General features: G+C 48.3%; 4 protein-coding genes and 2 pseudogenes across 4 annotated transcripts; 1 reads left to right on the plus strand and 5 right to left on the minus strand.

Moving 5' to 3' along the window:
* Nucleotides 1-7280: 7280 nt before the first annotated feature.
* LOC136500746 (CASP-like protein 4B1) lies at nt 7281-9783 on the minus strand. The gene is made up of 3 exons (XM_066496172.1): nt 9364-9783; nt 9122-9257; nt 7281-7568 (listed from the first exon to the last, which is right to left on the minus strand). Exons 1-3 carry the CDS (start codon nt 9687-9689, stop codon nt 7377-7379), a joined length of 654 nt encoding a protein of 217 aa, XP_066352269.1. The 5' UTR covers nt 9690-9783; the 3' UTR covers nt 7281-7376.
* A 2528-nt stretch (nt 9784-12311) lies between these two features.
* On the minus strand, nt 12312-29530 carry LOC136500753 (uncharacterized; annotated as a pseudogene).
* A 2164-nt stretch (nt 29531-31694) lies between these two features.
* Nucleotides 31695-33029, plus strand: LOC136466655 (uncharacterized; annotated as a pseudogene).
* A 19010-nt stretch (nt 33030-52039) lies between these two features.
* LOC136546632 (uncharacterized) lies at nt 52040-52530 on the minus strand. The gene has a single exon (XM_066538599.1). It carries the CDS (start codon nt 52528-52530, stop codon nt 52048-52050), a length of 483 nt encoding a protein of 160 aa, XP_066394696.1. The 3' UTR covers nt 52040-52047.
* Nucleotides 52531-54913: 2383 nt separating this feature from the next.
* Nucleotides 54914-57724, minus strand: LOC136546493 (laccase-3-like). Its single transcript, XM_066538468.1, has 4 exons — nt 57561-57724; nt 57068-57464; nt 56846-56974; nt 54914-56339 (listed from the first exon to the last, which is right to left on the minus strand). Exons 1-4 carry the CDS (start codon nt 57666-57668, stop codon nt 55180-55182), a joined length of 1794 nt encoding a protein of 597 aa, XP_066394565.1. The 5' UTR covers nt 57669-57724; the 3' UTR covers nt 54914-55179.
* Nucleotides 57725-61153: 3429 nt separating this feature from the next.
* On the minus strand, nt 61154-63852 carry LOC136546485 (probable leucine-rich repeat receptor-like protein kinase IMK3). The gene is made up of 2 exons (XM_066538457.1): nt 61958-63852; nt 61154-61845 (listed from the first exon to the last, which is right to left on the minus strand). Exons 1-2 carry the CDS (start codon nt 63753-63755, stop codon nt 61172-61174), a joined length of 2472 nt encoding a protein of 823 aa, XP_066394554.1. The 5' UTR covers nt 63756-63852; the 3' UTR covers nt 61154-61171.
* Between the last annotated feature and the right edge of the window lie 7727 nt (nt 63853-71579).

Raw genomic sequence — 71579 nt, forward strand, 5'->3', positions numbered from 1 at the left:
ATACCATTGCTCTTGTTTTCATTGATTGAATTGAACATTCTTGGATCACTGGTCATGTGTTGTGTGCACCCACTATCAAGCACCAAATGCCTTCCTCTGGCTTTATAATTGACCAACAAAAGAAGATCAATTCTTTTTAGGTACCCAAACTTGCTTGGGTCATTGAAGATTAGTTACCAAGGTCTTTGGTACCCAAATGACCTTCTTCTTTGGGCCCACAATTGGTGTACCAATGAACTTAGCCTTTACACCATTAGCACCCTTAACAAGCATATAACAAGAATCAAATTTAATTAAGGATACAATAGGTAGCTTGTTCTTGTTAATATTGCAATATTGCTCTACATGCCCAACTTTCTTGCATCTATTGCAAACCCAACCATTGCCCTTCACAAAGTTAACTTTGGGAGTGACAAAGGCCGCCTTGCCTTTCTTAGGGGTATAGCCTAATCCCTCTTTGTTGAGAGAAAACCTTTGGCTACTCAAGCACTTTAGCAAGCGGGCATCTCCACCATAGGCATTGCCTAAGGCATGAGTGAGCCCATTCACCTCCTTCTTGAGGGTCTCATTTTCCACCATTAATGAGGCATCACAAGTGAGACCATCACTTAAAAGTGAAGTAGAAGTAGTAGTGCTACAAGAAGTGTTAGTGGAAGCAACTATAATGGACTTATAAAAAGATTCATCAATAAGATCACATGTTAGTCCCACATCACATTATACAATCGCTTGCTCCTTCTTGGCTTCCTCTTTGACTTGCTCGATAAGAGAGGAGTGAGCTTTCTCAAGCTTAGAGTGAGCTTGGCAGGCTTTGCCAAGCTTCTTATGGGCTTCCATTAGCCTCTCATGAGTGGCATTGAGCTCATCAAGGGATTGCTCAAGAAATTTGACTTTCTTGTTTAATTCCTTGCACTCTTTTTTCTTCATCTCAAAGCAAGTATGCACTTGCTCACACATGTCCATGAGCTCCTCCATGGAGTACTCCTCATCATCATCATCACTCCTACAAGCATCACTTTCACATTCATTATCATCACTCACATCATATTTTACCTTGGTGGGTTTTGCCATGAGGCATGTCGAAGGAGTGTCAAAGATGAAGGGCTTGTTGTTGATGGCGATGCTTGCTAGTGCTTTCTTGATAGATTTCTTGCCATCATCACTAGAGTCATCACTATCCGAAGAGCCATCACTATCCTAAGTGACCACATAGCCTCCACCCTTCTTCTTTTGGAAGTTCATTCTCTTCTCCTTCTTCTCCTTCTTTTCTTTCTTATCCTTCTTGTGCTTCTTCTTCACATCCTTATCATTGTCACTATTGTAGGGTTAATTTGCTACAACATGATCGGGACTCTTGCAATTGTAGCATCTTCTCACATATGCTTTGCTTTTGGTGTGATCTCTTCTCTTTCTTGCACCATAGCCCTTCTTTATGAATTTTCTCATCTTGCGTACAAAGAGAGCCATAGCTTCATCATCAATATCACTAAGATCATCATCATCACTTGATTCTTTCTTGGACTTGCCCTTATTCTTGGATGATGATAAGCTAGCCTTGAATGCTATACTCTTCTTCTTCTTTTCTTCTTCTTCTTCCTTCTTGTCATCCTTATCATCCCTCTCCCTTTCCACATGATATGTCTCTTGAGTCATAACATCACCTAGTACTTGGTTAGGGGTAATCTCCTTTAATCCTCCTCTTATGATAAGCAATCTCAACATCTCAAATCTTGGAGGTAAGCACATCAAGAACCGATGAGAGACATCATCATCCTTGATCTTCTCTCCTAAGGCCTTCAAGTCATTTACAATCACTTGCAACCGATGGAATATTTCTAGAATGCTCTCATCTTCCTTCATCTTAAAGCTTGTCAACTTATCCGTGAGAATGTATAACTTAGCACTCTTCACTGTCGGTGTGTCCTCATATGTTTCCTCCAATCTCCTCCACACCTCATTTGCTCTTTCATAATCCTTGATTTGCTCAAATACCTTGGAATTAATGGCATTGTATATGGTGTTGAGAGCTATTGTATTGCATTGCTTGTTGGTCTTGTCTTGGTTGGTGGGGTCATTGGGATCAATGATAGCATAGTCATTCTCGGTCACCTCCCATACTTGATCATTGATTGAACCAAGATATATCCTCATCTTTATCTTCCAATAATCATAGCATGTGCCATCAAAGAATGGTGGTTTACCCCCCACATGGTTGAACACAACTTGAGCCATAATTTGACACTGAGGTTGTTAAGCCTTCAATCAAACAGTGACCACGGCTCTGATACCACTTGAAATGTCCTAATATGGCTAGAGGGGGGTGAATAGCCTATTTAAAAATCTAAAAATCAACTAGAGCAATTTGATTAGTATGACAAATAACGAAATGCAAACTTGCTCTAGCTCTACAAGGGTTGCAAGCCACCTATCCAACAATTCTAGTTACAATGATTACTAGGCACACAACTTACAATGTTACTACTCACTAAGAGCTCTCAATCTTGCTATTCTAAAGAGCTCCACTAGATGAACTTAAAATAACAAAGCAAGCTCTTAATTCTAATTACACTGAAGAGCTTACCACAACTAGTTTGTAAGAATATAAATGAGTGAGTAGGATAATTATACTGTCATGTAGAGGAGTGAACCAATCACAAGATAAATACTAAATCAATCACCGGGAGAATACCAAAGGGCAAGAGACAACCAATTTTTCTCCCGAGGTTCACGTGCTTGCCGGTACGCTAGTCCCCGTTGTGTCGACCAACACTTGGTGGTTCGCCGGCTAAGAGATGTTGCGCGAACCTCGTCCACACAATTGGACACTGCAAGAACCTATCCTCAAGTGAGGTACCTCAATGACACGAGCAATCTACTAGAGTTACCTTTCGGCTCTTCGCTAGGGAAGGCACAAGACCCCTCACAATCACCACGATCGGAGCTAGAGACAATCACCAACCTCCGCTCAACGATCCTCGCTGCTCCAAGCCATCTAGGTGGCGGCAACCACCAAGAGAAACAAGTGAATCCCACAGCAAAATACGAATACCAAGTGCCCCCAGATGCAATCACTTAAGCAATGCACTTAGATTCTCTCCCAATCTCACAATGATGATGAATCAATGATGGAGATGAGTGGGAGGGCTTTGGCTAAGCTCACAAGGTTGCTATGTCAATGCAAATGGCCAAGAGGGTGAGCTTGAGCCGGCCATGGGGCTTAAATAGAAGCCCCCATGAAATAGAGATATTGGGCTCCTTACTACTCTAAACACAGGCCGATCGGACGCTCCGATCAGATTGACCGGACGCTAGAGCTTAGCGTCCAATCGCGCGATGCACGCCACGTGTCTCCTCTCTTCAAATACTGAGCGCCCGATCCCAACGGTTAAGTGATGACCGGACGCACTACTGCAAAGTGACCGGACGCTGGACCTCAGCGTCCGATCATTTCTAGTAAGGTTGCATTCACGCAAAATCACAACCGGACGCATCCGGTCATGCTTGATCGGACTCATCCAGCGTCCGGTCACTCAATGTCTCCTCTGTGCACCACCACGTCAGCATACGTTAGCATTGATCGGACGCACCCTACCAGCATCCGGTCACTCTTCGCGCCAGCGTCCGATCACAAGACCGAGATGCGTGCTTACTGCTGCTACTGACCAGACGCATGACCCCAACGTCCGGTCACTGCACCACCAGCGTCCGGTCACTCTGTGAACCCCTGTCTTTTCTATATAGGACACCGGTAAAGTTTCCAACCCTTGCTCAAATGTGCCAACCATCAAGTGTATCACCTTGTGCACATGTGTTAACATATTTTTACAAATACTTTCAAGGGTGTTAGCACTCTACTAGATCCTAAATGCATATGCAATGAGTTAGAGCATCTAGTGGCACTTTGATAACCGCATTTCAATACGAGTTTCACCCCTCTTAATACTACGGCTATCTAACCTAAATGTGATCACACTCGCTAAGTGTCTTGATCACTGAAACAAAATGGCTCCTACTATTTATACCTTTGCCTTGAGCCTTTTGTTTTTCTCTTTCTTCTTTTCTAAGTTCAAGCATTTGATCATCACCATGCCATCATCATCGTCATGATCTTCGCCATTGCTTTATCACTTGGAGTAGTGCTACTTATCTCATAATCACTTTGATGAACTAGGTTAGCACTTAAGGTTTTATCAATTAACCAAAACTAAACTAGAGCTTTCAACAGTGTGGCAGGCGCCGACGTCTGTCATACCCGAAGAAGACAACACAACCTCCCACGTGCATCTGACATCCAACAGTGTTGTGGGCGCCTACCATTATCTTGTACCCGCCGATGTGGGAAGCAAGACTTAGTAGTAAACGTACTCCTTCCCTCTCACTTGTAAGGCCACCCCCTTCATCTATAAAAGAGGGTGCGCTCTCTTCCAACAGATAGATTCATAAGATCGATCAAGTTTACTATCATATAACAACATAACCTCTAGGTTCAAACCACGAGTACACGTTCGAACACTTAGCTCATAGCGGGGCTCCCGTCACTCTCGGCCCTTCCGACCAGAGTTTGATCGGACCTCTTGTACCCCTCATCTTTCTCCTTCTCATTTGTAACCCTACTGTAAACTTCGAACACCTAGTCTCAGGAATAAAGTCACCGACCGACTCAAACTAGACATAGGGCATGTTGCCTAAACTAATATAAACCCTGTGTCATTGAGTGCTAGGCCACCTCCGATCACAACGTACGACAAAACTACAAATATTTACTTGTTGATCACTTTCTGCACCGACAGATTAAGTACTGGCAAATAATATTCATTAGAAGTGAACGTTACCCATTTTAGAGATGGCATTGGGTTGGATAAAGTACGCATAAAACAAATAATCGGTTGTGATAAATTGCATATCACGTAAGATTTTGTATCTGTATATTGAGGTGAGATTTTTTATCTATACCGGTCGAGTATAATACCCGTGCGTGTATATACCCACAAGTTAAATTGTCATTAGAATAAATAGAATAGAATTAATTATATCTGTATCACCGGCAGGCCGCGGCTACACCAAAAAAAAAGAATTGTTTTTTTCTTTTTTCTTTTGCCATTTAATCTCTCCACACTTCACACTATTACAAACTAGAGGCAAATGAACGTCACAATTCAAAATCACAAAGTTTAAAAAATAAGGATAAAATTACAGCTACACTTTAAAGCAGGAATAGAAACACGAATTTCCCATTACAGTTTACCCTTGTTCCTTAAAGACACCTCCCTCCGCACCTAATATGTAGCCATCTCCACACATTGTTCGCTCCAGGCATGACCTTCGCCTTCCTAAAGCTAGGCATTCGGTTTAAACCGACACTTCGGCTCGGTCTATTCGGTTCCTCTAAATTTCGGTTTCCAAGAATGAGAAGCCGATCGGTTTATCAGAGAATGCAAAACTAAGCATTTCGGTTTCGGTTTTTTACATCGTTTTTTTGGTTTAAACCGAGAAAACCGAGCCTACCTCCACCGCCTCGCAGTCGCAGTCGCTCGCATCCGCAATGCAACGCGCGGAACTTTGCCTCGAGCAGTAGATGCACCGCCGCGCGCCACCTTCCACTCGTGCAGCGCCGCCGCCTGCTCGCATCCACGACGCAACACCGCTGTCGCGCCGTGGAGCAGTCGCGCCGCGCAGCCACCGAGCATGCCTCCGACTCGTGTCGCGCCCGCACCGCCGCCGCTTGCAGCAGTCATGTCTCCACGCCTTGCCTCGCCCGCCGCCGCCGCCGCCGCCGCCGCCTGGATTTAGGGTTTTGATTTGGAGTCGGATGGGAGAGGGACTGAGGGAGAGGGGGTCGGATAGGAGAGTGAGACTGGGAGAGGCCTCAGCCCTCAAGGCTTGCCCTGCGGTGCGTGGTAGGCCTTGGTGGGCTACATGCATCGACCATCGAAGATTGTGGAGATTGCTGTTGACTTCGGTTCCACGGTTATTCGGTTCCATTCAAGTCACAAACCGACCCTGCAGCCGAACACCGAAGTTTCCAGAATCCAAAACCGAAACCGAACCAAAAAAACCGACAGTTCGGTTTGGTTCGGGTTTCGGTTTTCGGTCTTAACGTGCCCAGGCTCATGCCTTCCTCGCATTTCTTCAATTGTGGTGTATGTAGAAATGTCCAATCGAGAGAGAAAGGATGAAGAAGACACCACGTGGACTGACATGTGGGAGCCTAGCCACGTGTAGGGACACAGTAAAAACCACCACTATGTTAGACAAAACCAGATAGGACTTGAGCTAGGGAGGACAACTAATTTGTTTTGCTAATTGCAGGAGAGTCAATGCTTTTGCTGTACTTTGTGTGTGTGCGCGCGCGCGCTTGGGGGGTGGGGGGCTACACTCAGACAATAGACAATAATCTAGCCAGGTAATAGAACCTTTTCCATTTCCAAATGAGCCTTTTCCGAGCATATGTTGAGCCATAATCTTTTCAATATCTGTCAGCTGATTCATCGATTAGGTTTTGGTTCGAAATATTGTTTTAGATCCATCCGAAGCATATCAAACCATCAGACCAGACCGCCTGCACCTTGTTCAGACTTCGGACTTCAAATCAAAAGTTGGAGCTAATCAGAAACAGAACTTACGACACTAATATCAGATAAAAGGGCGTACTCAGTGCAGAGAGCTCCCGCTCTATACGGGGTCTGGGGAAGGGTGTTAGTGGCAAGCCTTACCCTCGCCTGTGCAATGCGAGGAGACCGCGATTCGAATCCGAGATCTTCCGGTCACAGACGGTAAAACTCTACCGCTTACACTAATATCAAATAACCTTGTATAAAATAAATATAACAACCATGTACATTAGAAATTTAGCCAGAAGATTTTAGACAGTAATGCACGCATCACAAAGTAGCAGCTGCATTTGCATGTTACAAGATCTTGTTTGGATGCACATGTGTTCGCCTCAATTCATGTTTGTTGGAGTAAGCTGAGGTGGAATTTAGTTTAAGTTCCATCCAAACCGACTTTAACTCACATGGATTGAGGTGAATATACGTACATCCAAACAAGGCCTAAGGGTAGCAAACATTTCACTTTTCAGATCAAGGAAAACTATGAGCCCTGAAATAAGCATACAACTCTACTTCTGCATATGTTGAGAGAAGTTAAATGTTCTCATCATGACAGCAATATCTTAGAAAGGAAAACAATCATATTCATGAATGCCGCATATAATTCTATGTACACACATGGAAGCTACTGCAAGCAACAACAATCACCTTAGCACATAACAGATGATGTTCAAGTTGAAGAGAAGCATCAGAGGCTTCTATTCTTTGGATTAGCAATCCATAATGAATATTCCACCTAATGGGTTTTACTTCTACAACGATGATTCACATGTATGTTTGTTTGGAGAGCTTGTAACCAGAAACCACTGCTGACAAGGCAAGAGCTACAAATGTAAAGAAGGCCATGCTGATTGCTGCAGCGGTCGCATCTGTGAAGTTGTTGACAACTGCAGATCTCATGCGGTTCGTGATGGGGACGGCAGCCGACAGCGCGGACATCAGCAAGTATGCAACTACCTGCAAACGACGACACAGATCTCTGTCAGCTCAGTTACATCGTTTAAACATTGCAATCAATTTCGTCTAAAGAATATTGTTGTAACTATCAGTTTCAGTACAAAGAATGTCTTGAAAGAACGAAGTTGCAGCCAACCAATTTTTTTTTCTTGTTATCTTGCTGCACTAGAAATGGTGTCATGACATGAAATAGATAAGCTCCTGAGTCCTGATCAAAGAATCTAAGAGGGATAAACATGAACTTTGATACAAAACAAAACCCTCTTAGCCAGTTTAACTGTTTTTTTTTAGATAACGGAACGAGGTTCCAGCCTCTACCATCCGAAGATGCTACACAACTGATAGTCAAGACACAAACCAAAGCCATGAGGCTCACACTCTCACGTCCAAGAGAGGTAAAAAAAAGCAACAAAGTTTAGCCAGTTTAACTGTTATAAGAATACAGCACATGACATGAAGGGTTATTTCATGTAATGCCACATAAGTCCCTTGAACCTTATTATTCTAACTCCGTTTGACTAACAAAATCTAGGTATGCACTGGAAAGTAAATTCAAGTTCCAGCAAATCTACTTCTAACTTACCCTTAGAATAAGTGGGGCCACTGATTGAAATATTAGAATTTTTTTCATGAGATTTGAGAACTAAAGCTATGAAAAAACTAGCAAGAAACAAGTGAAACTGTAAATGGTCATGTTATTTGCAGAACCTGACCCCTCCCCCCGGGCGCCCATCCAAAAAAACTTAACAAAGGAGTTGCAGGACCAAGAGAGTCATATCCTCAAGGGCAGGCTAAGTGGACATGGTCCCCCAGACATTTCAAACTTCATTGTTCCACACCAGAGTATTTCAATGCATTTAAGCATAATCCATTGGGCATCATGAACAATTTTTTGACATGCAGTACTTATCTCCAACCAACTGAAGATTCAAAACATAGTCCCAACTTCGAGCTCATTTCAAAGTTTGGTCCAACCACTCCAATCTCCCTATGCTGGGCACCACATTACCATGATTGCTGCTGTTGGCCTGTCATGCATGCGCTGGTACTAGTATTGCCCACATTATTGGACCATTCTTGAGACTTGAGAGCTTCTAGCTCACTATCCTTTTTCTTAGTTTCTTCCAAAAAGAAACTGAAAGGGGTATTAGGTTCTCTAGTTGAATGTGTGCCACGAAAAGGAGCATCACAGACCAATCTGACTGATCCAACAGTAAAAGGTGATGTGCCTCTTTACAAAGTTAGTCGCACCATTGCTCAGATGGGGGGAAAAATGTACTGGAGAGAATTCTACTACACGCTACTACTGAATTGATGTGTTTCTTCACCATGGAAGTAGAATGTCTGTACTGGAACCTTTAATCCTGCTTATCACTTTATAAATTGCACTCACATTTTACCACCCCCCAAATTCATATTCTTCTCCCTTTTCCTTCACCGAGCAGGAATCTCGACCAAATAGAGAACCACGTTGGACTTTTGTTGATTGAGCGAAACACTCATGTCAGCACAAGATTTATAGCTGCAGACTAAAAGTTGAAGCAACCACTCGCCTGATCACCGACGAAATCCAGAAGCCTCCCAGATGCTGAGGAGACGGGGTCGACACCGCCGCGCATCCGGTGCGCGTGCCGCGCCGCCTGCGCCAGCGAGTAGAGTAACGCCAGCGACGCGATTGCAAGCAGGTACCTAGGGAGAGACAGAAGACGCAACAATAATAAGCCATAAATAAACACGGATCGAAGAGCACGCCGAGCTCGAACGAACCCCCAGCAACCGTCGTCCGCTGGCGCACCTGTACTCCTGGTAGCGGTCGAACTGCATCCAGTCGCCGTGCTGGTTGGACGCGACGAGCACGAGCGCGACGAAGGCGAAGACGGCGGCCGCGGCATGCAGCGCGAGGGGGCTCTTGTCGAGCATGTCCTCCCGCCGCCACCGCGCCACCACCGAGTCCACCACGCCACCGCCACCGCGGCGGGCGCGGGCGCCCGTGCCGCCATCTGCGGCGGTGGAAGCGCCGTTGTAGGGGGCGTAGTCCGGCTTCTCGGCGTCCTGCGGCTTCTCGGCGTCCTGCGGCTTCTCGGCGGCGGCGGTGGTGGCGTCAGTAGTGACCATCGCCATCGCTTTGCGGCGCACAGCGTCGAGGTGGTGGATGAGTGGGGAAGGGAGGGGAACAATATTAGCGGGGGCTGTGAGATTAAAAATAAAAGTGCTTTTATTTACAAATGCTTTGTGTGTGATTCCGGGAAGGCACTTGTGCATTACAGAGGCGGAAGCAAAGCGAGGTCATTCGCACAGACAGTGCGACAGATCAGCGGTTGCTCGAAATAATTACCAGAACACAACTCAATAGAATAATCTCCTTCAGCGAGTGGACTCGGGCCCACTTGTCAGTAACTCGAAAGCTGATTTGTCTGTAGCGTGTTAGCGTCCATTGTCCTGTGACGTGTCACGACTCTAGTGACATCAAGGTACCGTCGCTGGGAGAGTGGCGGACGCTAGTCTTGTTTCTGAAGTTCAGTTTTTGAAGTCTGAAGTGCTCCGTGGGAGGCGAGACCGTGAGCAGGAAACCTCCTATGATCTTCTTTATAAGTTCAGAAGTAGATCGTTGTGACTTCTTAAATTTGACATTAGGGAAGATTAAATGTCCTTCTCTCTTGGATTGTGATTTATGAGTACAAGTTTGTAACTTACTTGCCCCAATTTGAAGTTGCAAACTGATACTGATACTATTGAATCGCAAGCAGTCTACTCAGTTTCAAATTACGTTTTGATTTCTCTAGACCCAGCTTTTGTTATGCATTTAGATATACACAATGTCTAGATACATAGTAAAAATAATGTATAAAATAAGATAAAATGTCTTATAATTTACAAGGGAGGAAGTATCTTCAAAAGTGAACAACATGATCATACATGTAATATACAATGCCATAGAGAGTAGCCGCTAACCCTGGTTGGGTTTGTGTTTTTTTATTTTTCTTTATTGTTTCTTATCAGATCTCATGTGCTGGAACTTACAACATAGAGCAAGTTGAGCCTTTCTGTTATAATTTATACTCCCTTCATTCTAAATTATAAATTGTTTATGTTTTGCTATGCATATAGAGATACATTATATCTATACCATAGCAAAATATGTGTATATAGAGAAGTCAAAATAATTTATAATTTATAACAGAGGAAATAGTTTGTTTTAGAATAAGGTCGTTGTACCATGTATATTTTTTTTTAGATTAGGGGAACCGAAGATTTTTCATAGTTCCTATCTGAGAGGAGCTTCTTCGCTGATCTTTGAGGCAATCTGCAAGCCATTAGAGTGGTGTCATTCGAATCTTTTTTTAAAGCCTCTCATCTAGTACAGTTGTAGTATAGTATCTGTTTATGCACGAACACACGCCCGCACTACACACGTACGCTCCACACACACCGCATGTGCACAACTAAATCTACAACTACATGCAGATTAGAAGACCGCGTCCTTCTTAGGATCACCGGGACCATCCATAGTTCCGTTGGCGACGGGCACGTCGCAATCCCTTTGTGGCTCCACGCGACAAAGGTTGTAGATTATTTTTGGGAATAAATTCCGGTGAGAGATGTGAGTCGATTCTGGGAATCGAACTCACGCCGGCAGCGAGCACACCTGGCTGCGCTAACCACCCGAGCCACAATTAATCTTGCTTCTCCACAAAAACTAATATGGAAACTGTGCATTGAAAAATTTAGATCTACATGGGTGTTGATTGCACTCTCTTCTCTATAAACTATCTATAAAAACTATACATTAGGATTGTCCTAAGCTAAGGTATGCATGGTGTTTCAGTACTTTTGGAGCCCAAGAGCAACAGAACCCAAAACATCAATGGAGATGTGGAGTCAATGACGATTTGGATAGCTTGCCCTCATCTCCATGAGTAGAGAGCGAAGGCCGGAGTATCGAAGATCAGAAAAGGTGAAGGATGGGTTAGAGAAACATATCCTTCCTTATTGACAGAAATAAAGATTTTGATGAAAAAAATACTCTTCGACGGTTTTTTTAATTAGCTCTCCAAATAATGTCATCCTTTATTCTGGATTTCTTGCTAGCAAAAAATGATGAAGTACTGATTATGCATGCATGATTTGTCTATATTATACATAGAAATGTGTTGCTGCGTGGTTCTATCATCATTGGCAGTGGCATCTACGTGAAGTCTTTAGACTGAATCAGGAAGCCAAGGGGATTATTGGATGAACGTGAGCGATTGCGCCTTGATTGACACCCTACTTGTATTTGAATATTGAGTTAAATCACACTCCAACTCCCCAGTTTCTAGTTCCTCGGAGATCAATATATGATGACAGCCCCTAAATACTTTTAGCAAAAAAACAAGAACTCTAGACAACCATTGGATGAAGAATTTTACAGAAATTCTGTAAGATTCTATCCGTAATAATTGTCCTGTAGAGATTCTTTCGAGAAAAAAAGAAATATATTTGTCAAAAATCATATGGATTGGGTTCGTGAGGACCAATCTCAAATGAAAAAAGGGCCTGAACCTCTATGTTTTGGCAGGTCCTTTTGACTCGTGCTTCAATTTTCTGAAATCCATGTACATAACCTCCAACATCTATGTTTTCTTTACAAAAGAAGAAACTGATGCAAATTCATCTAGTGAACAACCACTGGCAAAGAAACACACGTAGCTGTCACTAAGCGCTAACAAAATTCCAGGGGTTCAAGGCAGAACCTGGTCATATTCAGCTTGATGTCATTGCTTAACTCAACCACAAAAAGGGTTGTAACCTATACACACAGCCCCCATAAGACCATAAATCCATACCGAATTTTCGTGTGTGGCCAATTAAACTTTCCAATGAATCCTGATCAAGTTCAGCAATCAACACAATGTGAAAACAACAAGCATCTAGTATATAGTGGGGGCAGGCACAGATCACAAATTGTTTTATGCCATCAAACATCTGAGGCACTGCATCACCCTACTTCTACTAAAAGAAACAGAAAGTTCATACAGCTCAACAAAGAAATAGAGTTTTGCATCACACATTAACGCCCTCCTGACATTAACCCTCCAAAGACAGTCAGCCTTGTACATAATTATAAAGGACAAACAGTATCAAAGAGGCAGGTACTGACAGGATCCAAGGTGTCAGGTCTATCGCTCCGCCATTCCTATATAGGTTAAAAGGAAAGGTTAGGGAAACAAAAAAAACTAAGTTCGCATACATGTTGACTATGACTATGCTTACTTGTTTTCCTTCATCTGAACCTCAAGCTGCTTAAGCAGGCGGTGGTGTTCATCCAAGCCCTCGGAAACCTTATCGATCTTCATTAGTAGTCGTTCATACACATCTTCCTTCCCGCTGATGTGACTCTTCTGTTCCATAGCGTCTCTTGAATGAGTACCCGAGGAGGGATATCTCTGTAGACGTACAAAGAATGGATTTGTGTCAAAATTCAGTTAACGGTGACCGCCATGTTTTGGTATGCAGTCCCTCAGTTTCAGAATACAAATTATTCTGGTTAAGTTTCATAAACCAGAACAGCCGTCATTCTCTTCACTTTTACACCCATCTAGCGATTTCTATTGATTAAAAGGTCAAGAGTTTCACAAAATCTTTCTTCACTTCAAATGATCAAGGTGAAGCACTTGCACATTCTGGTTCCACACTTGTCTGTTCAAGACCTTATAATCATGTTGTCGGGTACCATAAAACGGGGTACCCCGAGCATACACCAAAAGAGTCACTTAAATCCCATCAACAACAAAGCCAGGAGGTAAGCCATGGGTTCACCACCAGCCCCGTCCGAGCTCACCGGCTCTCTGTCTCGCCTGAGGCCTCGCACGGGAGGTCTCGACACCCTGATGAAATCTCCGCCTCGCGCGAGGCCTCTCGCGAGAGGCCTCGGCAAGGAGCTCGATCTCCGTCTCGCCCGAGGCCCCGTGCGTACAACATCGAATGAGACAGCTATTCTCCGTATCGCTCGAGGCTGGCTTGTCAATAACCCGTCGCTCCCGCCTCGACCAGTCTTCCCGACAGCATGTCACGTCCTACTAATGCGTCAACCACTCCCGCAATCTCAGCTGGACAACGGCTCGACACCACGGAGTGGCCGACGGGACAAGGAGTCGCATCAACACCATACCGGCTAAGACAAGGCACGGCAGGGATTACCGGTCACTGTGTTCTGGCGCTGTGCCCACGATCAGCGCCGGCACTACGCTGTGCCCCGTAACACCCGCCCCGAAGACAATGCGGCATGGGAAGTCTGGCCCGGGTCATCATCGCCTCCGAACCAGCGTACCAGATCGACCGCTCCCTCCGAGCCTCGGCACCCTATGTCAGGGCCTCGGTCATCTTGAGATTCACGTCTGCCGAGACCCCCACCGTGGTTTAGCCTCGGCACCAATCGAGCCTCGGCCTCGCGCGCAGTCAACCCATAGCGACCCGCACGCTGACTGCCGCGCCTGCTTCGAGGTAGCCCTAGAGCTCCCATGACGCATAGGATCGGATGTGACCAGCACGTCACCCCAGCGCTTCAAGGACGAACCACTCCGACGACCATGCCGCCACAGGAACAGGCTACAGGGCTCAGACACGCCGCCTCCGTTCGCACGACGCCGTATAGTTAGCACACGTACTACCCTGGTCCTCCCTTCAACTATAAAAGGAAAGGACTTGGGCCATTTCTAGGGGAGAAACACAGGCACACACAAAAACAACACCCTGTAACACTCATACTCCCCCGCTGTCTGAGAGCAATGTCTTAAGCAGCCCGCATCACTCTGTGCCGAGACCTGGGACTAGCTCCCTCTCTCACCCAGCTTGTAACCCCCTACTACAAGCACCTCGATGCAAGGAATACAAGATCGATCTCTCAGACTAGATGTAGGGCACCGATTGCCTGAACCAGTATAAGCCTTGTGTCTCTTTGCATCACCATCCGAGATCAGGAACATGCAGTATAAATTTACTAGTTGGTTGAGGCCCCCCTGGTCCAAAACACCGACAGTTGGCGTGCCAGGTAGGGGCATCTGCGTGTCAGTTTCATCATCCCAACAAGTTCCAGATGGCAGACCCCGTACGACCACTGCGTCTCGGCACAGTGGTCTGGTTTGGGAGCCTAGAGTTCATGTCTCTAGGGCATGAGTACGACATGGTACTCCACACCCCATGCCCCACCTACCGATGACGATGTCACGCATCGGTAGCCCAGGCACATGCGGCGCCTGGGCGGCCGCTCTCGCTGCGCTCGCCAGGCATGACGCGAGCAGGATCACCCCGATGCTACGTGAACCCAGGGTGACTCGCCGCTCTCCACTGGTATCCTATGACCAGCTGTTAACGCAAGGTCCCTGGTCGGGGACCTGTCTAGCCTGAGCCTGGACAAGCGAAAAGCGTCGGTGGCGCCCGGCGATGCCCCAACATCAAGCTCCGCTCCACCACTCCCTGAAGAGCCAACTCCGGCGGAGCAAAGCCCAGCGATGGCACCCTCCCCATACCCCTTTGGGTTGAGAAATGCCACCGCCTCCTATGCTTCCATTCACGCGGAGCCCTTAGGACACCACCAATGCTTCGCTCTCAACTTCAACACAACCACGTTGACTCGCACCCACACCGACTCCTCGGAGGAGGACGAAGCATGGGCCGGAGCGGATTTCTCCGACCTCCGCGACCATGAAACCATGCGCCGCTTCTTGGCCGCGAGCGACTATTGCTTTGGCTACTCTGATTCTAACGATGAAGGCGCTCACGATCCCTCTCGTGAGTGCTTCCACGTCGGACTTGGGATGCTAAGCACGGGCGAGGAGGACGAGGGCGTAGGCAACCATACCCCGCTTCATCAGGGCATGGGCGATGCCATGCCCTCACGCATTGTCCCACTGGCAGCACGGAACGAGAACCTTGTCCTCGAGCAATTTCGATGCCCGGACCTGGAGCAGCTCCGTGAACTTCAGGCTAAGGTCGAGCAAGATCGACTCCTTTTGCAATAGCTCCAAAACACTCTCGAGCAAGAGCAACAGGGCCGCAGTGACGGTAGAGGGGCCCGGTGGCGGGCCCACGACGTGCACCACCGCATCAATGACAACGAAGGGGACGATCGTCCCCTAATATTCAACCGTGCTAGCCAGAATGTTGTGGCTGCAGCGATGCTAGTTCACGCGATGCCTGAGCCCTCTACCAGGGAAGGGCGACGGGTTTGCGGTGAGCTCCGGGATCTCCTCGAGACCACCACGGTGCAATAGGTCGAGAGTTCCACCTCTCGATGGCGCGGAGCCGCCTCGGACCTCCCCTCGGCACCGCATCGGTAGGATAAAGAGGCCTTAGTTCGTCTCAAGCTCGCTCAGGCGCCAATAGCCCATGGGGTCCCCTTACAACTCGACTGCCTCGGCAACCAACATGAGGTGCAGGCAGACCATGAGGTGGTCAGCAGGCAACGATGCCACAATAATGAGGGGCCTGCCTGGGGCTATCATCCACACCGGGGTGGCCGTTATGACAGTGAGGAGGACCACAGTCCTTCTCCTGAACCGCCTGGTCCTTGGGTCTTCAGCAGAGCCATCCACGCTGCACATTTCCCAGCATGGTTTCGGCAACCAGCCAACCTCACGAAGTATAGCGGCGAGACCAATCCCAAACTCTGGCTTGCCGATTATCGTCTGGCTTGTTAGCTAGGTGGCGTGAACGATGACTAGCTCATCATCCGCAACCTCCCCTTACTCTTGTCAGACTTGGCATGAGCCTGGCTCGAGCACCTTCCTCCCTCTCAGATCCACGACTGGCGCGACTTGGTTAGGATCTTCGTCAGGAATTTCCAGGGCACATACATGTGCCCTGGAAACTCCTAGGACCTTAAGAGCTATTGCCAGAAACCAGATGAGTCTCTCCGAGACTTCATCCAGCGCTTCTCTAAATAGTGCACCGAGTTGCCCAGCATCGGCGACTCAGAGATCATCCAGGCTTTTCTCTCTGGCACCACCTGCCGAGACTTGGTCCGAGAGTTAGACTGGAACGTGCCGCGCTCCTCAACATCGCCACCAACTTCACCTCGGGCGAAGAAGCTATAGGGGCCATCTTCCCCGAGAGCGACGCCAAGGGGAAGCGGAGGGATGAGGCCCCCGAGGCCTCGGTTCTCCACCTCCCCAAAAGAAAGAAAAAGGGTCGCCAAGGGAAGCAGGCCATCCTCGAGGCCGATCTAGTCACGGCCGTAGAACGCAAGAATCCCCAAGGCCCCAGGCCCTTCGACGACATGCTTAAGAAACCCTGCCCTTACCACCAGGGCCCAGTAAAGCACGCCCTCGAGGATTGCTCCATGCTGTGGCGTTACTATGCTAGGCTCGGACTCCCCGACGATGATGCCAAGCAAAAAGGCATCGGTGACCGAGATGATGACAAGGATGATGGGTTCCCTGAGGTGCACAACACCTTCATGATCTTTGGCGGACCCTCGGCATGCCTTACAGCACGGCAGCGAAAGAGGGAACGCCGAGAGGTCTTCTCGGTCAAGGTGGCCACTCCCTGGTACCTCGACTGGTCTTGGGAGGCGATCACCTTTGATCAAGATGACCACCCCAACCATGTCCTGAATCCCAGGCAGTACCTGCTCGTCGTCAACCCGATTGTGGGCAACACCCGGCCCACTAAGGTGTTGATGGATGGAGGCAGCGGCCTCAACATCCTCTACGCCGGCACCCTGGAGCTCTTGGAGATCGATCGGTTGAGGCTCCGAGGTGATGCCGCGCCTTTCCACGGCATCATGCCAGGGAAACGCACGCGACCCCTCGGGCGCATTGACCTTCCTTTTTGCTTCGGCACCCCCTCCAACTACCACAAGGAGGTCCTCACCTTCGAGGTGGTCGGGTTCAGGGGAACCTACCACGCCATCCTAGGGCGGTCGTGCTATGCCAAGTTCATGGCAGTCCCCAACTACACCTACCTCAAGCTCAAGATGCCGGGTCCCAACTGTGTCATCACAATTGAGTCCATGTATGAACATGCATACGACTGCGACGTCGAGTGCATCGAGTACGCCGAGGCTCTCACGGAGGCCAAGACCCTCATCGCAAACCTCGACCAACTCGGTGGCAAGGCGTCTGACTCCAAGCGTCGTGTAGGGGCATTCGAGCCCACGGAGACCATCAAGCTTGTCCCGGTCGACCCCGCCTGCCCCGACGACCAGGCACTGAGGATCAGCGCCACCCTCGACATCAAATAGGAGGCCATGCTCGTCGACTTCCTCCGTGCGAATGCTGACATTTTCACATGGAGTCCCTTGGACATGCCGGGCATACCGAGGGAGGTCGTCGAGCATGCCTTGGACATCTGGGCTGGCTCTAGACCGGTGAAGCAATGCCTACGCCGATTCAACGAAGAAAAGTGTAGAGCCATCGGCGAGGAAGTGCAGAAACTCTTGGCGGACGGGTTCATCAAGGATGTGTCCCACCCAGAGTGGTTGGCTAACCCTGTGTTATTTAAGAAGAAAAATGGGAAATGGAGGATGTGTGTAGACTACACCAGTTTAAATAAAGCTTATCCAAAAGTCCCCTTCCCATTACCTCGAATCGATCAGATCATTGACTCCACTGCGGGGTGCGAGACCCTATCTTTCCTTGATGCGTATTCTGGTTACCATCAAATCAAGATGAAAGAGTCCGACCAGCTTGCGACTTCTTTCATCACCCCATTCGGCATGCACTACTACATGACTATGCCTTTTGGCCTCAGAAACACGGGGGCCACATACCAGCGGTGCATGACCTAGGTCTTCGGCGACCACATTGGGTGAACCATCGAGGCTTATGTGGACGACATCATGGTCAAGTCTAGAAAGGCCGAGGATCTTGTCAACAACTTTAAGATAGCCTTCAAATGCCTTAGAGAGAAGGGCATCAAGCTCAATCTTGAGAAGTGTGCGTTCGGAGTCCCCCGAGGCATGCTCTTGGGATTCATAGTCTCGGAACGCGGCATCGAAGCCAACCCAGAGAAGGTCTCGGCCGTAACCAGCATGGGACCAATCAGAGACCTCAAGGGAGTGTAGAGGGTCATGGGATGCCTTGCGGCCCTGAGCCGCTTCATCTCGCACCTCAGCAAAAAAGGCTTACCTCTGTATCGTCTCTTGAGAAAATCTGAACGCTTTTTTTGGACCCCAAGGCCGAAGAAGCTCTCGCCAAGCTTAAAGCACTGCTCACCAATCCTCCCGTCTTGGTACCACCGGCCAGAGACGAGGCCCTCTTATTCTACGTCACCGCAACAACCCAAGTGGCTAGTGCTGCCGTAGTAGTAGAGAGTCAGGAAGAGGGGCATGCTCTACCCATCCAATGACCTGTCTACTTCATCAGTGAAGTGCTTTCCGAGACCAAAACACGATACCCCCACATCCAAAAGTTGATCTACGCCGTAGTCTTGGCTCAGCGCAAGCTATGCCACTACTTCAAGTCCCACCCAGTGACCGTGGTGTCATCTTTTCCCTTAGGAGAGATAATCCATAACCGAGAGGCTTCGGATAGGATAGCCAAGTGGGCCGTCGAACTCATGGGGGAAGCCCTGACCTTTGCGCCTTAGAAAGCAATAAAGTCTCAGGTCTTGGCCAATTTTGTGGCTAAGTGGACCGACACCCAATTGCCACCTGCTCAAGTCCAGACAGAATGCTAGACCATGTACTTCGATAGGTCTCTGGCAAAGACTGGGGCAGGCGCGGGTCTGCTCTTCATCTCGCCCCTCGGAGTACACATGCGCTACATGGTTCAGCTCCATTTTGCCGCCTCCAACAACGCAGCTGAATATGAGGCCCTTGTCAACGTCCTGTAGATCGCCATTGAACTTAGAGTACGGCGTCTTGACATTCGGGGCGACTCGCAGCTCATCGTCGATTAAGTCATGAAGGAGTCAAACTGCCTCGACCCCAAAATGGAGGCGTACTGCAAGCTGGTACGCCTCCTGGAAGACAAGTTCGATGGTCTCGAGCTCAACCACATCGCGCGGAAATACAACGAGGCCGCGGATGAACTGACAAAGATGGCCTCAGCACGGGCTCCGATCCCCCCCGAACGTCTTTGCCAGAGACCTCCACAAGCCTTCCATCGACTACGCCTCAGCAACGGAAGAGGGCCCACTGGCCGAAACCACCATGGGGCTCGACGCCCCCTCTGCTGCCGAGACTCTCTCGACCAAGCCCGAGGTCATGGAAGTCAACACCGAGCCTCCCTAGGCCGACTAGGACGCGAACTGGCAAATCTCGTTCCTTGATTGGCTTGCTCGGGGAGAGCTTCCTAGTGACAGGACCGAAGCCTGATGGCTTGCGCGGCGAGCCAAGACTTACGTCCTCTGCAATGGTGAATTGTACAAGCGAAGTCCCTCCGATGTCCTCCAACGATGCATCACCACCGAGGCAGGCCAAGCCCTGCTTTGGGACTTGCACGCACGGGCCTGCGGGCACCATGCGGCGCCTCGGATGCTCATCGGAAACACTTTTTGTCAAGGGTTCTACTGGCCGACGGCGGTTGCCGATGCCACTAAGCTAGTACGCTCCTACGAAGGATGTCAGTACTATGCTCAGCAGATGCACCTCCCGGCCCTAGCCCTCCAAACCATCCCCATTATGTGGTCGTTCATCGTGTGGGGGCTCGACATGGTCGGGCCTCTACAAAGGGCCCTCGGAGGCTACACCCATCTACTGGTAGCAATTGATAAGTTCTCCAAATAGATCGAGGCTCGTCCGATCAATCAAATCAAATCCGAGCAAGCAGTGATGTTCTTCACTGACATTATCCATAGGTTCGGGGTCCCTAACACCATCATCACCGACAATGAGACACAGTTCACCGACAAAAAATTATTGACGTTCTGCGATGACCACCACATCCGTGTGGCCTGGTCAGCCATAGGACACCCAAAGACCAATGGCCAAGTAGAACATGCCAATGACATGATCCTACAAGGCTTCAAGCCAAGAATTTACAACCGGTTGAAGAAGTTTGGCAAGAAATGGCTCACTGAACTCCCATCGGTCATCTGGAGCCTGAGGAACACTCCAAGCTGAGGCACAGGGTTCATGCCTTTCTTCCTGGTCTATGGGGCCGAGGCCATCCTCCCCACTGACTTGGAATATGGTTCCCCAAGGCTATAGGCCTATAACGAACAAAGCAGCCGCACCACCTGAGAGGACGCCCTCGACCAACTAGAGGAAGCCTGAGACATCGCGCTGCTGCACTCGGCTAAATACCAGCAAACCCTACGGCGCTATCAGGCCTGGCACATCCGAAGCCAAGACTTGAAGGTAGGCGACCTGGTGTTGAGGATGGCGCAGAGCAACAAGGGTTGCCACAAGCTGACCCTGCCATGGGAAGGACCGTACATCATCGCCCAAGTGCTGAAGCCCAGAACCTACAAGCTAGCCAACAAGAAGGGTGAAATCTTCACCAACGCTTGGAATATAGAACAGCTACGTCACTTTTACCCTTAAAATTCCAAGCATTATATATATTGTTTCTCAGAATACAATTGAAAAGCGTTCTTTAGTTGTTCTAATTTTTTGAGAACCCCCCCCCCTCGAGCCTATTGTTGGTCTTGGCAATACGATGGCACTGTAAGGGAGACTCGGCTCTACCTCCGTAGAACCGAATCTCCCTCGGGGGCTAGATGGGGGATTCCCCCTAAGTCCCACGCACCATTTTTTAGTCATTTTTCGAAAAAGAAATTCCTACGCCAAACCCTCTAGCACGCTCTGATGAATTGGTTGCGGAAAACCTAAGGACCCAAAGCCCGTCTCAGGGCCAGAAGCCTGGTAGAGTCACGAGACGACCTAAGCCTCTGGGCTACAGTGCTCCCTCACCACCTTTCGCCCAGGGGATGACTTAGGCTCCAAGGAGGTTTTTGTAAAGAAATCAGATCAGAGACAACAAGAGGGCAGAGGCTCGGAAATACAAGACAAATGATTAAAGAAACATGAGTACTTCAAAAGAAAGGCCTCCACGGCCACAAACATTACGATACATAGTTAATTCCTATCCTATTTACATGGCCTCTTAGGCCCAGGTCACGGCTTAGGGCCTCCAGCATCGGTAGATGGTGGAGGAGCGACCACCTCCTCTTCGAACAGCTTGGCCAACGCCATATCGGGGCCCTTCGCTGTCTCCATCAGCTTCGCAACCGCCTCGTCAGCCTCCTCATCATCGTCGGGTAGGACGTAGCCATCGTTGATGGCTTGAAGGTCAAAGCCTATATAGTGCGAGGCGATGACTGCCAGCGCGCACTTGACGCCCGTGTGCAGCGCTCCTTGGAGCCACTCACGCACTTGACCACTTAATGCAATCAGACGGCTCCCAAGGGAGCTGCCTGATTGAACCCCCTCGACCTCCAAGGCCTCGTAGGTGGTGCGGGCAGCACTCTTCAGTGCCTCATGCTCCCCGATCTCAGTCTTGAGCACCGCCTGCACCGCGATGGAAGCCTCGGCTGCCCGGGTAACCTCCGCCTCTGACTCTATGCCATAGGAAATGAAACGGGGTTGAGCGCAAAGGAAAACAAGCTAAATAGGGACGAAAGCCTACGGAACTCACCCTTGGCCTTCAGCTCCCAGTGTCAGGCCTCGACCCAAAAGGCCTCGGCTTTCTCCTTTAGGCGCTGAGCCTCGACTTGAGAAGCCTCGGCCGCCCTAGAAGCTTCACTCCCCAGCTCTACGTCACACCAAGAAGTTAGGGAGCGAACATAAGGAAAAGAGAATAAAACGAGGGGACTAGGACTCACCCTCGGCCTTTCCCCTCCAAACCATAGCCTCGGTTCATGAGGCCTCAGCCGCTGCAAGGGCCTCATCCAAAGCGCCTTTTGTCAGCTAGTGCGCACTCTGTTCCGCTCCTAGCTGCCTAGCAAGAGCCTTGCCCGAGGCCGTGGCTTCTTCGGCTCGAGACCTAAAGGCATCCTGATCACTGGCCATGCGGGTGAGCTCCTCCACCAACTCCTTGACCCGCGCCACCAGAGGGGCGAGCTGCTCCTGAGCCGTGGCCGCCTCGACCTTCACGTCAGCACAACGAAGGCAGAGGTCCTCCACCTCTGCGCTCCATGCCGATAGGAGCTCGTTGGCGCCTGCAAGAAGGCCCTTTTGCCGCTGAAGCTAGTCCCAGATGTCCCTCTCCCACCGGAGAAAGACCGACTTCATAAGGGACCGGGTCTCGAGCTCCTAGGGGAAATAGAATAGGAGTCAATCCCTATAAAGAAAACCTAGAAAAAGACCACCGCATGAGAAAAGAAAGCACGAACCTGGGCAACTCTGGGCAGATCGTTGGCCACCACGGACAGCGTCGTCCGTAGTGACTGCTCTGCTAGCTGGCGGTACTGCTCAAACATGTCCCAGCGACCGCCCTCGGCTGCGTCCTCGAGGGCAAACAGAGGCTCCGCCCCAGGGTCGTCCTGGCTCTGCCACAGGACACACAGGTGATCCCACCCGCAGGGCTCGGGTCATACTCACGCAAGGGCCGAGCTTCCCTCGCCTGGGGTTGGAACCGGCTATTCCACGACACCGGCCACCTCGGCGTCGGCCATCTCCTACGCCCAGGAAGTATCGTCGGAGGAGATTGGAAGAAGTTCCACCTCCCAGGCGCTCTCCCGCAACAACGGCAGGCCTTGAACCAAGGGTGCCACTGAGGCCTCCGTGGCCTTCGTCTCCACTTCCTGGGCCGACAACCTCACCGCAATCACGTCAGCCTCGATGGTCCCAGGGGCTCCGGCCTCCGCCATCGTGGCCTCGGTGGTCCTAGGGGCTCCGGCCTCTGCCATCGTGGCCTTGGTGGTCCCAGGGGCTCTGGCCTCCACCATCATGGCCTCAGAGGTCCCAGGGGCTCCAGCCTCCACCACCATGGCCTCAGTGGTCGCGGGGGCTCCGGTGCCCGCCACAGCGACCTCGATGGTCCTGGGCACCGTGGCCTCCATCGCCTCGGCCTGTGAAACCACGGGGACCTCGATCCTGGTGGCCTCCGCAGGCAAGGGAACCTCAGCCCCATCCAACCCATGGGCCTCACCATCATGGGGCGGAGGCGCTCCCTCCCCCACCTATGTCGGGGCCACCCCGGTAGCCCCTCCTTGGGTGGCTGGCTCCTTCGGGTCAGCCCTTGCCAATGCAGCACCACGTTGTAGGGTGGCTTGCGCCTCTGCCACCCAGTGGGCAGAGGAGCCAGGGTTAACCTTGAGCGCTTTTAGGGGCGCCAAGGTAGGCACCTCCGCAGGTCGCTTCCGGCTAAGGACAAAACATTTACAAGGTCAGCACAAGACGAAAAAGCACTATGGCTCCACCAAAAATACACCTACCTTGAGCAGGGCTGCAACCGCTTTGGCATGGTGACCCTTGTCTACGTAGGCGGTGGTGGTGGCAGAGGCACGGCCTCCGTGTTCATCGACGCCAGTTGGTCCTTGACGGACCCTGGTGCCCCCTCGGTCCTCTGCAGGGGCAGTTGCGTTGCCCCCACCACCACCTGCTCCACCACTGCCACCGAGCCCACCGGGCTGACGGCACGCTTGCCCAACGCCCACTCCTCGGGCGTGTCGGCCTCAGCCCTGAGGTGAGCAATCGCCAACCCTAGGGCAGCAGCTCCTCCTCCTCCTCCTGGGAGCACCGGGCTGCTTGCCGATGCCCCGAGCACCGTCTCCCCTATGTCAGGGAGATGGTCCAAGGGACCCCGCCCCATCTCGCCCTCATCATCCCCATCTGAGGCATCCATCGATATCGACGGTGATAGGGACTCCTCCAATGGGAGGCCATCCTTCCTTTGCTGGCGGCAGCGCTTATCCGGTTCCTCACGCGTGAGGATCTTCTTCATGCGCTTTGCCGCCTTGGCGTCCTTCCGCTTTTTCTATGCCTTGGCGTGCACCCAGTTGATCGCCCGCCGCCTCGTGTCCTCAGGAACGGGCGGTGGAGAGGCGCGCACATCCCTCATCCCCTACAAGAACGACAAACACGCATAAGGGAACAAGAAGTAAGGAGAAACAGAGAAGTCTCAAGGGCTATAGCGGCGCGTGACTTACCAGCGAGAGGAACCCCTACGACGGGCGCATCACGATGGGGGTCAGGTTGCCGCCCCTCAGCTTCGCCTCCACTGTCTCCCCCACCCGACGAAGAATTTCCTCGTCGGAAAGGGCAGAGGAGGACATCTGGATGCCCTCATTTGGATCACCCGGCCTCATCTCAAATCGGTGTCGCCACCGAGCCATCAGCGGCAGCACCCTCTAGTGGTGGAAGACAGCCACGACCATGGCCACAGTAAGGCCGCAGCCCCATAGCCTCTCTAGCCCCTCCATAAGCGGCTATAGCTTGGGCTAATCCTCCCTCGGGACGCCGTACTTCCACCTCTCCGGGCAGCTCCCCACAATTCGCCCAGTGTAGGGGGGAAGTCCGCCGTCATCGTTGTGGAGATAGAACCAGCTCATGTACCATCGATGATTGGATGACGTGAGCTGGGCCAGGATGTAGAGGTGCTAGCGATCCTGACGCACTTGGAGAGTGCAGCCACCGGCCCTCACCGCCTTCCTTGTGCCTAATGTGCCCGTCGGCTTAGTGGTATGCCCCGTCCGGAAGAGATGGAGCCACAACTCCCAATGGGCAGCAATCCCCAAGTACCCCTCGCAGATAGCGATGAAGATGGCCGCCTATGCGATGGAGTTGGGGTTGAAGTTGTGGAGCTCCATGCCATAATAGTGTGGGAGCGCCCGCATGAACCGGTCCACCAGAACACCGAGGCCACACTCGTGAAAGGAGATGAAGCTCACGATGTAACCGTCGTGAGGCCTCGGCTCTGGCTCACCCGACGGAGCGATCCACTCTGGCCTGCTGGGGTCCGTCATCGGACGAAGGAGTCCGCCATCAATGAGCGACTGAAGCATCTCTATGGTGACGTTAGATGGATCTCAAGGGTCCACCTCGATGACAATGATGTCGCCGGCCATGAGTGCGGTGGAGGGTTTGAATACAGCGGTGAGTTTGTCTCTCTCTCTCTCTCTCTCTCCCTGGCTCACCCTTCTCCCTTCTTCTTCCTAGTGCCCGCTGCTCTAGCGATGACTTGATGGGGGTAGAGCTAACATAGGCAAGGTAAGGTGGGGAGGGGCGAGGCTTGTTGCGTATTTATGTAGGGCAAAGGCGAAATGGATGGGCGATGAAATCAAGGAAGTTTCCCTCAGATCCGGCATGGTTAACCCTTCTAGATGAAGGAACCAGGCGTTGAGCCTATTACGGTCCAGGGGTTCGAAGGTTGGGCCTCTAGGGGTTTCGAAAGCCACCCTAGGGCAACAGAGTTAGGGATGACCGCGGGCGAGCCCACTCGGGGCCGAGGCCCAAGCAAGCGAAACACTTGGGATGCCCTAAGTCATGTCCGAGACCGGCAGGGAGGTCTCCGAATGGGATCCCACTGTAGGGAGGCACCGAGCCATTGAGGCCCAGCAAACGGCCTCGGCACCCACTAGAGAAACCCTCCAGTACTCTTGGAGTGCATCTCTAGACCACTAGCTGTCCCCTAGCGAACGGGATACGGACCTCCACTCGGACTTACCCGATAACAGCTCACTGGAAGTGCCACCGCTTGTGCCCACCAAGGGTAGCCTGGCACATTCCACCCCTCCTTCTAAGTGAAAAGGAAGCGTGAGGGTCATATGAAAAGCCAGGGGAACCCCTGACGGACCTCTTGCTCCGTGCAGAGGCTAAGGGGCTCTTCTTGCAACCTTGCCGAGACCTAGCGACCCTGGCTCGCACTCGAGGGGGCTCGGCAAAACAACCCCTCCTTCCGAGCAAAAAGGAAGTGCGAGGGTCATACAAAAAGCCAAGGGAGCTCCTGACGGCCCTCTCGCTCCATGCAGAGGTTGGGGAGCCCTTCCTGTAGATATGCCAAGACCCCACGACCCAGGCTCGCACCCAAGGGGGCCTCAGCAAACAAACCCTCATGCACGAGGGGCGTACAAAAAGCTAGGGGAACTCCCGATGGCCCTCTCGCTCTATGCAGAGGCTAGGGGGCTCTTCCTGCAACCATGCCGAGACCCAGCGGCCCAAGCTCGCACCCGAATGGGCTCAGCAAACAACCCCTCCATCCAAACGAAAAGGATATGTGAGGGCCGAACAAAAAAGCCAAGGGGACCCCTGACCACCCTCTTTCTCCGGGCGGAGGCTCGGGGGCTCCTCCTGCACCCAAGACAAAGACAAACGACCTAAGCCCATGCTAGAAGTCTTGTTACAAACACGATAAAGGGCACTGAGCCCGTTACGGTCCAGAGGTTCAAAGGCTGGGCCCCCTAGGGTTTCGACAGCCACCTAGGGCAACAGAGTCAAGGACAACTATGGGCAAGCCCACGTATGGCCAAGGCCCGAGCAAATGATCGCTTGGGGCGTCCTAAGTCAGGTCTGAGACCGGTAGGGAGGTCTCCGAATGGGATCCCACCATAGAGAGGCACCGAGCCACTAGGGCCCAGCGAACGGCCTTGGCACCCACTAGAGAAACCCTCTGGTGCTCTTGGAGCATGTCTCTGGACCACTAGCCGTCCCCTAGCAAATGGGGCACGGGCCTCCACTCGAACTTACCCGATAACAGCTCATCAGAAGTGCCATCGCTCGTGCCCACCGAGGGTAGCCTGGCACATTCCACCCCTCCTTCTGAGCGAAAAGGAAGCATGAGGGTCATACAAAAAGTCAAGGGTACCCCTGACCGCCCTCTTGCTTCGTGCACAGGCTCGAGGGCTCTCCCTGTGACCTCGCCAAAACCCCGCGACCCGAACTCGCACTTGTGGGCTCGACAAATACGATAAAAACACCTCACTCAAACACGAAAAAGCCCCTGAAGGAGTAAAATCCACTCCTCCAGGGCCTCAGGGGCTACACCCTATGGGTGCGCTCGCGCGCTCCCACCAAAACCTCAAGAAGCAAAGCACAATCCCTACAGGAGGGGCTGCAAGCCAAATCTCAACAAACCCTTAGGGAGAGTGCACGCGCTCCCCCTAAGGCTCGGGGGCTACTATTGGGTACCATAAAATGGGGTACCCCAAGCGTACACCAAAAGAGTCACTTAAATCCCATCAACAACAAAGCTAGGAGGTAAGCCATGGGTTCACCACCAGCCCCATCCGAGCCCACCGGCTCTCCGCCTCGCCTAAGGCCTCGCATGGGAGGTCTCGACACCCTGACGAAATCTCCGCCTCGCGTGAGGCCTCTCGCAAGAGGCCTCGACAAGGAGCCCGATCTCCATCTCGCCCGAGGCCCCATGCGTACAGCCTCGAATGAGACAGCTATTCTCCATATCGCCCGAGGCTGGCTTGTCAATAACCCATTGCTCCCGCCTTGACCAGTCTTCCCGACAGTATGTCACATCCTATTAATGCGTCAACCACTCCCACAATCTCAGCCAAACGACGGCTCGACACCACAGAGTGGCCGACGGGACAAGGAGTCGCATCAACACCATACCGGCTAAGACAAGACACGGCGAGGATTACCGGTCACTATGTTCTGGCATTGTGCCCACGATCAGTGCCGGCGCTACGCTGTGCCCCGTAACACCCACCCTAAAGACAACACGGCATGGGAAGTCTGGCCCGGGTCATCATCACCTCTGAACCAACATACCAGATTGACCGCTCCCTCCGAGCCTCGGCACCCTACGTTAGGGCCTCGGTCATCTCGAGATTCATGTCTGCCGAGACCCCCACCATGGTTTGGCCTCGGCACCAACCTGGCCTCGGCCTCACGTGTAGTCAACCCACAGCGACCCGCATGCTGACCGTTGTGCCCGCTTTGAGGTAGCCCTAGAGCTCCCATGACACACAAGATCAGATGTGACTAGCACGTCGCCCCAGCGCTTCAAGGACGGACCACTCCGATGACCACGCCACCACAGGAACAGGCTATAGGGCTCAGACACGCCGCCTCCATTCGCACGACACCATATAGTTAGCACACGTACTACCCTGGTCCTCCCTTCAACTATAAAAGGAAAGGACTTGGGCCATTTCTAGGGGAGAAACACAGGCACACACAAAAACAACACCCTGTAACACGCATACTCCCCCGCTGTCTGAGAGCAACATCTCAAGCAGCCCGCATCACTCCATGCTGAGACCTAGGACTAGCTCCCTCTCTCACCTAGCTTGTAACCCCCTACTACAAGCACCTCGGTGCAAGGAATACAAGATTGATCTCTCAGACTGGATGTAGGGCACCGATTGCCTAAACCAGTATAAGCCTTGTGTCTCTTTGCATCACCATCCGGGATCGAGAACACGCAGTATAAATTTACTAGTTGGTTGAGGCCCCCTCGGTCCAAAACACTGACACATGTGTTCATCTATGTCATTGCACCCATCAAGTCTTAATCAAGACAATAGTTTCATAGTATCTAATTTGAATTGCAATTGATCACAGGTGGAGAAAGGATATGATGTTAATTCAAGACCTAGCCACCACCTCCAGGCCCTAGTCTCCCTTCTATTACGATGAACCCAGAGAACCTAACCCTAACCTTAAACCCAAACCTAACTCAATGGGTAGCAATGGCAGAAGAGTAAGACAACAAGAAGCTGACATACAATTAAATTCGAATCAAGAACTTCGACAATTTCAGTCGAATCCAAGTACAGCAAACTAGCAAAGCCCCCAAAAGAACAAACTTTCTGTAGACAAGGCAGCAGGTGGACAATTTAGTGATTTATTGATTCATGACATGGACGACTAGTTCCACAGATCAACACAACACACAATTAGACTTGCAAATCCAGGCTGTAATCCAGCAATCAATGGCGTTCAAGTCAAGTCGCCCAACTTTACATGCCTTAACCAGTCAAGCCCCCAAGGGAAGAGGAAGCGGGCATAGAGGATCGATTACCTCTGTGGGCACGGAACTGCTGAGGAATCACCGCTCCATCAAGCACCGCTGCTGCTCTAGGGGCTGCCGGAGCCAGAGCGAGCGGGCGACGGACCGGAGGATCACCGCCGACGCCATGTGCAGGAGAAGTTGAACCCGGAGTCCTGGAAAGGAGACGATCGATGGAGGAGAACCGCAGTGTTAGAGCCAGGCGTGGGCGTCTAGCAACAGGATGTAGCCGTCGGGTATCGCCGAACTTTGCCGCTACGGACAATTCATCTCGTCCCCATTCCCATCCTCGTTAACTATCTTGGGTACAGATTCTTGCCCATCCCCATATTCATTAGGTATTGGTCGGGTAATAGATATCCGACGGGTACTGCATACCTGATAAACAAGGACACTTGGGGTTGCAGCTTTGCAATCGGAGATGTTTCTTCTTCACTCAGGTATAGTGAGTCTCAGAGATACCGAGGAGAAGGAGCGAGGTTGCGAGGAAGATGAGCAAAGGTGTTAGAGGGACCGAACTGAGGAAGTGAGGGGCACGGGCACTCGTGAGGCAGGCATGCTTGTGCTGCTGACGGAGATGGTGAGAAAAAATTGAACGAGGGTTCCTAGAACACACAAGCTATATATATATGATTGTTCAGATTTGAACCAAAATACCTATGTTGAGCTTCTTTAGGCCTAATACTCATATGACAGCTCAAATAGTCAGGTTCCCCAATGGGTAACGGGGACATATAAACAGGGAACGTTCATGTACCCGATATACCCGTCGGGGATGGATTCTTGCCCATTTAGATGTCCGTAGGTAAAGATATGATCACATCCCCATCTCCTAATAGATCAAATACCCGTCGGGTATCGGGTATCAGGGCCCGTTGCCATCTTTATGGGCGTCTAGTGTCTATGGACTTCTGGAGGCCATAGGCTTGTATAAATTAGGGAGCCCAGACGGACGTCGGGCTCTGTGTGTTTGTCAGCCCAGCAAACTTGGGCCACTTTTGGCCCACCGCATGGGAAGTGAGAATTTGTGCTGTTGTTCCTACTGTTCCTGTTGGATATGACACTAAATAAATATATTATGTTGCTAAAAAAACTAAATAAATATATTATAGTTTATCACGTAGCTAATGATACTAATAATATTATTATAAATCTTGGCACTTTTTTATAATTTAGTTAAGACGATTCTAAAAATTAATTTTATTCAGGGACGGAGCGAGTAGCCAATAAAAGTTGCACACTTCCTAAACTATAGGCGGCTGCTCTGCATGCTGACCCAAGGAGGAGGAGGATCCAAGAAAGATGAATACATGACTAGTAATCCCATGGCTGTACTGTGTTGCCTGAGAAGAAGAGAGAGCAAATCTCTAAAAGTTATTAAGCACCCTGTCCAAGCTAATTGTTCTGCTAATACTTAATAAAGAGTAATTTTGAGAGCATCTTTATATCTTTTCTTATTAATAGGGATAGCGATTTTGGTGAAAAATACTTTCAATAGCTTTTTTTATTATATCTCTAAATTTTTCGTCCTCTATTCTAGATTTCTCGCTAATAAAAAATAGAGAGTGGGGCTGACTCTCTAGAGTATGTATAAGACATAGAGATTTTGGTTCAAAATATCTCTCCAAAATAATAATTTAAAGAGTAGGTTTAAGAAAGATGCTCTCGTGGATCTTTCGACATCCAAACTTCACAATATAGAATGGTTCAGATTCAGAGTTACCGCTTTCACTATCGCAGAGCTAACCGATCCTCTCCTCTCTTCAGTTCCGCGTCTTCAAGCTCTGATTCCCATGGAGGAAGCAGACGATGCATCCCATAAATAAACGACATATTCGTTTGGGCTTGTTTGGCTGATAATCCATAGCTAAAAATATTGTTGGCCGATTTGTTGTGAGAGAAAAATATTATTCATTAGCTGAAAAAGTATGGCTTATAAGCAAAATAAGCCCAAACAAACCATGCGAAAGTTCACAACCCACCCATTTGCCATTTGTACATGGCACTTTGCACATACGCCTCTCCCGTCCTCCAGTATCCCAAGCTCGTAAGCCTCCTCGTCTGCGGCAACCGCACCACCGATCGCTTCTGCTCCCGTTGAATTGCCCCTCCACGCGCAATTCACCCTGCTTCCGCTGAAATCAGGCCTAATTGGCCATCGTCTGCCTTGCACGCCAGACACGGGGTGGCATGAACCTCGCCATTAGCGTGCTCGGGCTCTGTCTCCTATGGGTGGAATTCACCATCGTGGGCGGTGGCGGAAGGGCAGCAGACCCCCACCGTTCGGGCCGCCATGGCTAGGAGGAGGACTCATGCCCAGGCGGCCGTCAGGTCGCTGGACGCATGGCGCAGCCGCGAATGGAGGCGAGCGGTAGACCACCATGCCGCCATCTTCCGAAGACACCTCGCGGACGGCATGCTCTCCGCGTCCTCCCACGTCGTCTGCCTCGGCGGTGCCTAGGAGGCGATGGCGCTGCGGGAGCTCGGCGTGTTCGGCGCCGTGGTAGAAAGCGACCACGAACTCCCGTTCCTGGACTCCTCCATCGACTTCATCTTCGCCGGACGTGTGCTCAACTCCTTCAAACGCCAGGCCGACCTCACCACCGAGGCGGCACGTATTATGAAGCCAGACGGCCACCTCGTTGTCCTCATGTCCAGCACCAGCGATGCCTTAGCCTCCGGTCCCTCTAGGCTCTTTTCCCGTCCCTCAGATTACTCCGATCCCACGAGGAAAATGGCCGGGATGGCTCCACCCTCTGGGAGCTAGTCTTTCGGAAGCATGCAGGCATTTTCTCCACCACCAGCAGCAGCACGTCCTCCTCCTCCCTCAACGGCAACAATCCCGCGAGCAACTGCACGTATCGCGATCACAAGCACCGAATCATCAACCTCGCTGAGCCGCTAATCCAAGAAGAGCTGGCAAAGCCATGGATCTCGCTGAAGAAGAACATCAAGAACATCAAGTACCTGCCAGCGCTCACTGACATCGGCTTCAAGCGCCGGTATGTGTACGTCGATGTGGGCACCCGGAGCCACGGCTCCAGCATCGGTAGCTGGTTCCGGAAGCAGTACCCGAAGCAGAACCACACCTTTGAGGTCTTCGCCATTGAGGCCGATCCTGCGTTCCATGCAAAGTACGCCACCAAGAAAGGCGTCACCTTGCTACCCTACGCCGCCTGGGTCCGGAACGAGATGCTCATGTTTGAGATCAATGGTGGCCCGGCCGGCAAGAAGAAGGGTGCCAACAGTAATGCTAGAAAGCCAAACGATCGTGGCATGGGCCGCATCAGGACCGCGGCCAGGGTGACCAATGGGGTGTCATTAGGCGAGTTGCGCACGTGTCCCGGCGTTCGACCTCGCCGAGTGGCTGAAGCGGACGGTGTCGGAATAGGACTTCATGGTGATGAAGATGGATGTGGAGGGCACCGACTTTGACCTCATCCCAAGGATGCTCGACATTGGGGTGATCTACCTCATCGATGAGCTGTTCCTCGAGTGCCATTACAATCGGTGGCAAAGGTGCTGCCCTAGTGAGCGGTCGCCCAAGTACCAGAACACGTATGGCGAGTGCCTAGAGCTGTTCACCTCGCTCAGGGACAGCGGCATGCTTGTGCATCAATGGTGGTGATTAGTTCATAATTCATAACTGACGGCATCTTGAACTGTAAACCAACATATGGGGGATTTTGGTGTGTGTCCCAACTAGATTTAACACGGGATTTTGGTGTGTTTCTGTAGTTTTGATGATCGATTCTTGTAGTTACATGACGAGATGAGGAATATATTACAGACTAACTTCGAAGCAAAGGTATTGGCATTAGCGGATCTAGGGGGGCTGCAGCCCCCCCCCCCCCCCCGTGAGCCTTAATTCCTCGTTAAATTACTGTAGCATCAAGCATAAATCTTCATTATCAATCAACATGTCCATTACTTAGCCCCCTCCTTGATCCCATCCTGAATCCGCCACTGGGTATTGGTGAGTGTCATAATTGTCCATGAGCAACTGAATCATTTTTGCAGGCTTGTTTACTGTCCATTTTTTAGCCTTCATTCATTTGGCAAGTACTATTGTTTACCTGCCAACTTTGTTCTGAAATGACAGTAGAAGCATAACTTGCTGCTTCTTTTGAGTTATCCATGAATTTTGTCTAGATCATTGTTGAATTGCACTAATTTTCTAACATTACAAATGTCGTCAGTGTGTCCCCACCCTTAATCTAAACTGTTTCTAAAACATATTTGGTTTGAACCTCCTTTCTAAATAAATTTAAAGTGGTTTAAACTGCTATCAAGCTCTCAAAACAAATTGAACCTTCCACAAAAACTTGTTTCTGCGTGACCTTTGCCTTAAGATCTGATTGAAAGATGGATTCATATATATTTCCCTCGTGGTACGTTGACAGGAAATTCTTGAAGAGAGATTGATTCAGCAAGTTCTCATGTTGCTCTCTTGAGTATACATATATAGGTTACATGAACCGGCGCTGGGCGCGCACGGGAGGAGCGTGGGCGACGTCGTGGCCACCTCATGGTCAAAGCTAGTGGTGCTAACTACCTGAGACTATAACTGGTATAATACAACAGAAATGTTATACAACATACATGTATTTTAGCACAAAAAACACATAGATTTTTTTGGGTGCAATCTGTGTACATGCACGATACACTGCTGCTTCGGTCCACTGATCTGATGGGGAAGCGATGTCGTCGGCTTCAAGGCGGTGCACGCACGCTTCATCAAACCAGCGAACCATGTGATGATAGACGTTGCACCTGCACAACTTGCAAAAATACATTGCATGGGATAAAATGGTAAACAACTTGCCATGTTCGATCCATTAATCAGGTGTCAGGGAGGTGTCAGCATGCACGGTTACTGAAATAGAGGCAAGCACCTTCCATAGAAAAAAATATTTTCTATGATCTGTGGATCTATGATCTTGTGATTGTCTAAAGGTAGAAGAAGGTTGAAGATAGAGAAAGGGTGGAGGCTGTTGGATCTTAATCTTATGGTATAAAAAAATTCATGTGTTGGAATTACATAAAATACATGGTTGTGTAGTAGACAGACTCATAATACAACACTTCAACCCCCGCCCCCCGCGGAGTCTAATGGGTTGGCACAGCGACACAAAGACCAAAACGAAATGACTCAAATGTCGAAGTAGACAGCCCTTTGGTCATGATGTCTGCGTACTGTTTGCCGATGGGCACATGAAGAGCTCGAAGATCACCAAGCTGGACTCTCTTGCGAACAAAATGAATGTGTAGTTCGATGTGTTTAGTGCGCTTGTGATGAACCAGGTTGGCCCCAACATGTATACCGCTGAGACATTGTTGCAGTAGGTGACGGTGGCTTTGGTGACCGCGCACTAGAGCTCATCGAGCAACTGACGAAGCCAGATCCACTCCGCTGCGGTGTTGGTGATAGCACGGTATTCAGCTTCGGCACTAAACCATGAGACAAGCGTGTCGCCTAGGAAGACATAGAACCCTAACGCCGATCGTCTGGTGTCGGGGCAGCTCGCCTGATCGGCATCAGAGTATGCCATGATGGAGAGGTCATGGATGCCGTGGATGTACAGTCCCATTGCGCTGGTCCCTTGAGCGTAGCGGAGTATCCTTTTCAGCAGAGCTTGATGGAACACAGGGGTCATGCATATGCAAGCACACCTGCTGGACCGCGAACGCCAAATCAGGGCACGTCACGGTAAGGTACTACAGCACGCCGGTGATACTCCGGTATGTCTTGGTGTCTTCAAGTAGTGGCCCATCAACGGACAGCTTGCCCTTGGCATCGATCAGTGTTGACGCCATCTTGCAGTTCATCATCCCTGCACATTCAAGAATATCATTCGCATACCGCTGCTGCAATAGATAGAAGCCGGTCGGGTAACACTTCACATCGATGCCGAGGAAGAAGCGTAGTTCACCGAGATCCTTGATCGCGAACTCAACACGTAGTCAATCGATGATCCATTGGAGAAGTGTGTTGCTAGACCTAGTGAGCACCATGTCATCCACATACAGCAAGAGGTAGGCAACCTTGTGTCTGTAGGATCTAGATGGCAGACTAGAGGGGGGTGAATAGTCCTCTCTTAAACTTAATCGCGCTGGCTAACCGAAACAAATGCGGAATTAAAACTATAGGTCTCGCCAAGACTACACCCATCTATCTAAGTTCACAAAGACCTTATAAAGATCCTAATTAGACAACAAAGGTGTCAGGCTAGTTAGAGCTCACCTAACCAATTCTAGAAGCAAGGTCACACAAACCTATACAACTAGTACTTCAAGCAACGAGGGAGCTCCTACACATGCTAGTATGCAAAAGCACAAAGCCACCTAAGCTCACTAGCAATGCTCAATAACAAGGCTACACAAGCCAAATTAGAGAGCGCAAATTACTTAGCTACACATACTAAGCAATGTGACTAACAAGGTTACTCAAACCAAATTAATCATGTAAGGGAGCTACTTCTATGCTACACAAGTAAGAAGGTAACTAGCAAGTTACACAAGCTAACTAATTACAAGAGCATCTATACAAGCACAATGTATATGAAAGTAATTATAAGCTTGTGTAAAGGGATTGCAAACCAATGGGAAGAACAATGTTGACACGGTGATTTTCTTCCGAGGTTCACGTGCTTGCCACCACGCTACGTCCCCGTTGTGTCGACCGCTCATTTGATGGTTCGGCGGCTAATTAGCATCACCTGCCAAGTCCACACATCGGGCACCGTAAGAACCTACCTCAAAAGTGAGAGTAGCTTAATGACACGCTCAACTAGAGCTGCTCTATGTGGCTCCCGTGGGACGAGCACAATGCCCCTCACAAAGCTTTTCTCTGGAGCACTGCACAAGCTTCTTACGGGCTTCGATGGAGATCACCACCAAGCGATCTAGGAGGTGGCAACCTCCAAGAGTAACAAACACCATCAGCTTGCAACTTGATCACCTAGTGCCACACGATGCAACCTCATGATGCAATCACACTAGAATCACTCACACAATTGGATGATCACTATCAAGCATGTGTGAGATGGAGGGCTCCTAAGCACTCTCAAGCATGGACACAAAGTCCCCCAAGGTGCTCAGTAACAGCCATGGCTAAGACCATCTTCTATTTATAGCCCCATAGGCTAAAATAGCCGTTACACCTTCATTGGGTGTTTTTTGGGTTGACCGAACGCGTTGGTCGTATCGACCGAACGAACCCTGCTAGCGTCCAGTCAACCGATGGCTGCCACATCATCCCTGGCTTCAAATACTGAGTGCTCGATCCCAATAGTCAAGTGATGATCGGACGCAGCACAGTGCCAAGAACGGACGCACCTCTGCTGAGTCTAGTCATTTCTAGAGAGGTTCCATTCATGACTAGACATGTCAGTTTGATCACGACCGGACACAGGAGGGGCAGCATCTGGTCAAGTCTAGAGAGCTCCTAGAGTCGCTCAACTATGACTGGATGCGTCCGGTAGGTCATGGTCAGACACAGCATCAGCGCCCGATCCTTATCCTCTTCTCTACGCCGCCACATCAGCGGGACCGGACGCACCCACCATGCGTCCGGTAGAAGACCGACGCCTGTGCCTTCACTGCTGCCACTGACCAGACACGCTGGTCCAGTTGAGGCCAGCGTCTGGTCACTCAACAGTGACCTCCTTTCACCTTTGTTTCATCACCGAGTTGATCCACATCAACTCCAACTTCTTCTCCTTTGTAAATGCGCCAACACCACCATGTGTATATGTGTTAACATTTTCACAATCATTTTTCAAAGGATTAGCCACTCAACTTGTCACGCCACTCAATCCTAGCGATGATGCAAAGTTAGATCACTCGAGTGCCACTAGATGATCGATATGTAAATAAGTTTATCTATCTTAATAGTATGGCCATCTATCCTAAACCCGGTTATCAACTTCTCTACACACCTATGACCAGTGAAATAAAATGCCCTAGGTTATACCTTTGCCTTGCGCATTCCATTCCATCTCCTCCAACATCGATGCAACACATGCACCAACACGATCAACAATGATATGATCCACTTCATATCATCACATGATCATATTGGTTCATCGATCTTGACTTCACTTGCTTTTCACCATTGCCTTCGTCCATCAGCATCAAGTCTTGCTCAAGCTTCACCACCACGTGGTCCATCACTCCAAAGCCTCCAACTTGCCCTTCACGCTTGTAACTGGTTCATCAAGCCAAGTCATGTCTTGATCTTCTCCACCTTGATCACATGACTCAATATCATGTCTCATGTGCAATGAGCTCCTTCATCATCACATGTGTGAGCTTTGCAACATCTCCGAGCCATTCCACCTTCATGGCATATGTTGCTCACACACATGTACCTGTGGACTAATCACCTGTGTATCTCACATAAACACAATTAGTCCACCTAGGTTGTCACTCAATTATCAAAACCACATAAGAACCTTTCAATCTCTCCATTTTTTATAATTGATGACAACTCTATAAAGATATAGAAATTAAGCTCTTTTGGATTCATATTGCTTGTCCAAGCAATTTTACCATGTGTAAATAATTTTGGACAAGTACCACAAACCTGATATGGTAGTATTAGCTCCCCCTACATATGTGCTAGAGTGTTTGGTTTGAAGCTCACATATATGCATAGATTGGAATTGTGGGAGACTAATTACTACCAAATGATGCTAAGGTGTATAGAATAAACCTTTGAAGCGTGATACCAATCGAAGTTGCACCTTTAAGTTCATCCTTAGCACCATGATTAGCTAGATATCATGTGGAAATAAAAGCACTAGATACCTCATGAAATCAACATTAAAAGACAGGTACTAGCATTACTTGAAAAGCATACCAAACGTCTAGCTATCATCCTATACATGCTAGTTTTCAAATCATCATTCAAGTTCTACAACTAGCATACACCACACAAGCATGCATATTGAATTTTAAAGCTTATGCATTGCAAGCAAGCACATGACTATGCACATATCAAATGCAACCAATCAAAGTTCATGAGCTTGCTCCCCCTACTTGTGTGCTTCTCTTGTCCAAGAATTTTGATCCATCATCTCTTTTCTTTAATGTTGCTCCCTCTTTGTTCATGTCCATGTCCAACCTCTACTTCTTTGTCTCAATCTTTCCCAAAGCTTTCATATCTTTGTATAATCTCTCCCCCTTTGTCATCAATTTCCATAAAAGATGTGTTCTCATTTATGTAAAGGCTTGCATTGGGGTAGATGGTTGAGGCTTGAATCTTGCATTTTTATGGACATCACTTGATTGTTGAAATGGCACCACTTGTATAGCTTCTTGAGATACCACTTGTAGGCCTTGAGATACCACACATAGGATCTTTGACCTTGATACCAATTTATGGGACACCTCCCCCTATATGATAGCATGGGTCATCCATTTGATATATTTGAGCTCTTGTAAGTGAGGGATGCATTCTTCATTTGATGATCACTTAAAGTTGAGGATCACTTGTGGAACCATCGTCTTACATGATTGATACCACGTGTAGATGTGATACCATTTGAAAGAATTTTCTAGTATAGAACCACTTATTGGATTTATCAATAAAAACCATTTCTTGAACCTATGCTATCTTCATGAGCACCACTTATAGGATATCACTTGTGAGTTGATCTAGACATCATTTATGAATTCTTGATGAAATACTTGAGTCTAGATACCACTTGAGATAAACAAACTAGATATCCATTTGCATTGTTGTCTTGTGCTTATACTCTTATCATTATTATGAGCTTCTATGGTTGACTTGAATTAAATTGATTTGCCTAAGCTTCCAAGTCCGGATTGAACCAATGACAAGCTTCTTCACACCTCTTACAAGAGTTATCTTGCCAATGTTGTACTTCTAACTTGTTACCAATCCAAATTAAATCAAGTACTCGAGTTCACTAGCTCATGAACAAATTCATATACTAACCACTAGATCAAATAATTATTCAAGCAATAGTGGTAAGTTATGAATTTAAAACTTTCATTTGTTATGCATGATCTAATGAAGTATGAACTATATGCACTAATCGCATACTAGTAAGGGATGAAATGATCATACACATTACAATGATACCTTTGCTATATTGGAGTAGAGGATAGTCACATAGATTCTAATTCATTTCTCCAATAGCAATGTGAAGTCCAATTATAAGCTTGGTGAAGACCAATAGATACCATTTTGAATTCCATTCTTCACCCATATGAAATAAATACCACTTATGATCAAGTGCACTTTCTTGTTGTGGTTGGCTTACTTCATCTTTTGATCAATGCTTGCATGAGAGCATCATTGTGAGAGTATCACTTGAAATATCATGATTAGCTCTCTTTTAAGTGTTGCTTGCTTTTTTTATCAACCATTTTGATTTCTTCAACTAAGCATCTTAAATGTCCCTCGGATCACTACTTCCATGTTAGCCTTCCAAGCACCATACTTGGTTTACCTACACATAGGCGGTAAGCCCCTATACTAGGGAGAAGTGATATCTCTCCAAGAACTATTCTTGACACTCACTTGAAATATCTTGATTGATTGATCCAAGTGAAGGACTTAACTTGATGAGTAATCTTGATTCCTTCTTTAAGCCATTTTCTTTCTACTTGTTTAAGTCCTTTTCTTTCTACCAAATGATCTTCAATAATATCTAGAACTTAACCTTCATCTTTATCTTAAGTTTGATCTTGATCTTCTAATTTGAGTACTAAATGTGTGTAAAGTACACTCCATAATCAAATAACCTTGTACTCTTTGCTTGTCATGCTTTTATATCATCTCAAAACCAAACTTAGGTGCCTCAATTACTTATAAATATGTTTCCAACTTAAGGACCTTTCAATCAACATGACTCTAGATCAATCCAATATTTATCACTTTTCTGACAGATTTTGTACTCTTCAAAGAAAAATGCATATCTTTCAAAGTACAAATCCAAATACCATGAAATTTGGTGGAGATGTGCATCACTAAGTTATCTAGAAGATGGAAAAATTTGAACTTCATTTGATCTCATATGGATTGCCAGGAATCAGATATTCCACCACTGCTACATGTTGAAAGCTGCTGCACTATAACTGACAAGATCCACTCTAAAACTAAAGCATATCTTATCCAAATCTCATGAAATTTGTATAGCATTTTATACCATAAGTCTAGAGCATATACACCAATTTTTATGCCAATCCAATAAGTTTTGATCACTCAAACATGGCTAAGATCATAGCTAGCTTAGATTTTCAATGTAGGACATATTTCAATCACTTGAGCTATACTTCATCAAATGTGAATCAAACTTAAAACCAACTTGTTTGAATACTTTCACAAGACATAAATCCATTCAATCCACTCACTAAAAGTTATATTATGAACTTATCCAACACAAATCAATCCACACTTGATTACTAAGCTATTTATCTATTCAAACTTCTCATAGCAAGCAACATTGCATATTTATCCAATTCAATCAACTCATATGTACCCAAATGAAATGATCAACAAGAGATATATCTGGTTAGCTCATATATATTTGCAAGATTCAACTCAAATCCTTGCAAGCCATCAAATATATATATATATATATATATATATATATATATATATATATATATATATATATATATATATATATATATCCAATAAAGCATCCATAACTTGAATATGACACGTGTATGTTGTACCACTTTTGGACTTCACTAATTATTGGCTTGGCACTAGGATAGGATTGCATTAAGCTTCAATACTTGACTCAAGATATGATGATCATCGTGAAATCAATTAAATCAAGTCTTTAATGCCATGGCACCTACAATCAATCATCCACTTTTTGATGGTATCAAAACTAGTTTGGGTCCTCTCAAGTTAGGTACGACATACTTAGGCAAAGTCCTAGTATGAATAGCAGAATGTTTTGCAATTACAACCATAGAGGTACCATTATCATCCTTTCTAAGAATAGAATCATCATCAATTGAAATAGGCTTAGGAGTGTTACCTAGGGGACATGAATGTGCCATGTGTCCCCTTCCCCAGCATGAGTAGCACTTTCTCTTTGATTGAGCATTCTCTTCCTCGCTCATATGGTACTTCCCATTGCCTTGCCTCTCATGGATTGCTTGAGCCTTCTTCTCAAGCTTGATAGGACACTTAGAGGTAAAGTGTCCCGTATTTCCACAATTGAAGCACTTTATGTGAGCATATATCTTCTTCTCATCACGTGTCTTGCTCATCATCATGGCATCTTGAGTTTACATTGGATGCCTTGCTTTTCCACCTCTTCTTGTTTTCTTCTTCTTCATCATCAAGTCACCACCATCTTCATAATAGATCTTGACCTGTTCTTGAGGTGTCTTCTCTTGCTCAACTTATGACTTTGGTTGAGGCTCTTCTAGTTGCTTCACCAATTGCTTGGTTGGGCACATTGAGGTAAGATGACCCCAAGTGCGACACTTGAAGCACTTCACATGCTTGAGTCTCTCTTCTTCTTTTATCTTCTTGAGCTTCTCAATGTTAGGGCAACCATTTGCAAAATGTCCCACTTCATGACATCGGTAGCACATGAAGTGAGAGAGCTTTCTTTGTTGTAGCTTCTTCATCTTTCTTTCTCTCTTTCTTTCGCCCTTTGTCATCTTCTTCTTGAAGTCAAGGCCACACTTGTCACCATAGTTTCTTTGAGTCTTCAACATATTCTCAAAGGTGACTTTTGAGTAGTAGCACCTCTCTAACTTATTGCTCAAATTCTTCACTTCATTTTTGAGCTCATTGTTCTCCTTTAAAAGGTGAGTCTCACAAGACATAGAAGTAGAACAAGCATCTATATGTAAATAATATGGCATTTCTAATAAATCATCACAAGAGATGGATACATGCTTCTTGCTTACATCACAAGGGTTAGCAACATTTTGCAATTTATCATTTGATCCATGTGATGAGCTCTCATTATTTTTAAGTTTCTTTGTAAACACATTAATGAGAGAAGCATGTTATTCTAATAATTCTTCATGAGATGCAAGTAGTGTCTCATGATTCAATTTTAGCTTACAATGTGAAAATTTAAGAACATCAAGTAATTTCTTATGTTCTTCACAAGAGTTCTTTAGAAATGAGTTTTCATTTTCCAATTTCAATGTTTTAGCTTTCTCATTTTCTAAAGACATGGTTATGCTAGCAAGTCTACTAACAAGCTCATCATATGAATCAACATGATCAATGACATTATCATTTGATACCTTGGTGTCACCTTGTGACATGAAACAATGTGGTGTAGTGAATGGGCTTGTAGTAGCATCGCAATCATGGCTCGAGCATGAACCATCATTGCCATCAAGTGTGCTTGGGTTAGGATCATCATGTGCATCACTTGAGGCATCATCATCATTGGAGACACTCCCATATATTAAGTTGAGGTACAACTAAATATCATGGGCGGTCTTCATGTACATGATCTCCCCAAATATGTTATCTTTCATGGATTGATAGAAAATGTTAGTAGCTTGGCAATCGAGATATAGGCATTTCTTTTATGCTTTAGTTGCATTCTTTTCATCCAACGTATGAGAAAAGCCCATATCTATGATCCACCACATTTGGGGGGAAATGAACTTAAAATTGCATGTCATCCAATTTTTCCACCATGTAAAGTGTGTGCCATCAAAAGTGTATGGACACTCAACATCTAGCCCATAAGCCGCCATCCTCTCGGGTCGGTGAAGACCATAAATGAGAGACCTAGCTCCAATACCACATGTAGGATCTAGATGGCGGACTAGAGGGGGGTGAATAGTCCTTTCTTAAACTTAATCGCGCCGACTAACTAAAATAAATGTGAAATTAAAACTATAGGTCTAGCCAAGACTACAACCCTCTATCTAAGTTCACAAGCATCTTATAAAGATCCTAATTAGACAACAAAGGTGTCGGGCTAGCTAGAGCTCACCTGACCAATTTTAGAAATAAGGTCACACAAACATATGCCACTTGTACTTCAAGCAACGAGGGAGCTCCTACACATGCTAGTATGCAAAAGCACAAAGCCACCTAAGCTCACTAGCAATGCTCAATAACAAGGCTACAAAGCCAAATTAGAGAGCGCAAATTACTTAGCTACACAAACTAAGCAATGTGACTAACAAGGTTACTCAAACCGAATTAGTCACGCAAGGGAGCTACTTCTATGCTACACAAGCAAGAAGGTAACTAGCAAGCTACACAAGCTAACTAATTATAAGAGCAACTACACAAGCACAATGTATATGAAAGTAATTACAAGCTTGTGTAAAGGGATTGCAAACCAGCAGGAAGAACAATATTAACACGGTAATTTTCTTCTGAGGTTCACGTGCTCGCCACCATGCTATGTCCCTATTGTATCGATCGCTCACTTGGTGGTTCGACGGCTAATTGACATCACCCACCAAACCCACATGTCAGGCACCATAAGAACCTACCTTGAAAGTGAGGGTAACTCAATGACACGCTCAACTAGAGTTGCTCTTCACGGCTCCCGCAGGGCGAGCACAATGCCCCTCACAAAGCTCTTCTCCGGAGCACCGCACAAGCTTCTTATGGGCTTCAACAGAGACCACCACCAAGCTATCTAGGAGATGGCAACCTCCAAGAGTAACAAGCACCACTGGCTTGCAACTCGATTACCTAGTGCCACTCGATGCAACCTCATGATGCAATAGCACTAGAATCGCTCACTCACACAATTGGATGATCACTATCAAGCATGTGTGAGATGGATGGCTCATAAGCACTCTCAAGCATGGACACAAAGTCCCCCCAAGGTTCTCAGTAATAGCCATGGCCAAGACCACCTTCTTTTATAGCCCCACGGGCTAAAATAACCGTTACCCCTTTATTGGGCGTTTTTTGGGTTGACCAGATGCGTCGGTCGTATCAATCGGATGCACCCTGCTAGCGTCTGGTCAACAGATGGTTGCCATGTCATTCCTGGCTTCAAATACTGAGTGCCTGATCCCAATGATCAAGTGATGACCAGACGCAGCATAGTACCAAGACTGAACACACCTCTATTGAGTCTGATCGTTTCTAGAGAGGTTCCATTCATGACCAGACGCGTCAGTTTGATCACGACTAGACGTAGGAGGGGCAGCGTCTAGTTGAGTCCAGAGAGCTCCTAGAGCTCCTCAACTATGATTGGATGTGTCTGGTTGGTCATGATCAAATGCAGCATCAGCGTCTGGTCCTTCTCCCCTTCTCTGTGTCGCCATGTTAGTGGGACCAGATGCACCCACCATGCGTTCGGTCTTGAAGTGATCTAGCGTCCAGTCAAAGACCGATGCCTACACCTTCATTGCTGCCACTGACCAGGAGTGCCAGTCTAGTTGAGGCCAGCGTCCAGTCACTCAACAGTGACCTCCTTTTGCCTCCGTTTCTTCACCGAGTAGATCCACATCAACTCTAACTTCTTCTCCTTTGTAAATGCGCCAACACCACCAAGTGTACACCACCATATGTATGTGTGTTAATATTTTCATAATCATTTTTCAAAGGATTAGCCACTCAACTTGTCACGCCACTCAATCATAGCGACGATGTAAAGTTAGATCACTCGAGTGGCACTAGATGACCGATATGCAAACAAGTTTGCCCCTCTAAATAGTATGGCCATCTATCCTAAACTTAGACATCAACTTCTCTACACACCTATGACCAGTGAAATGAAATGCCCTAGGTTATACCTTTGCCTTGCGTATTCCATTCTGTCTCCTCCAACGTCGATGCAACAGATGCACCAACACGATCAACAATGATATGATCGACTTCATATCATTACATGATCATATTGGTTCATCGATCTTAACTTCACTTGCTTTTCACCGTTGCCTTCATCCATCGGTGCCAAGTCTTGCTCAAACTTCACCGCCACGTGGTCCATCGCTCCAAAGCCTCTAACTTGCCCTTCATGCTTGCAACCGGTTCATCAAGCCAAGTCATGTCTTGATCTTCTCCACCTTGATCACATGACTCAATATCATGTCTCATGTGCAATGAGTTCCTTCATCATCACATGTGTGAGCTTTGCAACATCTTCGAGCCATTTCCACCTTCATGGCATATGTTGCTCACACACATATACCTGTAGAGTAATCACATGTGTATCTCACATAAACACAATTAGTCCACCTAGGTTGTCACTCAATTATCAAAACCACACAAGTACCTTTTAGTGTCCTCACCGCAGAGCAAACAACGATGAATCAGAGTGCGTGGGAGCAAAGCCGAGGCCGATGACAAATGTGGCGAAGCGATCGAACCAAGCATGCGGTGCCTGCTTTAAGCCATAGAGAGACTTATCGAGCAAGCAGACAATGTCAGGACACGAAGGATCAGCAAAGCTAGTAGGTTGCTGACAGTGGGCATGTTCGTGCAGATGCCCATGGAGGAAAGCATTAGACACATCGAGTTGACGCGCCGGCCAATTGTGAGAAGCAGCAACGGTGAGGATAGTGCGGATAGTTGTAGGCTTGACCACCGATGTAAAGGTTTTGCCAAAATCAACACCAGCACACTGTGTGAAACCCCGAATGACCTAGCATGCTTTGTATCGATCAAGAGATCCATCAGGTTTAAGTTTATGGGTGAACACCCACTTGCCTGAGATGATATGAGCACCGGCGGGGCAATCAAGAAGTTGCCAGGTGTGGGTAGCCTGGAGAGTGTTGAATCCCTATTCCATGGCCGCATGCCAGTTGGGATCATGGAGAGCAGAATCAGGGATGGCAATGGTGAGATCGCGCCAGCAACATCGGTCACGATGGCTAGAGCATAGCGAGGATTAGGTTTGAACATACTAGCCTATGAACGGGTGAGCATAGGATGGGTAGACTGCGCTGGTGGTGTAGGCTACATTGGTGGTGCTAGCAATGGAGCACAAGACGACGTAGAGGCTGGACTGATAGACACGGTGTTCCTAAGACAGGGAGTCGAAGGACCCAAGGCTGATGGATCAGAGGAGGTTCGGAGCTTGCCCTGATGAGGATGAGCTAGAGGTGGTCGAATTAGGCGCTAGTTGGTTTGGGATCGGCTACTGAAAGACCATGACTTCTGTTGTCGGGTGATGACCAGTAGCCAGGGACAAAGAAGAAGAAGCAGCAGACTGAGCATTGTGAAAAGGGAATTTACGCTCATCAAATGTGACATGTCAAGAGGTGATAACTCATCTAGTAGCAAGATCAAAGCATCTATATCCACGATGATCCAATGGATACCCAAGAAGGACACAAGTTGAGGACTGAGTGGTGAGCTTATTAGGGGGTTGTTGCTATTTGATTTTGAAAACAGAGGCAACCAAACACTCGAAGATGATGATATTCAGGTGGAGCACCAAGCAACAGCTGAAAGGGTGTGAGGCGACCACTGGTCTAGCATGGCCTGCGATTAATGAGGTATGTGGCGGTGGATAGGGCCTCAACCCAGAAGGAAGATGGCATGCCAGCCTGAATAAGCAGACTACGAACATAGTCATTAAGCGTCCGAATGATTTGCTCAGCCTTGCCATTCTGAGATGATGTATAAGGATAAGAAAGGCGTAGGGCGATGCCGTGAGAAGTAAAATAGGCACGAAAGGCATTATTATCAAATTCCTTTCCATTATCAGTTTGGAATGAAATCAATGGAAGTTGGAATTGAGTGCTAACATAAGCATGGAATGAGAGCAAACAAGCATATACATCAGATTTGCATTGTAAAGGAAAGGTCCAAACATAATGAATAAGGTCATCAATTAAAACAAGGTAATATTTGTATCTAGAATAGCTAGGTACATGAGATGTCCATACATCGGCGTGGATAATTTGGAATGGAACATAGCTAATAGAAGTGGAAGATGAAAATGGAAGCTGAACATGTTTACCAAATTGACAAGCCTGACAAGAATGTGACAAAGACTTAGAACAATTAAATTAAAGTCGAGCTGAGGTAGAGTCTGACGAAGAGTGTTTCGCCTTGGATGTCCCAACTGTGAGTTGAAAGGTCCTAATGGCTAGAGAGGGGGTGAATAGCCTATTAAAATTTCTACAACAACACTTAGCAAACCGGTTAGACAATTATGAGGCGAAGCAAGTGTTGTGCTAGCCTACTAAAAATGCAAGCCACCTACCACAATTCTAGTTTCTATAGTTTCTAACCACATAATGACTATGTCACTATACTAGGTTAGTGTGTTCTCAAAGGCTAACTAAAGAGCCACACTAACCAAACTAACAAGCTCTCACAACTAGCTACACTAAAGAGCTTGATAACTAGTTTGCGGTAATGTAAAGAGAATGAGCAAGATGGTTATACCGCCGAGTCGAGGAGTAAACCAATCAATCACAAGAATGAATACCAATGAAGACCAATCACCTTGTAATCAAATGATGACACAATGATTTTTTACCGAGGTTCACTTGCTTGCCGGCAAGCTAATCCTTGTTGTGGTGATTCACTCACTTGGAGGTTCACGCGCTAATTGGCATCACACGCCAAACCCTCAATAGGGTGCCGCACAACCAACACAAGATGAGGATCACATAAGCCACGAGCAATCCACTAGAGTACCTTTTGGCTCTCCATCGAGGAAACGTCAAGAATCCCTCACAATCACCACGATCGGAGCCGGAGACAATCACCAACCTCCGCTCAATGATCCTCGCTGCTCTAAGCCGTCTAGGTGGCGGCAACCACCAAGAGTAACAAGCGAATCCCATAGTGAAACACGAACACCAAGTGCCTCTAGATGCAAACACTTAAGCAATGCACTTGGATTCACTCCCAATCTCACAAAGCTATTGAATCAATGATGGAGATGAGTGGGAGGGCTTTGGCTAAGCTCACAAGGTTGCTATGTCAATGCAAATGGCCAAGAGGGTGAGCTAGAGCTGGCCATGGGGCTTAAATAGAAGCCCCCACAAAATAGAGTCATTGTACCCCTTCACTAGGCACTGCTTAGGGTGACCAGACGCTCCGGTCATATCGACCGGACGTAGGACCCCAGCGTCTGGTCACTCGATGCACGCCATGTGTCCCCTGCTTCAAATGTTGATCGCCCGATCTAAGCGGTCATCAGTACATTTAAGTGGTGACCGGACGCGCTACTTTGAAGTGACCGGACGTAGGACCTCAGCGTCCGGTCGTTTCCAGTAAGCATCCAGAAGCAAAAAATCATGACCGGATGCGTCTGGTCATGCCCGACCAGACACACCCAGCGTCCAGTCACTCACGTCATCATGCGTCATACTGACCGGACTTAGGCCCTGAGTGTCTGGTCATTTTTCACGCTAGCGTCCGATCATGAGACCGAAATCGCACACTCATTGCTACCACTGATCGGACGCACCGGTCCTACCGAGACCAGCGTTCGGTCACTTATAGTGACCTCCATCTTTTCTGTATAGGGCACTGGTGGCACTGTCGGACTATCCGCACTCTATGGGCGGACACTACGCCGGTGAAGTTCCTAACCCTTGCTCAAATATGCCAACCACCAAGTATATCACCTTGTGCACATGTGTTAGCATATTTTCACAAACATTTTCAAGGATGTTAGCACTCCACTAGATCCTAAATGCATATGCAATGAGTTAAAGCATCTAGTGGCACTTTGATAACTGCATTTCGATATGAGTTTCACCCCTCTTAATAGTACGGCTATCGATCCTAAATGTAATCACACTCACTAAGTGTCTCGATCACCAAAACAAAATGGCTCCTACCATTTATACCTTTGCCTGGAGCCTTTTGTTTTTCTCTTTCTTTTTTTTCAAGTCTAAGCACTTGATCATCACCACGTCATCATCATCATCATGTCATGATCTTCATTTGCTTCACCACTTGGAATATGCTACCTATCTCATAATCACTTTGATAAACTAGGTTAGCACTTAGGGTTTCATCAATTCACCAAAACTAAACTAGAGCTTTCACAAGTGCTAGATATTAACTGAAGGAGCTATAGCAACGAGCGCCGATGGCGAGGAAGAAGCCAAAGGGTACAATTCGACAGCACTGTTACATCGGAGGAGCACCACTTGGGTCGGGTGTCCTTGATGGAAAAACCAAAATGATCAAATTCAACAGTCACATTATTGTCACATGTGAGGGATCGAACAGAAACAAGGTTCTTGACTAGAGATGGAGAAATAAGAATGTTCTTGAGAAGAAGAGGAGAGTGGTGAGTAGCAATGGCGGTGGAGGCACGGTGAGTGACCGGCAAGAGATCGTCGTTGCCGATAGTGATGGGAGCCGAATGAGGAAAAGGGTGAGAGGAGGGGAAGTTACCAGGATTGGACGCCATGTGCGACATCGCGTCATTGTCCAGGAACCACTCAGTGGGCTAGGGGCCGCCGGGTGGAACGCCGGATGTAGCGAGCGCGGTGAGAAGTGCCTGGTGGTTCCAAATGTCGCCAGGTGAAGACGGTGGCTGGAACGTGGCAAGCAGGGGAGGAGCAGGTGCCCCAACCAAATACGCCTGTTGGGGTGGAGTACCAGGACGGGAACAAGCACGCCGGCATCCAGGCTGTGGAAGGGCACGGCGTGGGCGAGTTGGAACCACTTGGGTGCTAGAAACTGCCACGACCATGGCCACACCCACGTCCCTTCTTGTTGTCGTGGCACGGGGCGCACCGTGGCTTGCCACTGGAGGACACACAGGAGGCTGGGCGATCGCGGAGCTGGAACCGCCCTCGACCGGAACCGCCAGAGGAGCAGATGAACGACCACCGGTGGCGACTAGAGCCTGATGTGCAGCATCCTTTGCCTGTTCCTTGTCATAGTGTTCCTCAAGGAGCAGATAGGAACACGCCGAAAGGAACATATGGGGGGCTGCTTCGCCATGATCGCCGGGATGGCGTGGCGATACTTCGAGCTCAAGCTGTGCTGCATATTGAGGACTTGGCTTGTCTCACCCACAGGCTGGCCAACATCACGGAGGGCGTCGGCAAGGTGTTTCAGGCGGCCGGTGTACTGAGTAATGTCCATGTCCTCTTGGACAAGATTGCAAAACTTAGCTTCAAGGTACACGACGCGATGGAGTTCATTGTCATGGAACTAGGAATGGATGCTGGTCCAGATGAGGTGCGTGGTGGGCTGCGGAACGTGCATGATGGCAAGCACGTCCTTGGAAACATAGTTGTAGAGCCAGCTCAAGATGCACTGGTCACGGAGGCGCCAGTCCGTGTCACGGCGTTGCGCGGGAGTGGGTGGGGAGGAGAGGTGGGATTCAAGACCAAATTTCCCAATGAATGCATCAAAGAAACAACGCCATTCATCGTAGTTCGTCTCAACAAGATCAAGAACAACAGGAACCTAGGATTTGATGTTTACTGTTTGGAGGACGGCCGTGGATGGAGGAGCTACAGGAGGGACGTCGTCCTCGACGGAGGACGCATCGGAGGAATTGGCGTCGAGACTAGACAGGTGAAGGCCAAAGAGGGGGTTGTCTTCCATGTCCTCCATGGCCGCAGATCGATCGACGGCGGAGCCGTGGAGCTCGGGAGCAGCGGGTGGCGGAAGGATTAACCTGCGCTGACTGAGACTATCTCCAACAACCGTGACCTAAAATACAAGACCCATTCATCCTTTGGGTAGCGCTACAGGCAAATAGTTCAATACTTTTTTTTTGTCTTCTCTAATAACAAGATCCAAAAGACAACCATTTCTATAAATTGGTCTCCAGGAGAGAGAATACTCAGATTTAGGTTATGCCTCTCCTATCACCTAAAATGGATCTTTTATATAGGTACTCTGTTAGAGGCTATATGTATTACGTTGGAAACTAATTTTAGGTTTAGATTCCGTAATAGATCTCCTGTTGGAGACAGCCCGATACCATGAAGAGAGATTGAGCGAACAAGTTCTCGTGTTGCTCTCTGGAGTATACATATACAGGTTACAGAGAACCGGCGCTGGGCGCGCACGGGAGGAGCGTGGGCGACGTCGTGGCCACCTCACGGTCAAAGCTAGTGCTACTATAACCGGTATAACACAACACTTCAACAAATCTCTCATATTATGTATAAGATCATCATCAAAACTAAACGTGATCTGCAACTTTATTTTTCTTTCTGGGTTTCGGATGAATATAGTAGTCCAGTTTTGGCACAACAGGGGGGGGGGGGGGGGGGGGGGGGGGGGGGGGGGGGGTTTGGGGGGGGGACCTATAGAGATTGACCGGTTACTGGACAGTTCCAGTAATCATGATGTGAGGAAATGCAGTAGCTGAACAATTCATGACTGATGATTGAGAAGAAACACAAAACATGGATGCCTGTACTGAAGATTTCAAGTTCAAAACACACATTCCATTTCAATAAGCGTACATCAAGAGTATCCCATCTTGATAACTGTTTGGCTGTTTCTCCTTCACTGCCTATTCGGTAACTCTCACCGGCTTCAAAACTTGAACCGGGAGCGGTGAGAGCGAAAAATCTAGCAGGAGGAGCAAATCAGAGAAGCAAAAGGGGGCTGCCTCTCAGCTAAAACTCAAGGATCAGACGTACATGGTGCACACCATGCACAACCACCATGACTATTACGTCCATAACTATTTACACAGGACAGAGAGGAGGAAACAGCTACGTGAGCTGAAAGCATGAAGAGATGAGAGATCTCACGAGTCATTAGCAGTTTCTTCCAGGATGCTGTGAAGGTGTGGCCGCCACACCGTGGAACGGCTGCTCCGGCGGCGCTTGAGGCTGGCCTTGCCCTCCGACAGCACCTCCGCCAGGTACCTGTCACCATTGTCCTTGGCCTCCTTAGCAACAGCAGCGCTCGGCGGCGCGATCTTCTGCGACCGTGCCTTTTTCTGCTGCGGCGGCCTCCTCTTCTTCTCCGGCACCGACGAGGCCGGCACCAGGAAATAGAAGTACCCTCGCTTCAGCTCCGAGTCCGGGGCGACGATCAGGATCCGCCGCGCGCCGCCCTGGGAGCACGGCCTGCTCAGGACGTGGTTAGGGTGCGCCACGATGACCTCGCCGGCGGTGACCGGGCGGGTGTACTCCTCGATGTGGCCGCTGAGGTGGACGATCCGGATCACGTCGAAGGAGCCGCAGGGGAGCACGCAGGCCAGGCAGCACCGCAGGCTGTTGCCCATCCCCTGAAGTTGCTAGGCTCTCTCAGCAGTTGGTTTGCTTGCTTGCTTTGTTCTGAGAAGTGAGAGCTCTTTGCCTGCCTGCCTGCCCCTTGGCTGTTTGGCATGGCTGGGTGGCACTGGTTTTTATATACAGTGCAGGCTATGAAGCTAAGCTGGACATGTTAAACAACTTGGGATATACTATTGTGCAAAAAATGGACAAAGTAAAGCGTGCACAGTACAAGTGCCTATTTTATACACATTAGTAACTTAACTTCTAATCCCACCATCATTACAGTATGTTGGGTATCTGTGGGAAACTACTACTACAGTTCACCAAAGCATATGTATACTACTAGTGAGAGTGTAAAGAACTCAGTTCAAGCAGAGGATTACGGGGTACGTAAGGGATGCATGCAAATGTACATCCATTGGTCCGTACAAAAACTCAAAGAGTCGGACTGTGTGCAACCCACATTGAGATCTCACAATCCGTATGAAAAGATGAGCTGCCCTTGGGTAACCCAGCCTTATATCGTCCCAATACTTCTTGGTTTTGAGATGTGTTCTCTTTTGGTTACTTTGACGTGAACACTACTCCCTCAAGGCGTTCATTGAATTTGCTACGCCCATGGTGATAAAACAATCCGTGTTTTCGATCGTGGTACGCACAAGTGGCCGAAGATCAGGGGGTCAAACTGTGTTGACCCTACAAATGTTGCACCTTCCGATAGATCCATTGGTGAATGATCAAGTTCCTCAGCATTTTAATTTGTTTCATGCTATGGTAGTGGTATTATTATTTTTTCTCATAAGCTGTCTCGTACATGTTAGTAATTACTGGCTGAGCATCTAACAAGGATAATACTACACTTAATACACCATGCCAATGCCAATTGGATTGTTTCTTGACGAATTACACGGTACATACACATACAAAGGCATATGCATTTTTTTTTTGATTATACAATACAAATATAGACACTCACAAACACATAGACATACTCATCGGCACCGAAAAAGTGAGCCAGATTATTACCATGGGCGCATAATACAGATGCAGACACCCAAAAACACGTACGCATATACTTACACCCTCCGAAAAAGTGAGCTGGCAAATCTCAAGATTGTTACCACGAGGCACACTTTTTTTTAAATTACATGGTACATACTCACCCTCTATGCACGTACGCACGCACTCACTCAACGGGCACATCACCTATCACTGAAATAAGAGAGCGACTAAAAAATCCAGAGGAATGTGAACACTCATTCCAATGGAGGACTTAAAACCAGATTGATAGGTCACACCACAACGAACCTGACTAGATACACTCACTTCGCATGTAAATTGCCATTTAACCAGCCCAATTGTCATGTTCCCCTTGTTCCACCAAAGATGATGCTAACGGAAACATATATTCTCGAAACATGTCATTACCAAAAGCTTGCGACTAAAGTGTCAAGATTAACCCTGGATGACCATGTGTATTCCATGGGCTTCATCTCTTTTTTAAACGAACCCCATATGTGGGCTTCATCTAGGAACCACTATGAAGCTGATGAGATAGGATTGTGACTCCCACCTCCAAATGGCGGCTCAACAGAAGCTAACACTACATCACAAAAGCAACTGAGTAACTGACACCATGCTATTAAGACACATAAACAATTAGTAGAAAGAACACACGCGGTACCCCCAAATTAATTTGACCCCACCAGCATGCAAGCATGCACCTCTGAATCCATGCATCTCGATGATTCGGGATGGAATCACGGCCGTCGGATCTACATGGGACGGTAGACAAGTGCGGGTCCCGGACACATGGTGGTGACAACCCTCCACACTTTAGGGCTGGCTTTCCTCTGCCTGTATGGGACAAAGCAATGCGAGCTCCATAATTGTGATTATAATACCAAATGAGCTACTGATAGTGTTAATCTCTGTGAAAGTTGCGTGTACTTTGACACTGTTGGCCTACTAGCATTTCGCCACTAAGCAATGATGTACTTTGTGTTGCAATAAGGACGTGAGAAATGTGATGCATGTACCACCTTTTGCTGAATGCGTCAAGCTTTATGGATCACTTAAAAAACAACAACGGTTCGTCTTGTATGATTTTTTACATAAATTAATCAGATTGTATTGTCCAATGATTTAAAGTGTTGATCGCTGTTTGCCGGTTTAGATGTTATTGATTGAAGCCTCTAAAGCGAGCTTGATGTTGAGAGTTGTACGGAGACACAATTAGTTTTTTTAGTGGCGAAGATACAATTAGTAAATTTTTTTTAGGAAAATACAATTAGTAGTTGGGTTTGTTCAACTGGAACACTTAGGCCCATTTTTCACGTATGAAACTAGCAAACGCTCAAATAGGCCTCACTCAAGTAGTTGGAAGCCCACTCACTCTAATTTCAAAGGCCAAGATTACATGGTAGTGCCGAAAAAGCCCCTTACGGAAACAAACCCAATGAACCTGATCTGTATTCAGTAATATACTTCCCTTTTGCTAAAAAAAGTAATATACTTCCCCCTTTTTTGAAAATTCAAATCAAAATCCAGAATGCAAATGCCCAATTACCAATGCAAATACACAGCACGCGTCCGATGCACACAGCCTCCCTGTACCGCCACGTGGTCACGCACGCCAGCAAGAAACTGAAAAATCTCTACAGCACGCAGATGGGCAAGTCGAGCGGCGGCGCGATGGTGGCCTCGAGCTCGGACTCGCCGTCCTCCACCAGCAGCGCCATGGCGAGCCCGCCCGTGAGGTGGGCGTCGATGTGGCAGTGCACGAGCCACACCCCGGGGTTGTCGGCCACGAAGCGCACGACGGCCCAGCCGCCGACGGGCACGCCAATGGTGTTGCGGCTGGGCGGGTCCACCAGGTTGAACTTGGCCTCGTCGCGCCGCGGGTCGTAGTTGCCGAACCCCGTGGCCAGCACGAAGAAGTGGTACCCGTGGATGTGCATGGGGTGCTCCTCGGCGGCGAAGATGCCCGTGTCCTGGAACACGATCTGCACCACCGCGCCGTACTTGACGCGGTACAGCTTGGTGCCCTTCACCGGCTGCCACAGCGCGCGCGGGACGTTCTGCGAGGTGAAGTTGAAGAAAACCGGCGGGAACGCCGGGAAGTCGTCGGTGAACACGCCGGGGATGTGGTGGTAGTGCGCCTGCAGCAGGGACACGGTGTTGGGGAGCTGGAACGACACGTTGTTCATGCTCGCGCCGAACCGGGTGTTGTTGGGGCCCTGGCAGAACGGGCCGGGGCGGCAGTTGAAGAGCCCAAACCCCACGGTGGTGAACACCTCCTGTGTCACCGGGCCGGGCACCTTCACCGCCACTGGGCTCCGGAGGCTGTTGGAGAAGGCGGTCGCCGTGTTCGTGTCGTTGAACGCCGGCAGGAACGGGAGCATCGGCTGCGGCCCTGCGCGGCCGAGGTGGCCCGAGGACCTAGTGGACCGGCCTACTGGGCCGCTGAAGGCACCGGCACCGGCACCGGAGGTGGTGGGGCAGCCGGGGGCGTTCTTGTACTGGAAGATGGCGGTGGCGGTGGTGTTGTCGAAGGGGACGCCCTGGGCCGAAGCGTAGGCGCGCGAGGCGAGGTAGTATCGTCCCGGGGCTGCGTGCGCCGTGACGAGGACGTCGGTGGTCTGGCCGGGGCCGAGGAGAACGACGTCGGTCTCGAAGGGCTTGGTGTAAATGGCGTCCGCGGCGACCACGGTCATCCTGTGGCCGGCGAGACTGACGAAGAGCTCGGTGTTCATGGCCGCGTTGATGATGCGCAGCAGGATCGTCTCGCCGGCGACCACCGGGATGATGCTCGTCTCTGCATTGGGTGACACATGAACGCGTAGGCATAGCACACGAAGAATTAGTTTGTGAGTTGGGCTGGTGGAGAAAACATGCATCATCCGCTGGTCAAAGTGGGTGACATCATGCGCATGCTTGACATTGGCTAGAATGTTTCTTCTTAACATCTGAAGATTGTCTCTTCGTATCGTCAGTTTGTATGACAGAATATAAAAACAAAGCAACAAACCACCAGGGGAGCAACTTAGCTGCAGAAGACAAGTGCCTGCAGTGTTTATTTACCATGCCGTACGGTTTGGACTTTGGAGAGAGACCTATGCCTGAGAGAGGCATGGATGAGTCTTTTCCAAACCGACAGTTGCTTTGGTCGGTCTAACCAAATTTAGAAATTGTGCAACATTTTGTAGTGTTTTCTGAATCACCATTGTTCTCTGTTTAAATGATGTGTGTGTGCAGCGTCTCCTTGTGGTTGTGGTTAACAACATGAGCAACTGAATCAACGAAATTAACAACGGCGATCACCTTGGCTGGAGCACGGGAGCAAGTCTCCCGGCTGGCCGTTGATGAGGAGGGCGTCGGAGACGTTGGGCGGCGCACCGGTGATCATGGACTGGCGGAGCACGGCGATGGGGTTCCTCCTCCACCACTCGGCTGCACAAGCATATGCGTTCAGGTCAGTGAGGCGGCGGCATTGGTGGTGGCAGCCGGCGATATAATTACCGACGGGCTGTACTTGTGCTGTACCTAGGATGACGGGGACCTCCATTTGTGGCTTGGGGAAAGGGTAGGGGAGGCCCCTCCTGGGGTGGATCACGAGCGCGCCGTGCACGGTGGCGCGGAGCCAGGAGCTGTGCGCGTGCCACCACAGCGTGCCCTCCTGGCCCTGGGTGGTGAACCGGTACGTGTAGCTGCCGCCGGGGCTGATCGGGCACTGCGTCACGAACTCCGGCCCGTCCGCCCACCCGTTCCGCAGCTGGCGGAGGCCGTGCCAGTGGAGGGTCACGTTGTACTGCGCCAGGTTCACGGCCTTGATCGCCAGCGTGTCGCCGCTGTACACCTCGATCGTCGGCCCCGGGAACTGCCCGTTCACCGTGACGATCTTCTGGCTCTTGCACAGCCTCTTCACTAGCGTCTCCTGGACCTGCAGCAAGCCAGCAGCAACACCAAACCGTTTACCATTTTGAACAGATTAATTGTTGTTATTGAACCACAAAACACAAAGCGCAGCAACACTTACGATGAACTCGTAGAAGCGCTCCTCGGCGAGGGCGCCTGGGAGAAGGAAGCAGCAGAGCAAAAGAAGAGCAGAGGTGCAGCAGAGCTTCACGAGACCTGACCTCGCCATCGCAGCCACCGCTCCGGTTGACCGGCAATGGCTGGCTGGCTTGTTGCTCTGGTGGTTTGCTGCCGTGGTGACCAAGTGCGATACCGGCGAGCGTATATATAGAGGCAGGCAGCAACGATGGGCCGAGACCCGAGAGGGAGGGTAGTGCAGTTGTTTGGGGTTTGGAAGATTAGGTTTTGATCCTTGCGACTGCGACGCGAGGCCTTTTGGCCTCTAGGGTGTCGCATTGCTGAATCAATGGTGAATGCTGACGCGGGAGTTGTTGCACCCACTGGTCTAGCGAATGCATTGCAATCCAGAGGGATTCGTTTCACCGTGCCCAGTCGTTCCACCTTTCTGATCATTAGCTGCTGCTGCTGAGTTTGTTGATACTATACTGTGATGCATGGATGGACGGTAGCTTACCATGGAAGAATTGCATTAACTCTGGTCAATCAAGATGTTGGAGGGAGAAAAAGGTGCAACTCAGTAGTTAGTACTAGTTCTTTTCTGCAGGTAAAAAAAAAAAGTAGGGCTTAGCTTTGTCAGGGTGCTACATCTGTTCAGTTGCCTACCTACCATTGAGAAATGTCATTTGTTGGTGTGGACTGAATTTCCTTCGATAACATTATTCTTGGAAAGAAAATAGCCCCAGCGAAAGCACTAATGAAACAATAATACATCTCGCAAAAAAAGAAAGAAGAAGAAGAAACAAAAAAAAGAGAGGAAAGAACAGCGCGTTTATCACGAAGAAGATTGAGACTGATACTCTGAATGAGACTGCAAAACAGAAATCAAGAAAGTTTGCAACTGCAGACACCGGTTTTGTTGGAAAAATGCAACGCCCCCACACTATAGAAATTTCTCAAGTACATGACTTTCACTGTAGCCTGTAGGAGTTGGTAGGTTCTTTGGCAAAGTGAAGTCAATTGGCCCTTTTCCCCCACTCCAACTGAACAATTCCTCTGCTTTCAGCGATTGGGTGGCCAGGAGGCGACGCAGGAGACATATGATTAGTTAGGGTCATTGAGCTATCAATTTCTAGCCTGTAGCAAATAGCTAATCGTTGCCGATTTCATCGCCGTACCACTGAAAGGAACATGCGTCGGCGTTCAGCAGATGAAGTCCATCTGCAGGTTCTTCACTATGAAGGATTCAAATGTTCACTTTGGTTGCTCACAATAAACAAACTATAAATTGACTGATTAATTTCGTCTAGGCTTGTGGGATTTTGGCCATGTCAAATTTTTTTGCAGTACCCCTGAATCGAGCTCCAATTGGAATGACACAGTCCGGTTTGTGGATATAGTACAAGGCGATAAGCACCCTTGTGTCCATATGTTTGCACTTTGCAATGCAATTTCCTGGACAATGAGAGGAAGGGCCAGCTACAGGATCTCTTTTTCGGCCTGCACCTTGCTAAGCTACTAAAGGCGGCAGATCATAACGAGAGTACTATCTCAAAATAGTTGACACTTCAGCTATGAATATGGACAGTTTGTCCCGAAACTATTTCGGACAGAGGGAGTAGGTGCAACCTTGGGAAGCAAGAATTTCACATGAAACATTTAGGATGCACCAGGAGTTGGAACAAATTCCCATCTTCCTAGCGAGATTGTGTACACTATGCACTACAACTTGAGATAGGCTGTTCCTTTGCAGAATGCTACTACTTGTAATGGCAAGTATTGATCGTGCTGACCATTAGTTGTAAGCAGTTATAGGTCTAAAACCAAATGTGCAGCCGTGCAGGTAAGAGTTTAATACCTGGTCCATTGGCAAGCTGACATTGCCGGTCCCAGTATGTTTGGGGTGTATTTCACGTTATCGAGTAACTACAAAAAGGGTTAACTCATCCTTGCTATTTACGTGCAGGTTGGACGCAAACAGCCAAGTCCAAGAGGTCGACGAAAGGGTCTGCAGCAGCACAATCACTGACTGGGTCACTAGATAGTAGCAGGCCCACAGCCCTGGTAAGAAATTAGTGTTGGCTGCAAAACCGCAAAAAAATCTACCTTCTTCCACATCCTTAAAGTTTGCAGGCTGTGTTGTGCCTTGTGCGCTCAGTTTGGCCCTGGTAACATCAGGGTTCCTCTGTAATGTCATGATCGGTGATTCAGTACGTTGTGCAGGTGATATGAGCATTCGTACGTTGCGCACTCAGATTCGCGTGGCATGAGAAAGAGAAACCCTTCCTAATCTGACAAGTTACATAGGTGAAACTACCAGCTGCTCACGTAAGCTCTTGCGTGATCACAGAAAATAAAAAACTCAAGTTTGTCATTATGTGTTTGGTTGCTAACTACACCTTGCCACACTTCACCTTAAGTTAGGGGGTGTTTGGTTCCAGCTACTAAACGGTTTAGTCACTTTTAGTAACTCCAGAGTTACTAGAGATGACTAAAGCCCTTTTAGTCATAGCGTTTGGTTAAAAAGTTACTAAAGTGACTAAAAGCTACTAAATTTAGTAGCTACTAGACGAACCAAACAGGCCCTTAGTAAATATTTGGTTAGCAACTAAATTTATACAAGATTTTTTTACTCTACTTGTCGTGGAGTAAAAATGAACAGCAAAAATCCATTAGACATGACAAAGTGTGGCTCTAAATTTTCTAGTCACACTTTTTGTGTCTTGCCACATTTGCTTAAGGTTAATTGTGGCAAATTATGTCAGGAAACCAAACAGCCCCGAAATTAGACATTTCTCTCAAAAGGAAATTTTTTGAAAGCACCAAAGGTTCTATTGAAACTGCCGTCTTCCACGTCATTAAAGTTTGCAGGTTGTGTTGTGGACTCAATTTTGCCCTGGTAACATCAGGGTTCCTCTGTAATGTCGTCATGATCTGTGATTTGAGTACCGTTCGTGATTTTGCATGTTAGGTAGCAGGTGATATGAGCAATCGTACGTTGTGCGCTCAGATTTGCGTGGCATGAGAAACCCTTCCTAATCTGACAAGTTACACTGGACAAACTACCAGCTACTCTTGCGTGATCACAGAAAATAAAAACTCAAGGTTGTCATTATGTGTTTGGTTGCTAGCCACACCTTCCCACAGTTCACCTTAAGTCGGTAAGTATTTGGTTCGCAACTAAATTTAAACAAGATGTTTTTGGACTTTGTGTCGGAGAGTAAAAAAGTATAGCAATCTTAGGCATGACAAAGTGTGGCTCCAAATTTTCTAGCCACACTTTTTATGTTGCCACATTTGATTGAGGTTAATTGTGGCAAATTATGGCTGCCCCGAAATTGGACATTTCTCTCAAAGGAAAAAATTTTAAAGCACTAAAGGTTCAATTGAAATTTAATCAGCAGCCAGCACTCCCAAATCATCTTCTGATAACATGGAGTGCTTCTGGCTGGTACAAACGAATTCAGGAATTAAAGAATGACATCACAACCAAAATTCTCCTACTCCCTACACCTGTACTGTACAGACTGGAAAAAAAACGGATAGACTCTGAACTCTACTTATTAAGAACCTGAAGTAAAAGAGAACTGTAAATTTCAGTCTGCAAGAGGCCGACTACTCTGTAATTGTAGATTTCGTTTCGTCCGTGACACTGGTGGCGGTCGCGGTAGTATGGCTCGGCTCACCGGTGAAGGACGAGGCGGCAGAGACAGCAATTGAGGGCTTGATCTGCTCAAGCTGCCGCATCACTTGCTGTGCCTCGGGCCTCGCTGGAGGCGAAGGATCGACGCAATGCAGTGCCAGTTTCAGCGTCTTCACCAGCTCCTCGCCGGTCTCTGAGCCCGCGGCCGCGTCCTTCATGAGCTCCAGGTCGAACACCTCGTTGGTCCACTCCTCCTCGACGACCGAGGCCACCCACTGCGGCAGGTCGAGGCCGTTGGTCGTGTCCCCGGGCGACTTGCCAGTCAGGAGCTCGAGCATGACCACCCCGAGGCTGTAGATGTCGGTCTTGGTGTTGGCCTTTTTCAGCTTGGAGAGCTCCGGCGCGCGGTAGCCGAGCGCGCCCGCGGCGGCGATCACGCTGGAGTTGGCTGCCGCGCTCGTGAGGCGCGACAGGCCGCAGTCGGCGATCTTGGCGTCGTTGCCCTCGTCCAGGAGGATGTTGTTGCTGGTGATGTTGCCGTGCACCATGTTGGCGTCGGTGTGTAGGTGGTGCAATCCCCGCGCCAGGCCCATCGCGATGTTCATCCTCGTCGGCCAGTCCACCGGGCTGCTGTCCGGTGCACGAGCTGCGATAATACACATGGCGAAGTTTTGTTAAGCACAAAAGAGAAGCAAAGAGATAGCTAAAGAGAATCCGAGCATTTGAAAATGGAAATTGCACTGTGCAAGTGAGCTTACCATGGAGGAAAGAGGCAAGGTTGCCTTTGGGCATGTAGTCGAACACCAAAAGCTTCTCGCCCTTGGGTCCCAAGTAATAGGCCCTGAGGGCGAGGAGGTCGGGGTGCCGGAGCTTGCCGAGTGCGTTCACCTCCAGCTCGAACTCCTTCTGGCTCTTGGCGATCTTCTCCCGGAGCCGCTTCACCGCGACGTAGCTGCCGTCCTCCATGGTTGCCTTGTACACCGTCCCGTACGTGCTCTTCCCCAGGATCTCTGCGGTCGCGCACAGCAGGTCGTCCGCCGTGAACGAGAGCGGCCCGTCGAAGTGTACCAACTTGCCGCCGCCGTCCCCACCGGTGTCAGTGCCTGAGCCTGCCTTCCCGACAGTCTTCGTGGTCGTCTCCTTGGCGCCCTTCTTGGGGGGCGAGCTTTCCTTCTTGTCTTTCCTCCAGAAGATGAAGACGCAGCAGAACAGGAGAAAGAAGAGCAGGAGGATGCCTGCCACTGCAATGATGAGCTCCCTTTTGTTGAGCTTCCGGGTTCGCCGCTCCGACAAAGGCACTGGAGGAGACGGCGCCGTCAGTGGGGATGAAGCGGAAGTGCAAATGGCAGAGCCATTGAACCCACAGAGCTGAAGGTTTCCAAGGAACGAGCTAGAATTGAACTTGTTGGATAGAGCTGCAGGCACAGGCCCCGAGAGAATGTTGTAGGACACATTGAAAGAACTGAGATTGACAAGGCCGCTCAAGGAGGCAGGAATTTCTCCGGTGAGGTTGTTCTCGGACACGTCGAACAGTGACAGTGCCGAAAGGTTCCCGATGGTCGCTGGGATTTCGCCATCGAGGACATTCCTCCTCAGGGACAGCTTGGTCAGATTCTTAAGTCCGTCAAAGCATGCCGGGATGTGTCCTCCGATGTCATTGCCATCGAGATTGAGCTCTACTGACAAAGTGAGGCTGCAGAGTGACTCAGGGAGGCTACCACCTAAAAGATTGTCAGAGAGATCAAGCTTTCCGAGCTTTGTGGCGTTGCCAATCCCATCCGGGATGCTTCCACTAATCAAATTGCTAGCGAGAGAAAGATCGTGGAGCAATCTGAGATTGCCAATGGTGGGCGGAATCACGCCGCTGAGATTATTGTTGTTGAGCTGAAGGGATTCGAGGAACGGGAGGGAAGTGAGGCTGGTCGGCACGACACCGGATAGGTTGTTGTACGCGAGGTTGATCCTATACAGCCGAGTGGCATTGGCCAGAGCGGAAGGGATACTCCCCGAGAGGAAGTTGCCGCTGAGGTCGAGCGTCTGAAGGAGCGCGCAGCCGCCGAGTGCCGGGGGCACGGCGCCGGCGAAGCGGTTGTTGTGGAGGTAGACGCCGCGAAGCTCGCGGAGGAAGCCGAGCGCGGCGGGCACCTGGCCCCCGATGATGTTGTCGTGGAAGCTGAGCCTCCGGAGCGCGGTGAGCTGGCTGACCTTGTCGGAGAGCGCGCCGGCAAGGCCCTTGAAGGGGAGCTGGATGGCCACGACCTTGCCCTGCGCGCACTTGATCCCAGCCCAGCCGCCGGAGCAGGCGTCGAGGCCCGTGCCGTTCCAGCCGGCCAGGAACCCGCGCGGGTCCACCAGCGCCTGGCGGATGGCCTGCAGCCCCTGCAGGTCCGCCTGCGCGATCACCACGCCTTCCGATCGCTGCCCGCGCGCCGGCACCGCCGCCGCCGCCAGCAGCAAGAGCAGCACGAGCAAGCCCCCACCCCTACATTGCTGTTGCTTCCTTCTCGATCCAGCACCGCAATGGACGCCGGCGCGGCAGCAGCTCCGCACACCCATGCTGGCTAGTGCAAGTAGCTAGTAGCTCTAGCTAGAATCTAGTGTACCTAGCCCAATGCAGCCGCTCCTACCTAGGAGGAGCTCGAACTTTTGAGCGAGTTCTTTCTTGGTTTCTGGTTCTGCTAGCGGGGAAAGCGATGGTACCGCGCTCTATATAAGCGTCGCAGGTACTAGTCCATTGGCAGAAGAACGGAAAAAGGAGGGAATAATTTAGCTGCTAACCTGATTCAACTCAGATGCGCTAACTAACGGCTAGCTCAGTCCCTTCTGCAGAGGGAGACGATTTGGAGTTTTAAAACCAGCTCGTCCTATACGTTACGGACGCGGGCGCTGACATCTTGGGTCCCGCGCGGAAGAGCAGGAAAGAATCCGATCTTTATCCCATTCAGCGCAGCAGCAGCAGGAGCTCCCCGGGGTATCTGTACCCTGTCCTGTGCCGTGGTGTCCCCACCGGCCCCCAACGGCTAGCTCCCCGGCGGTGGAGCCCGCCGGACAGCGAACGCCGCGCGGGGATCGAAAGGCGAGCACGTGCACCCGTACATGGAAAGCAGTGTGGGAGTTAATGGCCGCAGTAATTAACAAGAGCTGGAGCGAGAGATTTGGGGGGAGGCCGAGAGGGACAGGACAGGGAGCGATCCGGCAAAATGAGACTGCCCCCGTGCCCCGCTCGGGCTCGGCTCGACCTGCCGGCCGCACCCGCACGCAGCCGCTGGGCGTGGATCCCCACGGCCGCCGCCCGCCGGGACCCGGCCCGTCAGCGACCAGGCGCAGGGAGAAAACGTCGTTTCGCAACGGGAGGACCGATGGATTTTGCTCAGGATTTGTTTCCCAGACACTGATGGTCGCCGAGCCATGATGTACTGGAGGAATGTGCACAGGGCGCGCATCGCGCGATGGCGCGTGCGCCCACCAGCCCATGCTTCCATTGATCCATTCAGGGGCGTTTAGATCTAGTCGGTAAGGTTTAGAGGTGCCACATTATATGTAATGGGTGTCGCATGGAATATTCGGATACTAATAAAAAAATAAATTACAGATATCGTCGGTAAAACACGAGACTAATTTATTAAGTCGAATTAATCCATCGTTAGCGCATGTGTGTACTGTATCACTTTGTTGTCAAATCATTGACTAATTAGGCTTAAAAGATTCGTCTCGCAAAGTAGTCGCAATCTCTGTAATTAGTTATTTTTTAGTTTATATTTAATACTCTATGCATGTGTCTAAACATTCAATGTGATAGGTCGTAAAGTTTTGACGAAGAAACTAAACAATGGCTTACGTTTTTGACCTGCCTGCCATCTAGGCTGCATCGTCAACGGCCAATATAGCAAGTCGGTTTTGATACCCACGCACCAACGAACGGATGGGTTCAAAAGAGGGACGAATAGGGCAATCGAAAGCGGCGACTCAGCGGCTCTACCTCGTCTCCCGACAATGTGGTGGAGCGGGAAAGAAGGGGAAGGCCACAAGTCACATCAACCGATGCCACCGGGATCGGGTGACGGAACTCCGTAGTCGACCTCAGATTTCGGGTTGCAATTGAGTCAGTCAGTCCACATTTGCCTTCTGAAGAAATGGCCACCACCGTGCAGGGCAGGACATGGCAGCGGTACCAAAACTTCAGAGCGGGGGGTTTGTTGATTCAGGCAGGGCATGACGAGGTCTAGTTCTCTCGCAAAAATGATTCATCAAGATTCAAGAGGGAGATATTGGTGATACCAACGTGGCCCCTATTTTCAGAGGTCTGGCTTCTTATCAGCCGGCTTATCAGTTAGAATCTATAGTATTTTTCTCTCACAACAAAACAGCTCCAGCCAGCTTATCAGCCGACTTTAATACCAGCCGAACAAGCCCTTATTACAAAAGGTCCTTTTAATCCACATTATATTTTTTTAGAGTAGTTTGATTTTTCTCCCTCATTATAGAACTCGATTTTTTTTCCATCTTTACCGACTTTAAAACCAGTTTATTTTCACACCGCCGTTTCTTCCTGGAGCCGCCACCGCCGGTGAATAGCAGCACCCTTGTTCCTATTCCAACATAAGGTAGGCTCATTAGTTTAGTTAAATGTACATCTATACATCTGTAGTGATTGAGCTATCGTTGAGTAGTGTGTACGAGAGCGCCTTCACGGCTGGAACTTGTTAGTTGAAATTATTCAGTACTCATTGTTATTCACTATTCAATATTTGTTCAGTTTTTTGCCCACGCGATGGACCCTTGTTTGTATTATACTATATACAGTACTCTGTAAAGTTAATCCCCACTAGGTGTCCTGTCTTTTCATGTAAAATGTCCACATCATTCCCCACTAAATGCCATCTAATTTACAATTTTTCCATGCAAATTATCCATTTCATCCATTATTAATGACAAAAATTGTCCACTACAATACTTGTAATCCTTAATCTATCAATGTAAGGCATCTAACATATACTATTTGTTTCATCATCCTATCTTTCTATAATGTGATCTAATATTCTATTGGCTTCTCTTCCATTAGCTTACCATTTTTTTACCAAATTCGATGCAATAAAATAACATACAAGTCAAGATCATATACACATAACCTAGAGTACTATATAGTTATGCTATATATATAACAAATTTTATTTCTAAGAAAGTCGCATGACAACACACGAGGTATTCTTCTAGTTAATGTGATTACTGAATCTGCTATGTTGAGCTACACATCTGAAGTGTTTACATGGGTCAGTGTTTCTGAATTAATTTACCGTTTTTTACCGTTATCGATGTGTATCCGACCGCATTGTGTCGTCCCCAAATCCCAAATATCCTGTTTCTGTTTTCCCGACTGAGTATTCTTGATTCTGTTTTCGTTTCCCTATAAAAATATGAAAACAAAAAATGGTTAGAGGGTTTTTCCGACTGTTCCGCCGTTTTCGTCCCTACTGGGGTTCTGTTCTGTCACGCGGGCCCGGAATGTCAAAGAAACCAAGGGAGAGGGAGCGGATCAGGAGATGCTGGGCTGCCTGCCCGGCTCTTGGTCCAAGGATGCCAGGCCGAGCTGAACGGGCTCAGCCCAAGCACAACGGAAGAAGGGGCGCTGGGGAGGCAGGAGGCAGCGACCAGGAGCTGGCCGGGAAAAAGCCAGGCCGGCCCAAACGTAGAAAGAAAAGGAAAGGAGGATCGGGCTGAGCCAAGAGAAAGAGAGAGCAGGCCGTCAGATAAGCTCGAAGCGTTTTTATAGTTTTCTATAAACATATTCCTAAGATGTTTGATGGTCGGATTGGTCATGTAATGACCGTTGATAAGCTCCGAAATGTCAATTTCATTTATCTCGACGAGGCTCCTCGGCATAGTAGGGCCAAAAAATGTGATTTGAGCATATCTAGCAACATGTTAAGTCTCATTTCGTTCCTTGGCTAGAATCATGTTGAGATAGAACATGATTTTAGGGAAAATATGAAACTAATTTCATAATTTTTCATGCTAAAACAAAATTTCTATGAGTTTCCTAAGGTCAAACCAGGTTTTATGTTTTTTTAATTGCATTATTTTCTATGAAATTGTTTTGGATAGTTTTTTTGAAACCATTTTTCACGAAATTTTGGATATTTTAAAATTTAGTTTTATTTTTATCTTCTCGAACTTTTAATTTAATCTGATTACACGCCTCTCGGCTAACGTCAAAAAAAGATATTATTAAAATTATCTATGACGCAAAACAAACGGTTTTAAAATATAGGGGAGGTAAAAAAAATAGTTTTATAGATGAAGTAGGGAGCGGACGAGAGCCACCTCCGCATGTGTAGTTTTGTGCGTTGTAAAAAATTCTCTTGTCTGTCCGACGTCAAAGTATAGGTCTAAGCGAACTGATCATAGATCAGTTGGTTGTGTTCCTTGTGGTAGAACCTGCCCATCTGGGTTTAAGTCCTTGACTTGGCACGAGTGCTTGTATTTTCCTGGATTTATTCCGAAATTTAATGGCGCTATGTTTTCAGTGGTAGGCGACGTCCCGTCGACAGCAAGGCGTCTGTGGTGACTTCGTGAATCTCGAGATCTGTCGGCTCAGTCCTTCGGAGGTGCTCATATGGGGTAAGGTTTATGTACATGTATTCATAGGGGCGAGTATGTGTGCGTGTTGTGTGCGTATACGTTGTACTGTGTAATTTAAAAAAATATAGGTCTAAGGTTCGGCCCAGTCTCACTTGTGTATTGAACAAAAGTTCAGAGGTTTCTCGATCTACGTGAGAAAGTCATCTTATATTTTAAGGCATTGTTTGAATATATCTTAAATTGTGGGAGCTGGATTTTGAAATGTAGATTGCTATAAGTTGGATTGTAGAATCTGAGTTGTGAGGTTGATTGGATCCACAGATTATAAAAGCTAGGGTAGACAACTTTTTAGAGCACGATTACCATAATAGCCTCAATATTTTATTTTATGTTCGAGCTATGGAATAAAGAAAGAGGGTAGAATAGTCTTTTCATGTCTAAAAGCTGGAAGACCTAGATTAGCATCTGAGGTCTCTGGATTCTAAAAGCTACCTAGAAGTTATGGCTGTTTGGATCCCTCTCTAGATTCTAGAAGCCAGTTTGTATAATTTGGATCAATCCAAATAGGCCCCAAGGAGAATGCCCTGGGACTGCCTAGCATCCGCGGAGAGTTTTTAGATGAATTAGGGAAATTGGACGATCGCGAAAGTAATAAAAAAAAATTGTGCGCTGATTGATCGACGGAGGCGGACTCTCCGAGCGATGATTCCCCTCCCGACGAGAGCGAGATCAACTAGAATCCGAAAAGAGAAACGGCCATCTACCCTACCCACCCTCCTGTGCGAGTCGTGACTCTTGCGTCGTCTTCCCGCCGCTCGTGAAGAGCGACCAGCTAGCCAGCCTCGTTTAATTCCGAACAGCACGCGCCATGCGGCTGGCCCCCACTTGTATGCACTGTTCCTACTTTCCTGGTGGGGGCAGCGCAACTAGGCGGCTGGGTTGGCTGCCAGGGTTTATGGCGGTCGGGACCGGGCCGCACGAGCGCGTACGGCCGGCGGGCAGCGAGCCGTGCCGTGCGTGAGCGAGAGGCCGGCCCTCCTCTCCATCGCCTGGTCCAAGGAGAGCAGCAGCAGCCGAGCGCGGCCGGGGAAACAGCGCTCGGTCGCGTCCTCGTGATCAGCAGTGACGTTTTGGCGCAACTGGGCGTGCCCGGCCACTGGTTCCCCGGAAAGGGACGCGCGGGCGCTCCCCCCACTTGCGCGCGTTCCCCTCGCGCGAGCCCTTATCGATCGCGTCGTCCGTCCACCCGCCTCCCAACCCCAAGTGGCCTCCCCAACTTGCAGCCCTGTTGTTGTTGATTCAGAATCACGACAGCAGCGCCCCTGCTGGTATATGCTACAGGAGTAGTACATTGCTACCAACGACGACAGGCTGCATCGATCTTCTTTCTTTTTCCCTGTCCCTTTTATTACTTTCGTAGTGATTCGTTCGGTTGAAAATTAAACCCGCGCGTGGCCGTAGAAGAATCTCCTCCTACCGGCTGTCGCTGGGAGTATAGCTATACACATCTATGTATTGTTCCTGTGTTGTCGTTGTCCACCCATTGCTGTAGGATTTCGTGCAGTATCTAGCCAATCTGACCATGGAAAGCGCAGTGACGAATTGAAGTTTTTCCTATGCTAAAAAATTGATGTCTTTCCCCTTCGGCAACGTGATGGATTGATGACCTTCTTGCGTTTCCATTGGTCAATTGACTGAGCTGTGAGCTCGTGTTTTTCAGCGAATAATTCTATCATGTATTCATGTGCGTGCGTGGAAGAAGAACGCTGAACACACTAGCTCGATCGATAGGCCGAAGAAGGGACCCGTTATATTCCGGCCGTTGCAATACAAAGTTGCATCACACTAGCTTGCTATTGCTACGAAAGTGTGCCCTTGCAAAAATGTTGTCCTGTACGGTGTACGCACAATCATGGCTGGAAACAGATCGCGTTTGTTAACCAGCTTTGTCGCTAACAGGAAGCCGGTAGAACCTCCTTTGTGCCTGTCATGGTCCGTGCATACACTGTTTTGCTATAATACACCTGGTTACATTCTGTATATAGAATGCACGTGGGCGCACCAACTTGGAGCAACCAACGCGCATGCATGCATGGAATTTTTTGTTGGTTCAAATCTTTGAAACAAATTTTCTCCTAAACCATAATCCCGAGTGACAAACCGTTTGTTGCATCTGACTCAATAAAATATTCTGAGCAAAACTAGATCCAATATAGATATATTTTTTATCCTTTAAACGAGTTACATGTCAATGTACTACCGATTGTAACTCTGTCTACCACCTAGTTGCAACTAGTTATAACTCTGTGTATTATATGCATCTGGTCAAGTTGCAATTCTGAGTTGCAATCATATCTGAGTAGCAACTGTAAAAAAACTTCATCAAATATAGCCTTTATTGCAACCAGTGCTAAATACGCTACAGCCAAGTTGTAATTGTGTTGTAGAAGTGTTTGCAACTCATAGTACAACATATTGCAATTACGTATTTGAAAAAAAAAACTTCATCAAATACAGCCTTCATTGCAACCAGTGCTAAATACGCTTCATCCAAGTTACAATTGTGTTGTAGAAGTGCTTGCAACTCATAGTACAACATATTGCAATTACGTATTTGAAAAAAAAACTTCATCAAATACAACCTTCATTGTAATCAGTGCTAAATACGCTACAGTCAAGTTGCAATTGTGTTGTAGAAGTGCTTGCAACTCATAGTACAACATATTGCAATTACGTATTTGAAAAAAAAAACTTCATCAAATACAGCCTTCATTACAACCAGTGCTAAATACGCTACAGCTAAGTTGCAATTGTGTTATAGAAGTGCTTGCAACTCATAGTACAACATATTGTAATTACGTATTTGAAAAAAAATCATCAAATACATCCTTCATTGTAACCAGTGCTAAATACGCTTCAGCCAAGTTACAATTGTGTTGTAGAAGTGCTTGCAACTCATAGTACAACATATTGCAATTACGTATGTGAAAAAAAAAACTTCATCAAATACATCCTTCATTGCAACCAGTGCTAAATACGCTACAGTCAAGTTGCAATTGTGTCGTAGAAGTGCTTGCAACTCATAGTACAACATATTGCAATTACGTATTTGAAAAAAAAACTTTATCAAATACAGCCTTCATTGCAACCAGTGCTAAATACGCTACAACTAAGTTGCAATTGTGTTGTAGAAGTGCTTGCAACTCATAGTACAATATATTACAATTACGTATTTGAAAAAAATTCATCAAATACAGCCTTCATGGATCTCGTTTTGTTAAGCATATTTTTTTTCAACAACCTACTTCAAATAGAACTAAAATCGAATATATGATTTAGAAGATATTGTATTTTTTCATTTCGAATCAACAAAAGATTCTATGCATGCATGCTTCCTGGTGTGTGTGTATATATATATACCTCCCGGTTGAAGGTTGGGCCGATAATTGTAACTGTAGATGAAAACATATTAAAGAATCGATATAATTAGTGATTTGTGCCTTCAAATATGATACGACGTACATTTTTCCAAGAGACAACTGAACACAGAAACATAGTTTTTTTTGGCCTTTGTATATACTACGAAACAAGTAGAGCTTTAGTGGTCCTTTCATCTGAAGAAAAAGGGTAGGGTACAAGTTGACGACCGTGCCAAGTTGATCTCCGTATTTTATTGTACCATTATTAAGTTAGTAGCTGGTGAAAGATTAACGATCATAAAGGGACGGGATCACGACGATGGAAAACAACAGCATTGGGCAAGAGGGATGATATAAAAATGGGCATCCATAGGACAAGCAC

Source organism: Miscanthus floridulus, chromosome 1 (genome assembly GCF_019320115.1).
Source record: "Miscanthus floridulus cultivar M001 chromosome 1, ASM1932011v1, whole genome shotgun sequence".
Classification (NCBI taxonomy): Eukaryota; Viridiplantae; Streptophyta; class Magnoliopsida; order Poales; family Poaceae; genus Miscanthus; species Miscanthus floridulus.

Coding starts and splice junctions, on each gene's coding strand:
- LOC136500746 (XM_066496172.1), bottom strand. CDS start 9,689: ATGGCGATGGTCACTACTGACGCCACCACCGCCGCCGCCGAGAAGCCG. Junction 9,258..9,363: donor GACCGCTACCAGGAGTACAG/GTGCGCCAGCGG, acceptor GTCTCTCCCTAG/GTACCTGCTTGCAATCGCGT. Junction 7,569..9,121: donor TGGATTTCGTCGGTGATCAG/GCGAGTGGTTGC, acceptor CGTCGTTTGCAG/GTAGTTGCATACTTGCTGAT.
- LOC136546632 (XM_066538599.1), bottom strand. CDS start 52,530: ATGGGCAACAGCCTGCGGTGCTGCCTGGCCTGCGTGCTCCCCTGCGGC.
- LOC136546493 (XM_066538468.1), bottom strand. CDS start 57,668: ATGGCGAGGTCAGGTCTCGTGAAGCTCTGCTGCACCTCTGCTCTTCTT. Junction 57,465..57,560: donor AGCGCTTCTACGAGTTCATC/GTAAGTGTTGCT, acceptor GGCTTGCTGCAG/GTCCAGGAGACGCTAGTGAA. Junction 56,975..57,067: donor GGAGGTCCCCGTCATCCTAG/GTACAGCACAAG, acceptor ATGCTTGTGCAG/CCGAGTGGTGGAGGAGGAAC.
- LOC136546485 (XM_066538457.1), bottom strand. CDS start 63,755: ATGGGTGTGCGGAGCTGCTGCCGCGCCGGCGTCCATTGCGGTGCTGGA. Junction 61,846..61,957: donor CCTTGCCTCTTTCCTCCATG/GTAAGCTCACTT, acceptor GTATTATCGCAG/CTCGTGCACCGGACAGCAGC.